General features: G+C 41.8%; 4 protein-coding genes across 4 annotated transcripts; 2 read left to right on the top strand and 2 right to left on the bottom strand.

The window, feature by feature from the left end:
* The first annotated feature begins 239 nt into the window (after positions 1 to 239).
* On the top strand, positions 240 to 4823 carry LOC137073235 (uncharacterized). Its single transcript, XM_067441567.1, has 2 exons — positions 240 to 415; positions 3182 to 4823. Exons 1-2 carry the CDS (start codon positions 240 to 242, stop codon positions 4821 to 4823), a joined length of 1818 nt encoding a protein of 605 aa, XP_067297668.1.
* Positions 4824 to 5303: 480 nt separating this feature from the next.
* LOC137073170 (protein NDRG2-like) lies at positions 5304 to 8935 on the bottom strand. The gene is made up of 7 exons (XM_067441433.1): positions 8771 to 8935; positions 7021 to 7124; positions 5843 to 5881; positions 5714 to 5765; positions 5586 to 5633; positions 5454 to 5489; positions 5304 to 5363 (listed from the first exon to the last, which is right to left on the bottom strand). The coding sequence occupies exons 1-7, from the start codon at positions 8933 to 8935 to the stop codon at positions 5304 to 5306; spliced, it is 504 nt and encodes a 167-aa protein (XP_067297534.1).
* A 36862-nt stretch (positions 8936 to 45797) lies between these two features.
* LOC137073103 (apolipoprotein L3-like) lies at positions 45798 to 66347 on the top strand. Its single transcript, XM_067441310.1, has 4 exons — positions 45798 to 45812; positions 56196 to 56364; positions 57533 to 57584; positions 64049 to 66347. Exons 1-4 carry the CDS (start codon positions 45798 to 45800, stop codon positions 65139 to 65141), a joined length of 1329 nt encoding a protein of 442 aa, XP_067297411.1. The 3' UTR covers positions 65142 to 66347.
* Positions 66348 to 67329: 982 nt separating this feature from the next.
* On the bottom strand, positions 67330 to 70885 carry LOC137088179 (uncharacterized). Its single transcript, XM_067452103.1, has 2 exons — positions 70504 to 70885; positions 67330 to 69269 (listed from the first exon to the last, which is right to left on the bottom strand). The coding sequence occupies exons 1-2, from the start codon at positions 70565 to 70567 to the stop codon at positions 67369 to 67371; spliced, it is 1965 nt and encodes a 654-aa protein (XP_067308204.1). The 5' UTR covers positions 70568 to 70885; the 3' UTR covers positions 67330 to 67368.
* Between the last annotated feature and the right edge of the window lie 1204 nt (positions 70886 to 72089).

The raw sequence follows: 72089 nt of genomic DNA, 5'->3' as shown, positions 1-72089 counted from the left end.
CGCCATAGTGTGTAAACTGGCGGCCGCCTGACCTGCTGCCGAGTACGCCCTACCCACTAAGACAGACGTTGTTTTTACTGGCTTAGTGGGCAGCTGCGGGGCTTTAAGGGATGATGCAGACTCGGGGGAGAGATAGCTCGCGAGCGTCTCTTCCACCCGAGGCATCGCCGCATAGCCATTTTCCTTTAAACCCACAATATTTGAATATTCGGATGTTATAGGGTTATAAACTCTAAAAGATGCTGGTTTATTCCACGACCTCCACACCTCGGTGTGGAGGTCGGGAAAAAACAGTAAGCCCCGCTTTTGAGGCTGCACTCTCGATGGCAGAAAGCACTCATCTAGTTTGCTTTTTGTTTGACGGGCTTCCTGCTCATCGGCTGGCCAATCTAGATTTAATCTGGCAACAGCGCAAGTAACAACCTCAATAAGCTCCTCCTTGTGTGTGTGTGCTTTATAACTGAGGTGGCAAAAAATCCTCAATCTCTTCACCCAGGCTCACGACATCCAGCTCCTGAGAGCTAGTGTCGCTGCACCTGCGCTTCAGCATCTGAAGAACTGAAGCGTCAGATCTAGCGGTTAGTTCAGTGCACAGCAAAGTGGGGGTGACATTGAAACATCAAGAGTGCAAAATATACACAACCAACCCTCCCCCCACACCAATTATATATATATATATATATATATATATATATATATATATATATATATATATATATAGGGCTGTCAAAGTTAACGCAAATTTATTTTAACGGCACAAAATGTATTAACGCGCGTTAACGCAGCGCACATTTTCTGTCTGATCAGTGGCATTGCCCGTAGTTGGAAAAAGTCAGAGCAGTCATAGACGCAGAGGAAGCAGCAGCAAACATTAATAGGGAAAGAAAAGGGTTGACATTAACATTAATATTCTAAACCAAAAGTGCAGGTATTGCCTACATAAGCTACCATATTTTCTGTTTAACTTTTATTAGACTCCAGAAAGAAAAGTGCGTTTTTTCACTGAGCACATTCTCTGCAGTCTGAGCGCGATGCACTGAAGCTAACTTTCACATGTCTGAGGTAACTCATTAACACCATCACCGCTTACAGTACACGTGTTTTATTGAACTAAATACTAGGGCCGGGACTTTAACGCGTTAATTAAGATTAATTAATTAATTAAACTACTGTCGTAAGCTCTGTCATCCTACAACAGGGGATGCCATCGCGTGTGCATTTGTTGACATGACAACCCTGATAGCTCTGAACTAGTGATGCGCGGGTCGTCTCATAACCCGTGGACCCAGTATGTCTATTTAATGGTCGCGGGTGCGGGGCGGGTTGTAGAAATATATACAGTGGTGCGGTGCGGGCCAAATAACTTCATAAAAGCGTCCCGCGGGTTGGTGCAGCACTAACAGTTCCCCTGAACACTGCAGGAGGAGTTCACATGCAGGTGTTCTTCTGGCGGCGCGTGTGAAATGTCTTCATCCCAGGTACAGTCAGTGGCATGTTTCAGCATGTCATATGAATATAATTTCATGGGTTTTATTTTTTTCAAACGCCAAATAATCGCGATGCTCACGTTTACAAGCCAGCGTAATTATAGTAGTCTATTGGTTACCGTTTTACAGAATCTATATGATACTTCAGTTCAATGTTTGAGTGGTAGCTCACCGTAACAAGCAGGAAAGCATCGGTCGGGCACGCCTCCTTAAGCTCATGCCGACGAGCAAACGCTGGTCACATGTTGATCCTCGTCCTGCCTTTAATCACAGCACTTTTTCGTTTCCTCTTATTGCTTTCCTCCAACAAAACCTTTTCTTTCTTATTTGTCTGTGCTGCTTCGGGCATGACTATTTTATCCGACGAACAAAGTTGGGCGCGCATGTCCCAATTTTAAGGAAGTGTGGGTGTTGGTGGAAGTGACGTATATGCTGTAAAGCAGTCGAATTTTGTCGTTCTTTTTTTTCTCGGGTTACTACCCGAAACCCGAAGTTTAAAAGTACGATTAAAAACGGTACAGACCCCATCAGGCTATGGCGGACGTGTCATTCAACCTATTGTAAGTCGATTTATCACAAGAGTCTTGAAAATATATTATGAAGGTTGAAAAGTTACCTAGTGCTGATTTAATTTGAGTGAACTCAGTGAGTTAATTTTATCTTAAACATGTTCTTCTCCAACTTCAATATTGTCTAACAATTGTTATTTTACCATTAAATTTGTAAAGTTAATTCGATCTAGAGTTTGCACGTTTGTTTTAACACTGGGTTGGTACTTCCATATACATCACGCACGTGACCTTTCCAACGTCACAGTGGCATACGTCATGCTATAGTAGAACAAAAGTCACGCATTTGAGGATTAAAAAAAATATATTTTTTTTTAAATAAGGGCACTTGCTTCCTTGTTTGTTTTATAAAATGGCCGATGGTTTGGCTAGATACGACCATATTCCTTGTCTTGGATCGTGCAGAGCCTCTGAAGCCCTTCCTCTGAAACTGCATTGAATTGGACCTTTAACCATTGGTTCCCATTGAAGTCCATTATTTGGAAATCCTGGAATGTTTTCCTCAGAAAACTTAATTTCATTTCCACTGAAAAAAGAAAGTCAAGATCATACTGGATGAGTAAATTATAAGGAAATCTAATCCTTCAAAGGGATAGTTCACTTTAAAATAAAAATTCTGTCATCCTTTACTCACCCTCAAGTTGTTTCAAACCTGTATTAATTTCTTTCTTCAGCTGAACACAAGGGAAGATTTTCTGAAGAATGTCAGTAATCAAACAGTTAACTGGAGCCATTGACTTCCATAGTATTTTTTTTTTCCTACTATGGAAGTCAAAGGCTCCAGTTAACTGATTGGTTACTGACATTCTTCAGAAAAAATCTTCCCTTGTGTTTAGCTGAAGAAAGAAATTCATACAGGTTTGAAACAACTTGAGGGTGAGTAAAGGATGACAGAATTTTCATTTTAAAGTGAAATATCCCTTTTAGTGTGAATTTCAGGGTGTATTTGGTAATGGGATCTCAGAGATCTCTGTGTGCAACAAATGTTTATAAGCTTAAAATATATATTTTGGTGCCAGCAAATATGCAACAACATGTAAGAGTGCATACAGTTACAGCCACTGTACACTAATAAATAGCTGACTGAAATCCTAACCTTTATACTAAATCAATTTTCTTTTGTAGAGCCCATCATGATGCCACACTATTAGAACCAGGTCCTCCAGCGATTTACCAGCTGAACACTGAGCGAAAATATATTGATGGGAATGATAGAAAGGTCAGACGGTGGACATATGGACGAAGAGACAGAAACAAGCAGAACAAAGTCATACTGATGGTGGGAGAAACCGGCTCTGGGAAAACCACCCTCATCAACACCATGATCAACCACTTACTGGGAGTGAAGTTTGAGGATCGAGAGTGGTATCAAATCACAGAAGAAGATGAAGATATAGATGAAACGCAAACCCAGACATCTGAGATCACGGTTTATGAGGCATTTGTTGAAAAAAAAAAAACATCTCTGACCATCATTGATACTCCAGGATACGGAGACACTGAAGGATTCGAGAAAGACAGAGAGATTTCTGAGTACCTGAGCAGGTTATTTTCAGATAAGGATGGGGTTCATTATATTGATGCAGTGTGTTTTGTGATGAAGGCGTCTCAGAATCGTCTCTCTGGAAAAGAGCTTTACATATTTCACTCAGTTCTGTCTCTGTTTGGGAGAGATATAGAGAACAACATTGTGTTTCTACTCACACATTCAGATGGATTACCTCCAAAAGATGCACTCAGAGTCATTAATAAAGCAGAAATACCCTGCAGAAGAGATGAAAACAACGAACCTGTTCACTTCTTATTCAACAACCAGCAGAAAGAGAAAAGACACAAACGGTATGAGCGAGTTTTAAAATCAGCCTGGGAAATGGGAAAGGAAAGCATGAATGAGTTCTTGACACTACTGGAAGAAAAGAACAGAAAAAGTGTTAAGATGACATTAGATGTCCTGAAGGAGCGAAGACGACTCGAGGCCTGTGTCTCTAATCTGAAGGACCGAATCAACGAGAAGGAGAAAAAAACTGAAGAACTGAATCAGATTCAGAAAGCTGTCGAAGAGAACAGAGACAAGATTGAGAGATGTGAAAACTTTCAGTTTACAGTGAAGAGAAGTTACAAAGAAAAAGTCCCCATTGAAAATGAATGGCTGTGGAACAGAAACGCCACCTGCTGCTCCGTCTGTGAGGAAAACTGTCATGAGTGTGACTGCTCAACAGCAAAAGATCCCTCATTGTGTTCAGTCATGAAAAACGACCACTGCACTGTCTGTTCAGGGAAGTGTCATTACAGCAAACACGTCAGAGAGAACAAGAAATATGTGACCAAGACAAAGGATGTCACTATGACATATGATCAGGTCAAACGGGAGTATGAACGCACTGATGAAAAGCCCCAAACCAGCTTCGACAAAACAAAATATGAGGATACGAAGGAACAACATGAAAGAAACATGAAAAAGACTAAGAATAAAACAGGAATAGAAGGAAAACTGAAGAGCGACCTGGAGAAGATTAAAGAAGAAACGTCTCTCCTTCTGCAGGAAGCTTATATTGCCGTCATGATTCTGTCTAAGATCGCATTAAAAGCCGACAGCGCTTTCACTCTTCAACATCTGGAGTTCCTGATTCCCAGACTGAAGGAGGAGAGAAAAGATGCATGGGTGACGAACCTGAAGGATCTGAGGAAAGCTGGAGAAGAGAAGAAAAACAAGGGGCCTTTAGAACAGCTGATGGGTTTTTTCAGTCGTTTAACTGGTAAAAAATAATGCAATAAATATAAAAAATACAAGATGAAGAAGCAGAACAGATGCTGTTTCATTACAGAAAATAAAATGATTGAAACTGAAAAATTCCTACCAAAAATTAAGAATAAATACAATACATTGTATTAAAATTACTTATGATTATTACACTTATGTTTAGTCTTTATTTTAATTGTTTAGATATGATCACTTAAAGGATTATTTCAGCGATTAGCATATGTCTTTGTATCAGTAGAAACCCTGGAGTATATTCGAATGATTGTATGAATTTTATGAAAATAAACGAGGTCGTGGTGGGAAAGTGAAAGTGATTCAGTAATCCAGTAGTGGCTTTGGGAGTGGCCTCACAGGGCAGCGAAGCATTCTGGGAATTGTAGTCTTATCATTTAATGTCACTTTTTGATGTCTTTCAGAAGAGGTAGTTTAAGTGTTAATTGAAATAAAAGCCTCAATTTCACCATTATCGGTGATATTTCCCAAAAATCACTTACTGTATCCCATGCCTTGAATGAAGTACTTGAACGCTTCTGTCAGTTTGCTGGGCTGTAGAGACACACACATTTCATTCACACACAGTTTTCACCAGTAGAAATGAATTGTGTTAATAAATCATTTTTAATTGATGTGACATACCTGAGTGAGCTGTGGCATCCCGCCAGCGTCAGCCATCTGGAGAAAGAACAAGTCGTGAACAACACGTATGATACACTTTTTATCATTGATAAAAGAACAAAATCATGCATAAAACACTGGAGACGTCCAAACCTTGAGGAATGAGGTGGTGGTTGGATCTAGTTTGCTGTTGCACTCCACCTAGTGGACAGAAACAGACGTGCAGTGAGATGAATCGGGGGAATTGAGGAGGAATGGTGTGTATTTGAATAAAGACTTACAGCAGCTTCCTCATACGGAGCTTGATCACCGACCACCAGCATCACAGGACACCTGAAACACACAGACACGTCAAAAGAGGAGCAAACACAGAGAGTGATGCATTCTGGGTTTGCTTTCATCATTCTTACTTGAAAGTGTTGTTCCTTTCGATGCTCAGATCTCTGCGACTGTGAGACAAAGAGAAAAACATGATTATAAAGGGGCATTTTTAGCATCACATAAGTAACTTTAATGCAAAATTAAACATGCAAGAACACAGCACTGATTTAGATACTCCAGCTGTTATTAATCGTCTGCTTTAATGGCTCAGATCAATCAAACTTTTTTTTTTTATATCATTCGGGGTGTGTTCATATATAAACTTCTGTGGCCTTCAGATGAGCTCAAGATCAGCGGAGAGAGCTTCATGGAATGGATTTCCATGGTCGAGCAGCTCATAAAAGCCTTGTTCTCTGAGTGACCAATCACGCTTCAGTCTGACAATCCCATGGACGAGTCTGGTTTTGGCGTTTGCCAGGAGAACGGGACTTGCTTGACTGCATTGTGCCGAGTGTATAGTTTGGTGAAAGGAGATTATAGTGTGGAGTTGTTTTTCAGGGGTTGGGCTTGGCCCCTTAGTTCCAATGAAAATAAAGCTTCAGCAGACTAAGACATGTTGGACAATTTCATGCTCCCAAATTTATGGGATCAGTTTGTGGATGGCCCCTTCCTGTCCCAGCATGACTGCGCTCCAGTGCACAAAGCGTCGGTCCATAAAGACATGGATGAGGAGTTTGGTGTGGAGGAACTGGACTGGCCTGCAAAGAGTCCTGAGCTCAACCCGATAGAACAGCTTTGGGATGAATTAGAGCGGAGACTGAGAGCCAGGCCTTCTCGTCCAACATCAGTGCCTGACCTCACAAATGAGCTTCTAGAAGAATGGGCAAAAATCCCCATAAACACACTCCTAAACCTTGAGGAAAGCCTTCCCAGAAGAGCTGAACCTGTTAGAGCTGCAAAGGGTGAGCCGACTCCAGATTAAACCCTACGGATTAACAATGGGATGGCATTAAAGTTCATTTGCATGTTAAGGCAGGTGTCCCCAAACCTTTGGCAATATAATGTACCTGTCTACTTTATATTTCATTGTATTTTTTATTAATAGCAACATACATCAACACTGCTTCCCTGTTCTGATGCAGTGGAGAGATGTGTAACTGATTTTTGGTTGATTATATTTGTGTTTTAAAGTGAACATTAAGATACGTCTGGTCCTTTGTGATTGAATAATTCAATTCATCTGCACAGTTAGAGCAGGAGATTTTACCCCAGGTAGCTCTTCCAGAAGAGTTCGATGTTGATGGCGTTCGGCGCTTTAGCGAGTCTCTCTCTGTGAGATTGAACCAGGTCTGTGTTTGCAGACAGCTCTTCCTGAAAACACACACACACACACACACACACACACACACACACACACACACACACACACACACACACACACACACACACACACACACACACACACACACTTTTATAATGGACGGCATTAGATAAAGAGGGCTCATCACTATATAAAATAAACATGATGGCAATTTACCATAATGTGAATATTTCTTTATAGCAGGCAAATATATCTGCGGTGTCTGCTAAACATTTGCGCAGTCATGTGGAATTTTTTTAAATAAAGTATTTATATGTATGTAATAACTGTTTCAGACTCATGGCATCATGCAGTGTGGCAGATAATATCATGCGTCTTGACATGGCTATGGCTGCCAAACAAAACTAACCTTTCGGAACAGAATATTAGTGCCACGAACAAAGAAAGTATGTATTTTTGTAACATTTAAAACGTCTTATTTAGTCTTGATAAAGCCATTAATTCATAAGCACGTTGCAAACCAATAACTCCGGTCCAGGTCTGTGCCGTGTTTCGTTAGAAATGCCCCATGATGAAATGTAACTTTTGATTAGTGTTGGTACACATCAATAATTCATCAGCCTACAATTTCATCAGCCTATAATTTGGCGCTTGTCAAACTCGCTCAAATCCTTACGCTTGCCCATTTCTCCTGCTTCTAACACATCAACTCTGAGGACAAAATGTTCACTTGCTGCCGAATATATCCCACCCACTAACAGGAGCCGTGATGAAGAGATCATCAGTGTTATTTACCGGTCATAATTAGGGGTGCACCGATCCGACTTTTTCAGTCCCGATACCGACACCGATGCCTGGGCTTTATGTATCTGTCGATACCCGATACCGATCCGATACTATTGTTAAATTAATAATAAACTGTACACCTTCCTTGAAGAGACTAAAGGCACCAGACTTTACTAAATAAAGATAATAAGACAAAATAACAGATGTATGCAAAGTGTTGAATTCTTATTTATTTAAAAAACAATTGTGCATTCAAATCTAAAATATAATTTAGGGCTCGACATTAAGCATGCTCTTGTCTCTCCTTCGGATAAGTAAAATGGTCATTCACTTGTCCAGGTAAAAAATGTGCTTTGAAAAAAGTTAGATTTCTGTGTGTGTGTGTGTGTTGTAAATATAACTTATTCTGAAGCAATATTCTCAGTGTTCAATCAGCTTTGACATATTTTAAATCGGCATATTTGTGATATTTTACCTTTATAAAGGGCATTTTCCCCTAATCTTATTAAATATAAGTGTGGCAAAGGGGGCGTGGTTCTGCGAGGTCTGCAGCGGGAGAGAGAGCTCAGAGCGGAGCGGCAGGTAAGTAGGTCAAGCACAGATGACGAACACCTGTTTCTGATTGCAGTAATTGGCGTGAAGAGAGCGCATTTAACCCACGGCCGGGAGAGAGCTGGGAGAGAGAGTTGGACTGGGACTTCGCATGCACAGCAGAGAAACTGAGAGACTGACACAGAGTGTCTGATTGAGAAGGAGAGATCCATATCGGGGAGAAACTGAGTTATCACACACACACGTGTGTTTGTTTTTGTTTTGAAAAGACTGAATAAAGATAGCGAGTCCCAGTCAAAGCCGACCCCTGTCTTCTTCCTTCCATACACAACGAACTTTACTACACTGGTGCCGAAACCCGGGAAGGAAGAAGAGAGCCGCCGCCATGCAAACTCCGCCGAGGACGCCACTTGTGGACATTGCCCAATCGCTCGCGGGTCTTCACCAAGAACACCACCAGGACCTGCTGGCCGTGAGGGAGGAACAACAGAAAAGGTTCGAAGCTCTCCTCACGGCCCAGCATGAAGACTTTAAACAAGTATTTATGTATTTACATAAAAGTCTTTACAAATAGGTAGAAACATTTGTGATATAGTAAGAACTCAACTCAACAAAATATGTAACAATGGCCTAGTGATTTTTGGATATTTTACTGCAAAAATGTTTACATATTACACCTTTAATTCACATTTTTGAGAGAACTGAAATCTTTCTCTTTCATGAGTTGCATGTGATTGGTGTTCATTTGATGATAATACAACACAAAGCAATATTGAAGAATATTTATTAACATGGTCAAACTGAAGACCAAACAACAATCAAATCTGAACATAACATAAAATAAACTATTAATATGAAGTTATCCACTGCTTGAGTCGAGGTTCAGGTCTCCATCTCTGCTAATTTCTCCACTGAACAAGAGACAGAATCCAGGTAAGAACACCTGCACAGAACACACACACACACACACACACACACACACACACACACACACACACACACACACACACACACACACAATGAGATTAAGATGATTATATGATTGTTCAGGGAAACAAGAATTTGCCTCAAGTATTTATTTTTGCATGTACAGTGTTGTTCAAAATAATAGCAGTACAATGTGACTAACCAGAATAATCAAGGTTTTTAGTATATTTTTTATTGTTACGTGGCAAACAAGTTACCAGTAGGTTCAGTAGATTCTCAGAAAACAAACAAGACCCAGCATTCATGATATGCACGCTCTTAAGGCTGTGCAATTGGGCAATTAGTTGAAAGGGGTGTGTTCAAAAAAAATAGCAGTGTGGCATTCAATCACTGAGGTCATCAATTTTGTGAAGAAACAGGTGTGAATCAGGTGGCCCCTATTTAAGGATGAAGCCAACACTTGTTGAACATGCATTTGAAAGCTGAGGAAAATGGGTCGTTCAAGACATTGTTCAGAAGAACAGCGTACTTTGATTAAAAAGTTGATTAGAGAGGGGAAAACCTACAAAGAGGTGCAAAAAATGATAGGCTGTTCAGCTAAAATGATCTCCAATGCCTTAAAATGGAGAGCAAAACCAGAGAGACGTGGAAGAAAACGGAAGACAACCATCAAAATGGATAGAAGAATAACCAGAATGGCAAAGGCTCAGCCAATGATCACCTCCAGGATGATCAAAGACAGTCTGGAGTTACCTGTAAGTACTGTGACAGTTAGAAGACGTCTGTGTGAAGCTAATCTATTTTCAAGAATCCCCCGCAAAGTCCCTCTGTTAAAAAAAAGGCATGTGCAGAAGAGGTTACAATTTGCCAAAGAACACATCAACTGGCCTAAAGAGAAATGGAGGAACATTTTGTGGACTGATGAGAGTAAAATTGTTCTTTTTGGGTCCAAGGGCCACAGGCAGTTTGTGAGACGACCCCCAAACTCTGAATTCAAGCCACAGTACACAGTGAAGACAGTGAAGCATGGAGGTGCAAGCATCATGATATGGGCATGTTTCTCCTACTATGGTGTTGGGCCTATTTATCGCATACCAGGGATCATGGATCAGTTTGCATGTGTTAAAATACTTGAAGAGGTCATGTTGCCCTATGCTGAAGAGGACATGCCCTTGAAACGGTTGTTTCAACAAGACAATGACCCAAAAACACACTAGTAAACGGGCAAAGTCTTGGTTCCAAACCAACAAAATGAATGTTATGGAGTGGCCAGCCCAATCTCCAGACCTTAATCCAATTGAGAACTTGTGGGGTGATATCAAAAATGCTGTTTCTGAAGCAAAACCAAGAAATGTGAATGAATTGTGGAATGTTGTTAAAGAATCATGGAGTGGAATAACAGCTGAGAGGTGCCACAAGTTGGTTGACTCCATGCCACACAGATGTCAAGCAGTTTTAAAAAACTGTGGTCATACAACTAAATATTAGTTTAGTGATTCACAGGATTGCTAAATCCCAGAAAAAAAAAATGTTTGTACAAAATAGTTTTGAGTTTGTACAGTCAAAGGTAGACACTGCTATTTTTTTGAACACACCCCTTTCAACTAATTGCCCAATTGCACAGCCTTTAGAGCGTGCATATCATGAATGCTGGGTCTTGTTTGTTTTCTGAGAATCTACTGAACCTACTGGTAACTTGTTTGCCACGTAGCAATAAAAAATATACTAAAAACCTTGATTATTCTGGTTAGTCACATTGTACTGCTATTATTTTGAACAATACTGTATTTTATAAACACAACTTTAGTCCCCACCATTAATATATCTGGAATAACCAGGATATCTCTTATAAAAAATAAATCTATATTTTTTTCCTGTTTGGTTTAAAAATAATATTATTTTAGTTTCACAGCTTCTCTTATTCTGATTTCTCAACAAAATACTGTATTCCTGTTGCCCAAAGTGACTTTGCCATAGTTATCAGGGCCGTACCCACCATTGAGGTCCCTGAGGTCCGGACCTCTGTAATTCTCCGAGGTGTACATAATAGAAGTTGCAAACTAATAGCCTATTAAGGCAGCGTGTACAAACAGGTATTCTCGCCTCGCCCGACGTATGTTTTCAATTGTTTCCAATGGATGCGCCGCACTTTTCAATAGCGCCAACAGCTGGCAGGTTTTGTCCATTTTTACGCATTGAGCGTCCACAGTTCAACTTTGGGTGAACATCAACGTCCAATCACAGTGGAGGAGAGGCGGGACAAATGTAACAACCACCAACCGGCGTTTCGAACAACGACTGATGTTTGACATCACAACACCGCGAGAGCGCTTAATAATCAGGGATGCAAACTAATAACAATTCCCATTGATTTCTATCTTTGACGTGATCTTACTCATTCAACATTAAATATATCAAGGTTATATGATCAAATAATGTTCTTTACATAATGTAAATCACACAAATTTACTTTTTTAAATTTACATCTTTGGCTCAATTTAACAACAAAACTGATTTTCTAATTTGAAGTCTAATTTTTTTTGCAACATTTAACCAGATTCTCATTTAAAAAAATCTGTTGTCTTCTTAAAATAATGTATACTGCACACTGACATGGTTTTAAAGCTATAGTTAGCTGATTCTTTGATTTTCTTGTTTCTTGTTTGATTTTCATGTAAAGGAGGGAAATGGTTTTTTTTTTCAAACCCTCCAAAATTCATATTTGGACCTCGGTATTTAGAAAATCCTGGGTACGGCCCTGATAGTTATGGATGTCATTCAGTGGAGCGATTGCACTTTTAAAAAACTCTGTTGAGTCTTTTCCTTCTGTCGTTTCTCGGAGTAATCCATGTGAAACACCGGCAGGGAAGATTTGCTTCGCATGCCGTCGTTTTCTTAGGAACAGAAAGATTCGACATCTCTTTCAGAATGAGATAAATACTGTCCCTTCTATCATACAAGGATATTTTGTTTTGTTTCAATCACGTTGATAAGAATCTAAAGGACAAAAAAATTCTAATAAATCAATTTTTTCCATGTACTAGCTTTTGTATATTTTTTTATTTTATATATACCTAAGTGCAATTTTTTTCTGTAATGCCCCTATTTAATATAATTTGTACAAATTTGAAATACTAGAAACAATATCTACCTCCAGCAATGTTAAAGCCTTAAAATTCCTATAATTCTTTCCTATAATGTACATGTACTGTGTGACATTTTGCCTGATTTCTAATACGTGCCTCTTGAGACACTTCTATTTTATATAATGTAATTTATATTACCCCTGGCCCTTTATCCATTTTGGTTTGGATTTATCTTTTTTTTTTTTTTTTGTTATCTGTATGATTTATGATGTTGTCAGTGTTGTTTACATTTGTGATTATATTTGTGATAAAACCACTACATTATTAAAAAATATATATTTTGTAGACAAAGGTGAACAGGCTTATTTCTAAGTATTGTTTTATCTAAAAAAAAATTATAATTATTCACTCCATAACTTAATTTGTATCAACTCCGCCAGACACACTAAAGCTTGCTAATTTAAATTGAATCCATCCAAAAACAGTGTAAAGTCTTCAGTTATATAATATTGGTGTTCAGTAAAGTAGTTAAGTCATAAAATACATTCTCTTCTCTTCCGCACTCAGTAGCTTACCCTCAATATAACAAAGCAGTGTAAAATAAGCTCTTTCCGCAGGTAAACATTAAAGGTCCCATTCTTCGCATGTTTTCGAAGCTTTGATTATGTTTACAGTGTGCAATATAACATGAGTTCATGTTTCGCGTGTAAAAAAACACAGTATTTTTCACACAATTTCCTTATCTGTACAGCGCTGTTTCCTCTGTCCTAAAAACGGCCTGATGATTTCCTTGTTCTATGAAGTCCCTCCTTCAGAAACACGTAACGAGTTCTGATTGGGCCAGCGCTTCCCGCGCTGTGATTGGACAGCAGCTTAGCACACTTTGCCCGGAAAGGTCCCGCCTCTTACCATAACGCGCTCAATGTTATTGCAAAAATATCTATATTGCCTTATCAATTTGAGCCGGAATCAGACCCGGAGAATATCGAAGAGGATCGATTACAACCTGCTCAGGAAAGACTTTTGCTGGATGTTTCAGAATGGTCAGCTGTCTATTCAGTAGTTTAAACTGATCATTACAAACACCAACAATCGATGGTGTCTGAATGAATTACTACACTTGTATATGCTAAGTTTTTCAGATTAGTTTCAATTACCATCTAATGTTAGTTAGCAAAGCTAAACAGCGTTGCACTTTGTGTCATGAGTTACATAAACTGTTAAACGGACCGACTTAAATAATAAAATACACTTACTGGATGTGGTCCATAAACAACGCCTTCTCCAGACAAAGAGGAACTGCGTCATCTTTTAAGAATAATCTTTCTGCGAATCCGGCATTAAACTGATTGAGATTGAGGAAGCAGTCCTCAGCAAAATGTGCTGCACATAGTTTTAAATTGTGATTATAATTTTCCGGAACCGAGTTAACCATAAACTGTAGCCACGATCTCTACGTACAGCGTCCGTGGGAAGGCCAAACAAAGGTGATTTGACTCCGGGATGAAAATAACAGCGTTTCAATGGCATGGCGACAAACACACTCTACAAAAACAACGCTTTCTATTCTCGACCTGCGAGAGCAAAAGGACAACGCCCCTGAATTTGCGTGTTCTTGTGGGCGGAGGGTTTGTCAACAAACGGTTTTAGTTGCGTCATTACAGCAGGAAGTGCAGCGGTGTAGTCCAAACCAGCCGTTCGCTGTAGGCTTTGAAAGGGAACTTCTATTAAAAAAAATATCTCGCTTGGCATTGAACTTTGAGCTTTATAACACTAACTAGAGTTTGAAAGATGGAATCGCAAAGGACATTTAACTTCATAACAATAATTATGACTTGACTGGGCAAAAGCTGTAGCCACACATCCATTATAAAGAGAAAGAGCAGAACTGAACTTTAACAACTAATAAAAATAAGTTGAGTAACTTGAAATTAGTAATATATTCATCAAAAGAACAAAGAACAAAGAACTGAAGTCATTCTTAATGTAACAAGAATGACTAGACTAGTTTAATGTCTCGGGGAATAATTAACTCAAAAGGGATTTAATATTCAATATTCATGAATTTATGAATATAATTTGCCAGTTGTTCATTACGTATTAAAATTTTCCGATAGGGAAAAATGTTTAATTAAATACAAGTAACCCTTTACGGAATTGCTTGAAATTATCCTACTAAGTTTGTCCACCAAATTAGTTATAGACTTTTCAAATCAATTCTCAATAAAGGGATTACTGCTTTACGAGCGCATAAGAAACATTAACTTTACTGATCAGGACAAAATCAATATTTCAAATGGTCATACAAGTTACTTTACCAAAATAGTAGCATAAGCAGTTAGGTAACGTTAGATCGTAAGTTTCATTGACTTCGTGTATGTGGAAGAATAACAGATTCAACTCATTAAATGTCTTTTGGAGGTTTAATAAACAAAGACTAAAAATAACACTACGATTCACACAGAAAGTACACACTAAATATGCATCAAGAGAGTAGAAATATAGATAGTAACGAAAGAATACATAAACGAGAATAATGAATAGACTAAAATTAGAGAGATAAAGAGAGATAGGGATGAGAAACAGAATTAGGGATGAGAAACAGAATTAGGGATGAGAAGCAGCTTTCCTTTAGTTCATCAAACACAGAGGCCTCAAGAAGTTAACTTGTCCCAACGGGAAAATAACACAACCCTCTTAACAGCAGTTTGAATTTGGAAATAAGAATACTTGCTTTAGTTTTGGTTTCTCGCGTGTGTGCGTGTGTTCCGAGTTCAAATGTCCTGCGTGTCCGGCGGTTCTTTCCGAGGTCGAGAGGGAAGCAGCTGGTTGCTCTAGAGATGCTCTGTGTTCTCCCTGAAGAAATGCCCTCGGGGCTAGGAATTTGATGCGATGCAAAAGCGAAGCGAGGAGGGAAGAGGAGGAAGAGGAGGAAGAGGGGAAGAGAGAGCGTTGGGGCCTGCTGGCCCAATAGTCGTGTGTGGGCCTGTTTGGAGGGCCTGCATTGGTGGCCTGGCTCAAGGGCCAGCCACGATGACGTGTTGGTTCAGCCAGAGAGAGAAGAGAGAGAGAGGGCATCCGAGCACCTCCCTTTTTAAGGTCTGGGAGTAGTCCCACCCTCCTGGGTTAGACTTGACCAATGAGATTGTTGGGATTTCCAAGCGGGAAATTCCTCTGGAGATTTTATGGCTCTTTGTTTCAAGCTTGAATCAGTGGGTCTCTGCCCATTCATACTCTAATTAATGCAACAAACACACACTGCATTCTCTGAATAAGTGATATACATGGAAGTGTAAGTCGTGAAGTGAGCATTAATTTGATAGGAGACATGACATATATGAGGTTATCTGAACTAGTAATTTGTTAAGACAAAGATAAAAAAGATGCAAAATACCATACAGAAGAAACATTTTACAAGACAGTTATGTGTTTACATATAATGTCCTGGGGTGCATGTTCATTTATAGATGGTTGTCTATAATTTGAGGCAAAAGCGTGTGTTTTACAAGCTTTGTGTCTTTAACTCTGGACTTTTCATGTGGCCAAATTCTTTTGGGGCGTAAAACGTCTTATCAGATGGTTTCCAGGGTAACGGAGAATCTTTCTCTGTTGTGTTGGGGGAAGGTCTGTTACTAAGCACAAAGCATTCAAAACAAATTTGTTAAATGTAACTGGCGATTGTGTGTTTGATTCACCTGAGTCGCTACATTAAGAAGGGAAGATGTGTTCTGAGTTTTGCTGACCGGATACGGTGAATGTTTAATCTATCAGCTCCGCTCCACCTTCGTTGCTCTGGTTGGTTGTAGCGCTATCCTATCGCGTGCAGAGGGAGTTTGAAAGACAACCGTTTATCCGCCCCTCGGATTGAGCTGTCAATGGTGAGTTTCCAGACCAAACATCTTGATGTGGGTCTGGTTTGTCAAGGTTGGGTTAATATATTATTTATCACGGAAATGTCAGTGTACCATTATCTCAATAAACAATTGTTAATCATGAACAAATGATGATCAAACCATTAGTAAATAATGAATATAATACTGATGCATCATAAAATTTGTAAGCTTGTCTGTTAAAACCCACAAAATGCATTTATGCTAAAGCGTAAAGAATGATAAATTAAGACATTACTAAACATTTTAGAATGACTTAAAGTCAGGGGATTGCAGTGCGTTAAGTTAAATCCTTTCACTCAATGGGTCAGACTGGTGTTCTGTGAGGTCTAGTGATAATGTGAACTGGTTTACCCTCCAGTGAAGCATCAGGTGCTCGTGTCAGAGAAGACAGCTGTCTATACCCTCACCAGTCAGCATTTACATTAAAGTACACACCTCAAAGTGTTCATCACCTGTTAGAGATGATGTTGTAAATGCATGAATAAATCATTTACGAAATCATTTATCACCCGTTACAAATGATCTGTACACGTATACAAAGCATTTACAACGCTTTCTGCGTCCCCTAATCTAAAGTGTAGACTATTCATCACTTGTAAATGTTTTACACATCATTCGTAGATCTTTCTCACTCGTTACAAATGCGTCCCCTGATCGCATTTAACAAATGTACATGTGAAAATTAATTAAATTCTGCTATCCCTCTAGCCTGACAAGCCAGACCCACATCAAGATGTTTGGTCTGGAAACTCACCATTGACGGCTCAATCTGAGGGGCGGATAAACGGTTGTCTTTCAAACTCCCTCTGCACGCGATAGGATAGCGCTACACCAACCAGAGCAACGAAGGTGAAGCAGAGCTCGCTGATAGATTAAACATTCACCGTATCCGGTCGGCTAAACTCTGAACACATCTTCCCTTTTTAAGAATGACTTCAGTGTCGTTCTTTGTTCTTTTCTCAGAGAAAAGCTTAACTCCAAGTCTTCCAGAGTCACGGTCAAAGCTGATTCGAAAGACCGCCGTTCGCCAGTTTCTGTGTTTACTAGAAGCACGCAAACGCAACTCGGCCGTCGTCATTACGTCCGCTTTGATTGTAAAATGCCATTGGCTCTCGTGTGTCATGTGACCGATTGCGTCATGCTAAACAGTCGGGCGTATCATTTGAATCTGAAATATGAGAAATATGCATTCATAAAGGGATCATCATTTCAATGATTAAAAAATTTGTAAAATCTTTACACATAAAGATATCATATGACTTCAGAAAACTTGGTATGCAACATGAGCTAATACTTTTATACTGTTTTTGCTCAGTTTTTGCAATAAATACCTGTGACTGTACATTTATTTGCTTGTTACATGTTTTATATGGTTTAGATGGGGGTAGGTTAAGGGTAGGAGTGGGGTTAGTTACTCCAAAATATAAAAGTAGCCTATAAATATTTATAAAATCATGTCTACTTTTACAAATGCAAAGAATTAAATGACTTGATCTGACGCATTGGGATATGCATCAATACATTATATACTCATTATTATTTTGTTCATGATTAACAAAAATGAAAAAATGATTAGTTTATCATTATCTAATAACTTATAATAGCTGAATCTACAAAACATACAAAACAAGTAACAATTTATTAACATTTATGAAATGCATAGTCATGTTTTGTAACTCATTAGTTCATCATTAACTAATCAATGGTAAATGACTTACAACTGAACGTTATTATAAAGTGTTAGAGTTATTAAGAATAGATACAGTAAGACAGAAATACTGCATCCTGTTCAGCACTCATTTTCGTCATCTGATAACGTGTTTGAAAATCATAAATTGACCCAAAGTGCCGTCTGCTGTTCTGGTAGAGGAAGCTGCTCAACTGCATTTGTGAGAAAATGAAGCTGAGAGATCGTAACAGACATGTGTGCATTTGTGTGGACTAGATTAGGTATTTGTTCAAAGGTTACATGCTATAGGATGATTTGCATTTATTTGTGAAATATTTATGCTCACTCATTTATTTGCAAAACACAATACATATACAACCCCAAATCAGAAAAAGTTGGCACAGTTTGGAAAACGCAAATAAAAAAAAGAAATTAGTGATTTCTAAATTTACTTTGACTTGTATTTCATTGCAGACAATATATTTACAAAATATTTCATGTTTTGTCTGGTCAACTTCATGTCATTTGTAAATTGCATCCTTTCCTGTCATTCAGACCTGCAACACATTTCAAAAAAAGTTGGGACAGGAGCAATTTAGGGCCAGTAATGAGGTAAAAGGGTTAAATAATGATGTGATTTGAAACAGGTGATGTCAACAGTGGATTGGAATTATGATTTGGTACAAAAGCAGCATCCAAGAAAGATCTAATCCTTTAGGAGCAAAGATGGGCAGAGGATCGCCAGTTTGCCAACAAATACGTGAGAAAATTATTGAAATGTTTAAAAACAATGTTCCTCAAAGAAAGGTAGGAAGAGATTTGGATATTTCACATTCAACAGTGCATAACATAATTACAAGATTCAAGGAATCTGGAGGAATTTCAGTGCGTAAAGGACAAGGCCGCAAGCCTAAGCTGAACAACCGTGATCTCCGATCCCTCAGGCGGCACTGCATCAAGAATCGTCATTCATCTAGAAGCGATATCACCACATGGGCTCAGGACTACTTTGGCAAACCTTTGTCAAGTATCACAATACGTAGTTACATCCACAAATGCCAGTTAAAACTGTACTGTGCCAAAAGGAAGCCTTATGTTAACAGTGTCCAGAAGCGCCGTCGACTTCTCTGGGCTCGGAGGCATCAGGGATGGACCATCACACAGTGGAAATGTGTACTGTGTTCAGATGAATCAGTATTTCAGGTATTTTTTGGGAGGAATGGACGCCGTGTGCTCCGGACCAAAGACGAAAAGGATCATCCGGACTGTTACCAGCAACAAGTCCAAAAGCCAGGGTCTGTCATGGTATGAGGTTGTGTCAGTGCCCTTGGCAAAGGTAACTTGCACTTCTGTGAAGGCACCATTAATGCTGAAAAGTACATAGAGATTTTGGAGCATAATATGCTGCCTTCAAGAAGATATCTTTTCCAGGGACGTCCATGCATATTTCAACAAGACAATGCAAAACCACATTCTGCACACATTACATAGTCCTGGCTGTGGAGGAGGAGGGTACGGGTACTTGACTGGCCTGGCTGCACAATAGAGAATGTGTGGCGCATTTTGAAGCGCAAAATGCGACAACGAAGACCCCGTACTGTTGCCTACCTTAAGACTTGTTTGCAGGAAGAATGGGACAAAATTACACCTGAAACACTTCATCACTTGCTGTCTTCAGTCCCTAAACGTCTTTTAAGTGTTGTGAAAAGGAATGGCAACATTACAAAGTGGTAAATGCTTTACTGTCCCAACTTTTTTTGAAATGTGTTGCAGGTCTGAATGACAGGAAAGGATGCATATTTACAAATGACATGAAGTTTACCAGACAAAACATGAAATATTTTGTGTTCATATTGTCTGCAATGAAATACAAGTCAAAGTAATTTTAGAAATCACTTATTTTATTTTATTTGCACATTCCATACTGTCCCAACTTTTTCTGATTTGGGGTTGTATGTGTTACTCCTCTGCGTTTTCACTCAAACTGTTCTTTGTATTTGCACATCACTTTCTGTTTGTTTGCGATTCGAGTTTTCCTTTGCAAAGCAGATTGTGTTTGTTTGCAAAATGCTGGATTTGTTCGTTTAATTATGGCACAAAAATCACTCCTTAGATTTGAGCACAGACGATCTCATTGATCATCGCTGGATTACGGGTTTCTTATATTCATTACACCCACATAATTCATATTTTCATATTACTATTGTGTTTTTGTGATTACATTTAAGGTCAATATTGAAGGACTCTTTGGACCTGGGCTTTGGGTTAGGGTTTTAGGATTTTGGGGGAATTATTATTTTGTATTATTATTATTTTCCGGGCTGTTGTATTTGTCATTTCATTGTGTTGTCCTATATTTTGAACTGGTGGTTGGTAATTCTACTCGGATGTGGATCCTCCTTTATTTGTTTTGTTTCATTTTGTCTTTAATTCTGTCTTTAATTCAGGGCAAGTTGTTACAGCTCAGTTGTAGGTACAGATAAAATAAAATTTGACAGAAAAACAATTGGCCTGTGATTTATTTATAATTTCAGTTTTAAAGACATGTTATACATTCTCTATTCATAATTTCATTACATTCATTATTATTGGCACAAAAGGAATTCCACAGATCTGAATCCATGAATAAGAAGATTCTGTTTCCACATAATTTAAGCATTAATATTTACCAACAATTTATTTCAAACCCATAACTGTGTGTAGATTTATCTTTCACATTAATGAAGCAACTTCTGTGATTTATCTTTGAAAGATGTGGCATCATCTTACAAACATCACCTAATATAATGATGAACAGACATTATTACTCATCATACAAAGCACAACAATGGTGACACTCGACAGATACTAATAATAAAAGATCAATTTTGAACATTACAACACAAACTGCTAAAAGTGACGCAAAAATGAGTTCATCAGCACAGATAAAACCAACAAGAATCAAGAAACTCCACAGTATCATCTATTAAAGCCACACTGCATGCTGGGTAACGTCATAGTTCATATGCACAGTAGAAATACAGTATGATATTCAATATCGTTAGACACAAGAGAAGTCATGGGATTATTAATCTGGAATATACTGTAATCTCACTCTAGTATTTTAAATGTGTACAGATGAAAAGTAATATGTGGTAAGCTTTTTAAAACAAAGCACTTTTTCTGCTCGTCTGTTTGCCAGTTTTGAACTCCATTACTGCTATCCTTAAAGAGAAAAAACAACAATCAGATCTTCAATGAATAATCAATAGATTGAAAAATGTATGTGTGTGAATATGTAAATATGATACCTGTTATCTTATGAAGACACTTTGGTAAATACTTGATTATCCCCGGTTTCTTGCTGAAATGAAATACACACAGCAAGTTAATTCAATATTATCTAATGCATAATCTGAACTGCTCATGTTCTGAGTTCACATTATTTAGATTTACTTCTCTCCCTCATGATGTCCGGATGGTTCCTTGAGGACGTCTTCATTATTGTCTTGTTATCCGGATGGTTCTTTGATGAAGTCTTCATTATTGTCACGGTACATCGCTAAAATCTTCTCGAACAGTTCATCCGCTTGAGTCTGATCATTGCTGTCCTTGTTATTCAGTGCATGAAATCTTTCTCCATGCATTTCTACAACATTCTTGAGCGCTGGACTCTCCTGAATGAATTGGTCCATAGGTTTGCCTTCTAGATCATCCTTTCTGGAGAAAACGATCATTGTGTGTTTTACAGAATCCTCCAGACGTGCATGTATACCACTGATCATGTTGGAGGTTTCTTCATTAACTCGCCCCACTTTGATTATGATCATAATGACATGTGGCCCTGGAGAGGCATCTAACAAAGACTGAGAGAGTACACTTCCCACTTCATTTACACTTTCAAAGCCTAAAGAATCAATCAACATGAAACTCATCCCAGACCTGCTGGTCATGTGAACTTGTGGAGGGTTTCTTTTGATTTTGGAATCTTGTCCTAAAAGGGTCTGGATAGTTGAGGTCTTTCCTACTCCAGCCATTCCCAGGACTATGACTCTGACTGCTTCATTTGTATCGTCCATTGGTTCTGGAGTGTCTCTCTTGTGCCTCTTCATATCAACATCTGAAGGTCTCGTCTCATCACATGTGTTTAGATCTTGATCTTCATCTTGATATTGATGACTCTTCTGGCGGCACTTCTTTGAATTGTCATCCATTGGTTCTGGAGTCTCTCTCTTGTGCCTCTTCATATCAACATCTGAAGGTCCCGTCTCATCACATGTGTTTAGATCTTGATCTTGATATTGATGACTCTTCTGGCGGCACTTCTTTGAATTGTCATTCATTCTCTGAGTTTCTTTCAGATCCTTCAACATGTTGTGTAAATCTGACACAGATGACTTGTTCCTGTTGTTCCAGGTGTACACTCGATTTCCACAGCACTGAAGAACTTTATGCAATTCTCCTTTTTCTTCCTCAAGAAACTGATCAAAGGTTTTTGACTCTAGATTATCAGAGTATGAAAACAGAATGGTAGTTTGATTAATAAAGTCTTCTCCTAGTTCTCGTCTCAGTTTTGAAATAATTTCTATCTCTTCTCTCTCTCTATCTCTATGTGTAAAGGAACCGATCGGGAAGACCATGAGAAAAGCGTATGGCCCATTAAGTGATGCAATGGCTGCCGTTAGTGCTGAAGCAACTTCATTCTCAGTCATTTTATTACAGTACCATCCAGGAGTGTCAACAACTGTAACTTCCATTCCATCAATGATCCTTGTTTCAGACTGATATGATAATGTTACTGAGTGAGTGGAAACACGCGATTTAAACACTTTTTCACCAAGTATAGTATTTCCTGAAGCACTTTTACCAGACCCAGATGTACCGAGCAGGACAATCTGCAATTTATCTTTGGCTTCCATAATCAAGGTCGTCCGTCACGTATTCCAGAAAGCAAATATAGTTCCTCTGTAAACAGAGCAAAAGAGATTTTGTTATTGTGTAACCAGGGATGGGCCGTGTGTCTGATACATGCATTTAAAATGTATATTTAAAATCCAAAACACTTTGTATAATAAAGAAAAATAGAAAAGAAAAAGAAACGGACCCACTTTATATTAGGTGGCCTTAACGACTATGTACTAACATTGTAATGAATCATTTGATACAATGCACTTATTGTGTACACACGTTTTAACATTGTACTTACATTTTTAAAAAATACCTGCATTTAATTACGTCTGTAATTAATTTCTGTAGTTACATACAATACAGTTGGCACTTCCCTTACACCTAACCCTACCCTTAAACTTACCGTTATCACCACACCTGTCCCTAACTTTACCCTTAAACTGACCCACACCACCACACCTGTCCCTAACTCTACTCTTAAACTGACCCACACCACCACACCTGCCCCTAACTCTACCCTTAAACTGACCCACACCACCACACCTGTCCCTAACTCTACCCTTAAACTGACCCACACCACCACACCTGTCCCTAACTCTACCCTTAAACTGACCCACACCACCACACCTGTCCCTAACTCTACCCTTAAACTGACCCACACCACCACACCTGTCCCTAACTCTACCCTTAAACTGACCCACACCACCACACCTGTCCCTAACTTTATCCTTAAACTGACCCTCACCACCACACCTGACCCTAACTCTACCCTTAAACTGACCCACACCACCACACCTGTCCCTAACTCTACCCTTAAACTGACCCACACCACCACACCTGACCCTAACTCTACCCTTAAACTGACCCACACCACCAGACCTGACCCTAACTTTACCCTTAAACTGACCCACACCACCACACCTGACCCTAACTCTACCCTTAAACTGACCCACACCACCACACCTGTCCCTGACTTTACCCTTAAACTGACCCACACCACCACACCTGTCCCTGACTTTACCCTTAAACTGACCCACACCACCACACCTGTCCCTAACTCTACCCTTAAACTGACCCACACCACCACACCTGTCCCTAACTCTCCCCTTAAACTGACCCACACCACCACACCTGTCCCTAACTTTACCCTTAAACTGACCCACACCACCACACCTGACCTTAACTTTACCCTTAAACTGACCTACACCACCACAACTGTCCCTAACTTTAACCTTAAACTGACCCACACCACCACACCTGACCCTAACTTTACCCTTAAACTGACCCACACCTGTCCCTAACTTTACCCTTAAACCGACCCACACTACCACACCTGTCCCTAACTTTACCCTTAAACTGACCCACACCACCACACCTGACCCTAACTCTACCCTTAAACTGACCCAGACCACCACACCTGTCCCTAACTCTACCCTTAAACTGACCCACACCACCACACCTGTCCCTAACTCTACCCTTAAACTGACCCACACCACCACACCTGTCCCTAACTCTACCCTTAAACTGACCCACACCACCACACCTGTCCCTAATTCTACCCTTAAACTGACCCACACCACCACACCTGACCTTAACTTTACCCTTAAACTGACCTACACCACCACACCTGACCCTAACTTTAACCTTAAACTGACCCACACCACCACACCTGACCCTAACTTTACCCTTAAACTGACCCACACCTGTCCCTAACTTTACCCTTAAACCGACCCACACTACCACACCTGTCCCTAACTTTACCCTTAAACTGACCCACACCACCACACCTGACCCTAACTCTACCCTTAAACTGACCCAGACCACCACACCTGTCCCTAACTCTACCCTTAAACTGACCCACACCACCACACCTGTCCCTAACTCTACCCTTAAACTGACCCACACCACCACACCTGTCCCTAACTCTACCCTTAAACTGACCCACACCACCACACCTGTCCCTAATTCTACCCTTAAACTGACCCACACCACCACACCTGACCCTAACTCTACCCTTAAACTGACCCACACCACCACACCTGACCCTAACTTTACCCTTAAACTGACCCACACCACCACACCTGACCTTAACTTTACCCTTAAACTGACCTACACCACCACACCTGACCCTAACTTTACCCTTAAACTGACCCACACCACCACACCTGACCCTAACTTTACCCTTAAACTGACCCACACCTGTCCCTAACTTTACCCTTAAACCGACCCACACTACCACACCTGTCCCTAACTTTACCCTTAAACTGACCCACACCACCACACCTGACCCTAACTCTACCCTTAAACTGACCCAGACCACCACACCTGTCCCTAACTCTACCCTTAAACTGACCCACACCACCACACCTGTCCCTAACTCTACCCTTAAACTGACCCACACCACCACACCTGTCCCTAACTCTACCCTTAAACTGACCCACACCACCACACCTGTCCCTAACTCTCCCCTTAAACTGACCCACACCACCACACCTGTCCCTAACTCTACCCTTAAACTGACCCACACCACCACACCTGACCCTAACTCTACCCTTAAACTGACCCACACCACCACACCTGACCCTAACTCTACCCTTAAACTGATCCACACCACCACACCTGACCCTAACTCTACCCTTAAACTGACCCACACCACCACACCTGACCCTAACTTTACCCTTAAACTGACCCACACCACCACACCTGACCCTAACTCTACCCTTAAACTGACCCACACCACCACACCTGTCCCTGACTTTACCCTTAAACTGACCCACACCACCACACCTGTCCCTAACTCTACCCTTAAACTGACCCACACCACCACACCTGTCCCTAACTCTCCCCTTAAACTGACCCACACCACCACACCTGTCCCTAACTTTACCCTTAAACTGACCCACACCACCACACCTGACCCTAACTTTACCCTTAAACTGACCTACACCACCACACCTGACCCTAACTTTACCCTTAAACTGACCCACACCACCACACCTGACCCTAACTTTACCCTTAAACTGACCCACACCTGTCCCTAACTTTACCCTTAAACCGACCCACACTACCACACCTGTCCCTAACTTTACCCTTAAACTGACCCACACCACCACACCTGACCCTAACTCTACCCTTAAACTGACCCAGACCACCACACCTGTCCCTAACTCTACCCTTAAACTGACCCACACCACCACACCTGTCCCTAACTCTACCCTTAAACTGACCCACACCACCACACCTGTCCCTAATTCTACCCTTAAACTGACCCACACCACCACACCTGTCCCTAACTCTACCCTTAAACTGACCCACACCACCACACCGGTCCCTAACTCTACCCTTAAACTGACCCACACCACCACACCTGACCCTAACTCTACCCTTAAACTGACCCACACCACCACACCTGACCCTAACTTTACCCTTAAACTGACCCACACCACCACACCTGACCTTAACTTTACCCTTAAACTGACCTACACCACCACACCTGACCCTAACTTTACCCTTAAACTGACCCACACCACCACACCTGACCCTAACTTTACCCTTAAACTGACCCACACCTGTCCCTAACTTTACCCTTAAACCGACCCACACTACCACACCTGTCCCTAACTTTACCCTTAAACTGACCCACACCACCACACCTGACCCTAACTCTACCCTTAAACTGACCCAGACCACCACACCTGTCCCTAACTCTACCCTTAAACTGACCCACACCACCACACCTGTCCCTAACTCTACCCTTAAACTGACCCACACCACCACACCTGTCCCTAACTCTACCCTTAAACTGACCCACACCACCACACCTGTCCCTAACTCTACCCTTAAACTGACCCACACCACCACACCTGACCCTAACTCTACCCTTAAACTGACCCACACCACCACACCTGACCCTAACTTTACCCTTAAACTGACCCACACCACCACACCTGTCTCTAACTTCACCCTTAAACTGATCCACACCACCACACCTGACCCTAACTTTACCCTTAAACTGACCCACACCACCACACCTGTCCCTAACTCTACCCTTAAACTGACCCACACCACCACACCTGACCCTAACTCTACCCTTAAACTGACCCACACCACCACACCTGTCTCTAACTTTACCCTTAAACTGACCCAGACCACCACACCTGTCCCTAACTCTAACCTTAAACTGACCCACACCACCACACCTGACCCTAACTCTACCCTTAAACTGACCCACACCACCACACCTGACCCTAACTCTACCCTTAAACTGACCCACACCACCACACCTGTCTCTAACTTTACCCTTAAACTGACCCACACCTGTCCCTAAAAAGTTGAGTTGCTACTATTCTTTCCATTATTTTAGAAATAAATGGAAGGTTAGATATGGGCCTAGAATTATTTAAATCATTAGAATCAGCACCACATGTTTTGAGTACTGGAGTGATTGAGGCCATTTTTAATGATGAAGGAACAGTAGCAGAAGTTAATGAAGAACATACTATAGCTGTAATAATCGGAGAGGTTGAATGGACACAAGACTTACTAAAACAGCAGGTAAAGGATCCAGTGAGTAAGTAGAAGACTTAGACTTTATGATCAGCTAAGTAATAGAGTAAACTGAAGGCAATTCAAAATCAGATAAAATGCTTGTAGACCAGCAAACAGGGTGCGAACTACAGGGGAGCTCGGCTCCCCTAAATAAGACATGGGCTCTCCTGAAAACGTGATTTGTGAAATTTTGCGGGGTCTCAAAAAATATTGACACTGTGTTATTTTGAGGTGCAATTTCAGTTTTGTGTAATGTAATCATCGTGGATTATTATATGTAAAATTGCTAAAAAAATATATAATTAATTCATGCATGACGGCGATTTAAATCTAATTCACTTCAATAAAGATAACTATGCATGCTGTTCTTGTCATGACCATCAAGGTGGGGTGGCACTGCGGGATGGGGTGGCACTGCGGTGCAAATTCCACTCATGTTAGTTTTTTCTTTCTTTTTCTTCTAACTGTTCAGTACATGTCAATGCAAAGATTCGTAGAAAAACAAACAAACGAATATCCACTTATTGATCTTGGATTTCTGGACGAACAGCGAAGGAAGCTGATCCCAAGCCTCTGTGGTCGATTCTGTGTTAAGGCATGTTATTCCCAATTGTGTGTTGTGGCTGGGTTGATATAGGTATGTGTGACTATCGATGTCTTAAACCTAGTTGAACGGAGGAATTATGGTATTCTTCTGTAGCCTGACGAGTAACTTTAACCGTTGTTCATGTGAACTCAAAGACATCCGGATGCTTTGTTTATAGACTATTTGTGGGTGGCTTTTTGACCTATCAATTCGTGTTTTTTTCCCTTTATTAAAATCAAAGATGTTCTTCAATGATTGTATATTAAGAGCAGGGACATGTTTGTGTGCATTTTCTTTTGTGATTTCACCGGAAAGAATAGAGCCTCTCTCCGCAATGGCATTAAGCGATATATTGACACGCTCGTCTGTGTGTGAAGGAATATACAAGTCCTCTTTTGAGGCACGCAGAACCTTTTACTGTATATGCGCGCACCCCCCCCCCCCCCCCCCCCAAAGAAAGAAAAAAAAGTGGGCTCCCCCAAAGGCCACGGTATAGTTTGAACACTGCCAGCAGACATGATCAGCTTTATTTTGACCATCACTAGACATTAAGTCTGAACTGAGTAACTCTTGATGTATACTGTCAATCTTAGATTTAAGAAAATGAGACTAGGATATACAGTGTTGGGTAGAAAGTGGAGTAGTATCGTACGGTTTTAACAGTTTGTTAACAGTGCTGAATAAAGTCCTCGAGTTCCTTTGCCCATTGACAATGATATTTGCATAAAAAGATGATTTAGCTTATTTCAGTTCAGCCTTATATAAAACCAGATGCTCAGAATACATCTGCTTGTGTATTTCAAGACCAGTTCTTTCGCACGGTCTCTCCAATCGACGATCTAAGGCCTTTTGGTGGCGGAGTTCCCGAGTGTACCAAGGAGAAAATTTTATAAAAAAAAGATACAGCACGAGTTCTCACAGGAGCCAACACATTAAATATTTGAGAAAAACTGTTGTTATAATAATGAACCAAATATGATGTAGAGGAATTAGAACAGCATTGGTTTACAGATTAATCAATCATTTCATCCAAAGCATTAAGTTCTACGGTTTTTATATTATGAAATGAGACCGAGTGTTGTGGTTTAACTTTTGCCAAGGGGATAGAAATATAAAAAAATATAGGCTTGTGATCTGAAATAGGCAATTCAGTAGAAGTAAAATTAAAAGGCATGACACGAGAACAACATACAAGATCTAAGATATGCCCCTTTTTGTGTGTTGGAAAGTTAACAAATTGTAAAAGGTACAGCACTATCCAGAACTGATTTAAATTCATTATATTGAGTGCTGGTAGTGTTGTCAAAGTGTGTGTTAAAATCTCCCATCAACATGATTCGGAGACAAGGTACACGGATGTGTTAAAATAATAGAAAATTCAGAAAAAAAAATATATTCAAGGCAGATGTCTTTGGTGGTCTATATACCACTACAACAATAGTGGGGGTTGAGCCTTTAAGTTGTACAGCCAAGATTTCAAAAGAGGTTGGCTCAGATATGGAAATTGGGCAGACTTTATAACTGTCACAATAAATAAGTGCAAGGCCCCCGCCTTTTCCAGAGCAGCGAGGTTTGCAAGTATAAGCATATCCAGAAGGTATTGTTTGGTTTAAATAAAAATAGTCATTAGGCTTGTGCCATGTCTCAGAAACAGACAAAAAGTCAATATTTCTGTCCTCAATAAGTTCATGGATGAGAGATGTCTTATTGTTGAGTGAGCGAACGTTAAAGAGAGTAAAACGAAGTACAGAAGGCTTGCAGTCAACTGACCTGGGCAGCGGAGTAAGAGCTTCATGATCAATGGACGTCCCAGCACTTTTATGCAGCCTAGGGTGTGTAATGTTAGACCAAAGCGACCAAATTTGTCCACCACATTCGGATTTAGCAGAACTGAATCGGAAATTCCGACGAGACCCACGATGAATGTATTTCGGTCGACGTGTAAGATTCAGATGATTAAACGCCAACGGCGGCGGAGGTTTGATTGCAGCATTTGCAGATCTAAGTTTTTGCAGGTCTGCCGCCGAATAAACCAGTCTAGGAGCGGCACTGATAACAGCAGAAGAAAAGGTGATCCATAGCAGCAGCTTGAGTAACCACATCACGGAAACGCAGTATTGTAGTAATTAGACAGGCACCCAAACAATGATGGAAGCCAAGTTGTAGATGCAAATCGTCCGCTACAAGGTCCGTATCAAACAGCAGTCACAAGATTCAGTGGGCGGGGCTACTGAATTAGACTATAGCTTAGTCTAATTAGACGAGTCGGTGGACGGGGCTACTGAATTAGATGATTTGGTGAGCGGGGCTACTGAATTAGATGAGTCGGTGGGCGGGGCTACTGAATTAGATGAGTCGGTGGGCGGGGCTACTGAATTAGATGATTTGGTGAGCGGGGCTACTGAATTAGATGAGTCGGTGGGCGGGGCTACTGAATTAGATGATTTGGTGAGCGGGGCTACTGAATTAGATGATTTGGTGAGCGGGGCTACTGAATTAGATGAGTCGGTGGACGGGGCTACTGAATTAGATGAGTCGGTGGACGGGGCTACTGAATTAGATGAGTCGGTGGACGGGGCTACTGAATTAGATGAGTCGGTGGACGGGGCTACTGAATTAGATGAGTCGGTGGACGGGGCTACTGAATTAGATGAGTCGGTGGACGGGGCTACTGAATTAGATGAGTCGGTGGACGGGGCTGCTGAATTAGATGATTTGGTGAGCGGGGCTACTGAATTAGATGAGTCGGTGGGCGGGGCTACAGAATTAGATGAGTCGGTGGACGGGGCTACTGAATTAGATGAGTCGGTGGGCGAGGCTACTGAATTAGATGATTTGGTGAGCGGGGCTACTGGATTAGACGAGTCGGTGGGCGGAGCTACTGAATTAGATGAGTCGGTGGGCGGGGCTACTGAATTAGATGAGTCGGTGGGCGGGACTACTGAATTAGATGAGTCGGTGAGCGGGGCTACTGAATTAGATGAGTCACTGGGCGGGGCTACAGAATTAGATGAGTCGGTGGGCGTGGCTACTGAATTAGATGATTTGGTGAGCGGGGCTACTGAATTAAATGAGTCGGTGGGCGGAGCTACTGAATTAGATGAGTCGGTGGGTTGGGCTACTGAATTAGATGAGTCGAAATCAGTAGCCCCGCCCACTGAATCTTGTGACTGCTGTTTGATACGGACCTTGTAGCAGACGATTTGCATCTACAACCCAAAGCAGGACCGAACCTTTATCGTTGGGAACGCGCCGTCAAAAACACACTTCTTTGGTAAGTTAACTGTTGATTTCGTGAAGTCCTGACAGCAGAGGCCGTGGAGATCCACTTTTGCGACCGAAGCGTATGTTGTGAAGCTTCCTGTCATTTCTGCGTTCAAATCGGTTCAAATGCAGCGCTGCCTTCCCGGAATGCTGTGCTGAAGCGTTGAAGTCGCTCGACGTCACCCACAGGAATAAAGTGGAGCGCGGCGCGTCAGAAGTGTTCACGGACGAGGGGATCTGCAGCTGAGAGAGTGTTTATGGGCGGCGTGCATCTAGTCACACGCGCGCGCACCCTACCGGGAAAAGAGCCCGTACGGCCCATACAAGGACCTTCCGCTCTATCGACGTCAAGCCGAGCCATACTCAAAAAAAAAACTCGCAGAAACTTGTGAGAAACCGGAAGGAGTATTTTTAACACAGAAATACTCCGTCAAACGTCCAACATTAGTTTTTGAAACTTTGTCTATGTTTAGGTTGGGAATCCAAGTCTTTAACAGTGGAAAAAGCTCAGTATGCATGAAACAGCATTTCACCCCCCCTTTAAACACCTCATGCACGCGCTGGTAACAGCTGATAGGATATGAAACGATTACTAAATTATGAAAGCATTTCTTGGTGTACTACTTTTTCTTTTAATAAATGAAAATACAAAATTTCAAAAGACATGGAATTCCTCTTAAGATCCATCAATGGAAATAACAAAAAAGAAGAAGAGGAAAAAGAAAATAAAAAAAGAGAAAGGGACAAAACGTGCCTCTTTCTGTCAGGATATTATCATTTGAAATTAAACGTTTTTTTTTTTAAATAAATAATAATAAGAAGTGTCATAAATCCCCATATGGCCCTACCTGCTAAGATCCATACCTTTAATGCTTCCTTAGCAGTATAGTATTGAGACGCACACTTTTTGCACCCTAGCTTACTATTATATTTATTATCTGTGCATATGAAATCTGGTCTGTTAGCCTCATACACAGCTCCCACAATATCAGCATACATTTCACACAAGGTTGTACCATGGGAGCATTCATTACAGCTTACATCTGTGCACATAATTGCATCTCTAGGTAGCCTGACAAGCCAGACCCACATCAAGATGTTTGGTCTGGAAACTCACCATTGACAGCTCAATCTGAGGGGCGGATAAACGGCTGTCTTTCAAACTCCCTCTGCACGCGATAGGATAGCGCTACACCAACCAGAGCAACGAAGGTGAAGCAGAGCTCGCTGATAGATTAAACATTTGCCGTATCCGGTAGGCTAAACTCCGAACACATCTTCCCTTTTTAAGAATGACTTCAGTGCCGTTCTTTGTTCTTTTCTCAGAGAAAAGCTTAACTCCAAGTCTTCCAGAGTCGCAGTCAAAGCTGATTCGAAAGACCGCCGCCGTTCGCCAGTTTCTGTGTTTACTAGAAGCACGCAAACGCAACTCGGCCGTCCTCATTATGGCCCCGCCCACCGACTCTATACACGATGTGATTGGCCTGTCCAGATTGTGAGGAATACAGCTCAGAAGGGTATTGAGAGTTCCTAGACGACACTTGCGGGCAAATTAAATTTGCTGCCGCTAGGGTGCGTCTAGATTTCTAGGTTAATCTCTAGGTGATTGAGCCATTATATCTAAGTGTAATTTTTGTTTTTGACACTAGAGGGCGTACCAGTATTTTGAGTGTGTTTAAGTAAGGTGATGATGAGTTACAGGTGCGCATAGGGAAGGTCAAACAAACTTTTTGACCGTGCTGAGTTGAGGTACTGTGAAATATTGTGCAAGACTGTGCTTATGACCAAATTTTCTTTTGAATGAAATATATGTGATTGTTAGTTGTAAAAAAATAGTAAGTTTAAAGTATCGATTTAATTGTTTGCAATGCCAAATGGACAATAAATGGATTGGCATATCCAAATGTACTCGGAGTGTATAGTCAGTAACTCTTAACTCAAAGCAAAGGCACGCGTCAGAAACATACTGCAAAAAGCCCATGTGTGTCTCTACATTAGGTAATACCACTTTATTCAAAAGATAATCAGTTTTCCCTTATATCTCATAATATCTTCTGTCATAAGTTTGGACCAATCTAATTTTACAGATCTATTGCTCTTCAACTCGTATTTCATCTCAGGCAGACCTTCCATATCAGCAGTCATTGCAAAGGGCACATGATCAGATGTAGATGCCTCATAAATATTTCCATTGATTGTAGGGTAGAATGAGCATCAGCAGTACTAATACAGTGGTCCAGCCATCAGGTTGTATGCCAGGCTTTACTTATGTAAGTATAACTATTCAAAGATACAACAGTTGACTGGATTATATAAAATGGTTGTGAACACTAAATTGCAACATATGCTAAGCAAACACTGACGATTTATCTGCATTCATATCCCTGACCATAAATACACTTGTAAATTGATTATCTAAAACAAGCAAGTCTATCTAAATATTCATCTTCATTTTGTTGGCATTCATATGGAATATAAACATTAAGAATAATTAACTCGCTGTTATTATATTTTACCCGTACAACAAAACACCGATCAACTTCTACTTTGATGATGTTTATCATCGAGTCCAACTTTTTATGCCATGGAATCACAACTTCTCCCGCTGTCTGACCTCTCACTATACTCATAGTAAGATCGGTTGTGAATGTGCCAGCCCTGTGAAAGTTGTCACCCCATGCCTTTCAAAGATCATATACGGCCTCATATTAACATTCACTGCTCGTTAAAAATCACACAAATGGTTTATGCACTACAATTATTAATGTAACATTAGAGCACGCACATGCGTCAACATTTCGTTTTTAAAACATGAAACCCATACAGTCATTGCAAACTCATGTTTTTTAAGGAAATGTCTACAGTAAGAGATTGTAAAGGTCTTCACTGCTAAAAATGGCGTTTTGTTTAAAAATTACTGTAGGCATAAAATCATGAGCATTCACTGAGACACTCAAATACTCATGCTGTGAGATGATATTACCACTTTATCAAAAATGCCCACTTTGAGTTTTATTTAGTTATTACAAACAACGACTAAGTTATTTATTTCAATGTGCGTCACACTGTGTGTAGTTTCGGTTTCGTTTCAGTGTTTGCGCGTTCGCGGCTTCACTTATAACAGATTATCCGCACAAATTAATAAAACAAACTGATTAATGTGTCATCAGAAACACAATCCCAGCATTACACTCGACAAACCTGATGCTGTCGGTCAGTGGCGGCTGGTGATATAATTTTTTGGGGGGGCGCGGGTTTTTTTGGGGGGGGGGGGGGGATTTACGTATATTTAAGAATAATTGCGTATATTTAAGTATAATTATGTTAATTTAAGTATAATTTACTTATAAATTATACATAATAATAATAATAATATATAAGTATAATTACTTATAAATTATTTTACTTATTTATAAATCAAATAAGTAAAATAAATACAAAGCAGTACCAAGAAGCATGTTGACTAAATTCAAGCATTAAAGAGAAAACAGTGTCTGCACTTTTTATCTTTTTACATACTTATTTCCCATATATAATTGAACAAGGAAAGGAAAAAACAAAAGTAGCAACAACAGACTGGCATGTTGACTACTTGAACATAAATTTTGCTCTCCTTTCTTTCTGGCCAGTAAATTTCTCAATTACTCTCTGATTAAAGTCAGTCATCTCAGTGACAAGTCTCTTTTCCATGGAGAGCAATGCAAGTGCATTCAGCCTCTCCTGGGTCATGGTGTTTCTGAGAAAAGTTTTTATTCTTTTCAAGGTCGAAAAACACCTCTCACTCACTTTGACATAAGAGACAGTGAAAGCAAAAAAAGGGCAATGCTACCGTCACATCCAGTCAGCCACCTCCTTTTCTCATAACAAGCGCGGGTGAAGCTCCGAGTGTAGCTTCGTCCTCTGTCACTGGACTGCTGCTGAATTTGTAAATCGGGCTGGTCCGGTCCGAGATCCTTAATTCTTATTTTTTCTTCCAGCGAACGCCTTGTGAAAGGATTTTTTTGTAAATCAATCACAGAATTTAGTTTGACTGCTGCCATCTCTACGAATGTTTAGGCGGGCGGGGTCGGAGTGACGTTGTCACCAACGCTCTCTCGCAGTAGTGGCCAAGAGCGTAATATTGAATGTTAAGGAGTTAGATAAAATACTTTATGATTTTATATGGAGAAAAAAGCCACATTATTTAAAAAAAGAGGTAATATGTAACACCAAAGAGCAAGGGGGACTTGAGGTCTTAGATTATAGTACACTTAATGATATTTTCAAAATTAAATGGTTAATAGATTTTTTAAAGAATAGAAAAAGTATTTGGAATGTATTTCCTAATTATATTTTTAATACTCTTGGTGGCATAGAGTTTTTGTTGAAATGTAATTTTTCTGTTGATAAAATTCCTGTTAAATTGGCCAATTTTCATAGACAAGCCCTGCTAGCATGGAGGTTGATATATAAGCACAATTTTTCACCACACAATTATTTCATATGGAATAACAAAGACATACTATTTAAAAACAAATCACTATTCTATCATTCTTGGTACAATGAAGGGATTATATTAGTTAGGCAATTGGTTAATGACAATGGACATTTGTTATCATATGCTGAATTTCTACAAAAATTTAAATTACCAGTTAAACCAAGAGAGTTTGCTGTTGTTCTTGACGCAATTCCAAAGAGTGTGACGTTACTCTTAAAGAACTCTAATTCAGTGGAAATCAATATGGACAATCTTTGTAGCAACATTTTTATTGATAATATTAATGTTTTAAAACAAAAATGTTGCAATAAGGATATAAGAAATGCTCTTTGTTCTGTGTCTTTTCCTGCAGCAAGATTCTTTTGGTCTTCTTTATTTGGTGATATCTCTTGGACCAAAGCATGGAAATTGCCAAATAAGTTTTGTGTTAATAACAAAATCAAGGAAGTGTCTTACAAAATTCTTCATAGAATTTACCCCGCAAAACATGTTTTGGAAAGATTTAAGTTAAAAATGTCCTATACCTGTGAATTTTGTGCACTGGAAAAAGAAACTATTTTGCATTTGTTCTTTCACTGCATTTACTCAAAACTGTTTTGGAAAGATTTAGAAACTTTTATTAATAGAAAATTTAAGGGTATGATAGAAATATGTGTATTCGATGTCCTTTTTTATACTCAGAAGGATAATTTACAATGCAAAGAACAACATATTATACAATTATTGATTTTATTAGGTAAATATCATATACATAAAAAGAAGTGGGCTCAATGTAAACCAAACTTTTCACATTTTGTAAATGACTTTAAATTATATGTAAACCTCTTGGAACAAGCAAAAAACAAAAAAGCGATGAAAACATGTAATGCTTTAAAAGCACTGGACTTTATGTAATTTGCATTTTTTTTTTGTTTTTTTTTTTTGTTTTGTTTTTAATCTGTATTTTTTTATTTAATTTTTTATGTTTTCATTTCCTGGCAACTAATGTTAATTTAATACTATGAGTATGTAATACCTCTTGTTCTAATGGCATTGAATAAAAAAAAAAAAAAAAAAAAAAAAACAAACATTGAATGACATTTGACGAGAACCAATCAGATTGGATCAAAAAACATGTATGCAATTCTGATTCGCCAGGGACGCAGCGACCTGCGCCCGGAGGAGAATCTTTAAGAAACCAATTAGAGACCAGCTTCAGGTCACATGCTGCCCGGCGATTTATGGACTGAGATAGACATCCATTTGTCCGGCGTCCCTCGCCCATGAAACCGCATGAAACATTAAAAAACATATAAAATAGTTTTTTTTATTAAATGCTGGGGCTCTTAATTACCCACTCATACATCATATGAGTAAACTATTTTATTTTTATTTCATTTTTATATAATTTTTGTATACATGTATATTTCTGGAATTGTGATGGGGGCGGCGCCCCAGCGCCCTCTATTGACAAGGCGCCACTGCTGTCGGTCCTGATGAAGCTCTTGAGTGTGTTTCTGATGAAGATCCGCGTGTGTGTCGAACTGAGAAAAGTTTCTCCTTACTCTTCTCTCTTCTCTTCCGCACTCAGCAGCTCGCCCTCAATATAACAAAGCAGCGTAAAATAAGCTTTTTTATATTGACACTTACTTTATAACAGTAATTATGACTTGACTGGGCTAAAGCTGTTTCCACACATCCATCATAAAGAGAAAGAGCAGAACTGAACTTTTGAAACTAAAAATAAGTTGAGTAACTTGAGATTATTAATATATTCATATGAATATATTACTTGTTTATGTTTTAAAAGGAAGAGAAAATGCCAGAAAGAGCTGAAGATGCTTTAGTTATATTAATATTTAATGTTGATGACATCATCATCATCACCATCATCATCATCAGTGATATCATTATTCATCAGTTTCAACACTAGATGTCCTCAATGTACAGTGCTGAATAAATATCCCTTTACAAGACAGAATAACAGCTCAAAACTGACAGAAACATATTCATACTCATATCCTGTAAAGGTCAGAAGCTTTTATAACAGTCATACATTTGACAAACTCTTTTTGATCTCCACAATAAACACATGACCACAATATTAAACATTCATGTTTTCTGATAGTGTCATTTTCCTGATAGTTGTGCGGGTTATTAATATTGTGCATTTGGCAAACTAAAATTATTTCCCATTGTTAATTCTCCTAAAATATATCCAAATAAACAGGGCTATTTTAAAGACAAATAAAGACAGTAATATAATTAATTTTGTAAAGTGTAGTAAGTAGTTATGCATAACCTGATAATTCTTGTGATCATCAATGCGGAGCTAAAGCAGTGTTTGTAATCTCAGCATCGCTCACAGTCTGTTGCTGTGTCTGCTACAAACTAGGCTAGGTCTTCTAGATATAAATCCACGTGAGATTACAAACACTGCTTTTGATTCACATTGATGATCAAAGAATTAACATTTTATGCATAACTACTTACTACACTTTATTACAAAATTCATTATATTATTGTCTTTATTGGTCTATAAAATATACTTGTGTAACAAGTGTATGTTCTTACACTAGATTATTGAAATAAGAAGTACTTAACTATTAATTTTGGATTAACTTTTATTTTGAAATTTGTTTGTAAGAAATCAAAGTCTGATCTATATTCATGTGATCATAAGCATAATATGCTTATCATTTACGAGTATTTTCATTTTTTAAATATTTGTATATCTGTATTTTGGGTTTTTGTTTTACTGATTTATTTGTTTAATTGTAAAAAGTTAAGATGACACTAAACGTAGTGACCTCATATGCAAAAAGGAGGGGGGGCAGGGGGGCAGGGGGCTGTGTAATTTCCTTGTGCTTTGCTTTCTCTTTCACTGGATGTCTTGAAGAGAGGTACGTTTTTACTAGCTCCTCGCAAAAGTGATTCAATTGTGTTAAGTAATTGTTGTTTAGGGACTATCTGTGTAGAATGTGTTGATTAAATAACTTCTTTAGGCATAGGTTGTTCATTTGAAGTGAGAACACTTTAAGAGTACCTACATTTAATCGATTTATGAAGCTTAGTAATGGCCGCTGTTGCATGTGCGATATGATGATCGCAATTTGGTTTCTGCGTGATTTTTTTTTTTGGGGGGGGGGGGGGGGTTGTGAAAAATCTGCGGCATGGTTTGAAATGTGTTAAAAATATCTAAAAATATTGGAACTGAAAGCATTACAAATAAAATATGAAATATTCACTTAACTTTTATTTAAGGTTTACAATACAATATATATATATATATATATATATATATATATATATATATATATATATATATATATATATATATATATATATATATATATATATATATATATATATATATATATGTATATTAACCAGGAAATAAAATCACATTGAGATAGATATCTCATTTACCAGCCCTGGTCAAGGTAGCAGCACACAAAAAACAACATGAAACCAACAAAATAAAAATAAATACATAAAACAAAAAACCACCACACACACATTTCCAGCACTAATACATGATTAAGAACAAGAACAAGTGCAAAAAGCTTGAAATGTTCGATTTAGATATAGCTTAAACTCATTAATTGAAATAAATTCACTAAGTTTCAGTGATCTTTGAATCTCATTCCAAGCAGTTGATGCACTATTAATAAAAGCAGTTTTCCAAACTCTGTCTTCATGAAGGGGACATTTAAAAGAATGTACTTGAACACAGATTATGCCCTTTACTATTGACAGTTATTAGAGTATTCATATATAGAGGAGCTGTCCAACTATGGCCTTATACACAAATATAAGCCAGTGTTTGTACCTTCTTAAATGAAGTGAAGGCCAACCCACCATTTCATACAGTTCACAATGATGAGTATAATGATTTGCCCGAGTTATAAATCTTAAAGCAGAGTGATTTACGGAATCCAATGATTGTAAAAGAGCCTTAGTGGTATTTCTATATAAAACATCTCCATAATCTAAGACAGGTAAGATAGTAGCTTCCACCAGCTTACTCTTGGCTGACTAGGGCTGTCACTTTTTAGAAAAATCGAATTCGAACGGATATCAAATATCAAACAATCTATTCTAATATATTCGAATATCTACGAGCGAATATATAAATACGAATACGAGCCGTTTCTGCCCAGGCGAAAGGTGAACCAAGCGGCTGAACCGGGGGTCCACAAGTGCAGCTTTATTGAGAAGCATCCATTCGGTTTTGCTTTCGCTGTAGCGTGGTTTGAAATTGTCGACCATCCTCGCTAAGAATAGAAATAATAAAAATTATTAATCAATGATTGTATATGAAACTAATTGTTTTGTTTTTAGCTTGTGTTATTAACTGACATATTTCGATAGGTTTTATTAATAGGCTTGGGAAATTAGGCCGTTAATGTTAAGTTAGCTTGTGCTAAAATAAATAGACACGCCTACCTTTCATTTCTTTGATAGATGCTTTCTGTGTTGCGTCAGGTGTGGTCAGCTGAGAGAGCATAACATGTTGTAAAGGGAGGACGGCGGATACTGTATCACTGGAGAGGGCCTGAGTTGCAATTTTGAATGGTTTCAGTATGTCTTAGTTGTTCAACCACAGACCACTCCAAAGTGCTGAGTCTTCAAGTGGGACATTTTCTTTTCGAAAATGACCGCGGCCATGGCTACCTGTTGTTCGGAGGCACGGCAGATCATGTCATACGTCGTGTTCCATCTCGTGATGCAGTCATTTATCATTCTCTCCTTTTTTAATCCGAGAAGCTCCTGTTTTGCCTCTAACAGCCAGCAATCAGCGGGAGACTTTCCAAAATGAGCAAGCTGTATGTTTAAGCCGAGAAAGAGCAGTATCAATAGCCCTCACCTCTAGTCCCTTGCACACAGCTAGGTTTAACGTGTGTGCTAAGCAAGGTACATGTATGAGGCTTAAACCACGTACGGCTTTCACATAATTCTGCGCATTGTCTGTGGTAACCGCTATTACTGCTTCACGGGATCTATTTCGACCTCACTCAGACCGTCACCACGGTCTTACCTTGAATGACGCCATTCTTCCGCCTATCCTCGAGACCTAATAACAACAATGTCAGGTGACTGACCCTAGGGGTTGGCTATATAACATCCAGGTGAACCAACCACTTCCTCTTGCCTTTCTCGCCTCATCTGAGACCGAAGCGGTAGAGCGCGGTTTTTTGTGCTTCATTACAGGAGACATTCTATTCCAATCCGTCACATTCGTGCAGGTGCTTCAAGTCCCTGAGGATTGTAGGATTCTCCACATTTGTGTATTTCGCCGTCGGAACGCACTTCGGTGAGTTTTTTTCTTTAGTTTCATTAGTTTGTTACAGGTGTGGGTCAGCTGTTCGCAGCAGACAGTAGTTTTTTCCATTTTTGCTGCGTGTTCACACGTAGAGTAATGGATATATAATATGATTAGGAGTTCTGTGCGCAGACTTATTTATTCATTTATTTTGTTTAAAGATGATTATGAAGAGTGATTCGTCACAATCTATAGGCTAATTGTATTGTTGTGAATAATTATTTTCAAACAAATACTAAATAGTTTATTTTGAGCCATTTGCTTTTGTTAAAAAAATAAATAATAAAAAATAAATAAATAAAAAAATTAAAATTATATTTTTTCTGGGGATCTGTTCGCAGACTCTCTTCAGAGAATGATGACTAAATAGTGATTCGTCACTATTTATATGTTAATAACACTGATTTTGTGGATAATCGATAATCTCGATAATCATTAAAATATTGTGATTGGGTTAGGGTCAATCCTTTATTTTTCTCTTATCACAGACTGTTATATGAGTGACTTGGACTCTGACTTGTTGTCATGAATCAGTCAAATTGTCGGTTTTGTCAAACGGACATACATCCAAGGGATGGACACAGGGAATGCCCATCCTGTTTGGGTATGCAGCATTTATTAGACGATATCGAAAATCCCTGTGCAGCTGCAATAGGACTTTCCTTGCAAGAAAGAGTGCAGAGAGCTAGGCATTCAGGTGGTGGTAACAAAGTTAATCCTAGTAATCCATCGGGGAATGAACAATCTCACAAACGTAAGAGGCCTGATGAATGTACCAGATCCTCACGTTCTGAAGAGCCCAAGGACGATACACAGTCACAAATTTTGGCTGCATTACGTGAATTAGCTGGAAGACTTGATACACATAGTTCTCCAGTAGGTATACAACCATCTGCTCTGCCTGTGGCATCCTCACCTGGAGATGTGTTAACATCATTTCAGGAAAGGACAGATGATTCTATGGATATTGTATCACTGCATGCAAATAATTCACTTTGTGATAGTGAGGGGAATGTTGAAGAAAATGAGGAAGATGAGTCCAGGTCTGAAGTTTCAGAAGGAGGGTTGCATTCTGATATTTTTTCGCGCATTTTAAGTGCGGCAAGAATCCTGGGCCTTGATACTCAGGAAGAAGCTACAGCTCCAGTTCCCACACAAGGTGTATGGACGAGCATTTCCTGTGTGCAGCCTCCTGCATCTATTCCGGTGGCTGAAGATTATTCTCAGATGTTGAAGAAAGCTTGGAATAACCCCAAAGCTACACCTCAGTTTAATGCAGGCTGTAGGAGGTTTGTAAAGTTAGACTACCCCCCTGAGAGTGGTATGGGGAACATGCCTTCAGTGGAGCGAGAGATTGCAAGCTTGACTACGTTGGGACCTGATAAGGTCACGGACAACCCTCGCTGTCCTGGTAAAGAGTGTTCGAAGACCGATAGAATAATGTGCCAAGCATATAATGCAGCCACTCGGGCAGCTCGAGGGGGAAATGCTTTGGCAAGAGTTTTGGCTGCTTAAAGGAAGATTATCAATACAGAGGACCGTGATGCTATAAATCTGATTGATACAGCACTCATTACACACTCACAGCTTACCAGGGATATTGGAGCATCTATGTCTTCGGCTATGTTAGCCCGAAGACAGATATGGTTGGCTCAAACATCGTTGCCTGAGACTATTAGGAAGGAACTGACTAATATGCCAGTTGTTCCTGGCCGGGTATTCCATGCTGATTCCCAGTCTGTGCTGGATACTGCCGATCAGGCAAGACGCAGGAGAGAATCAGTTCAGCAAACATTTGGCGGACCTTCCAGATATGGCCATAGAGCTGCTCAATCCTTTCAGCCCTCACACTTTCCTCGTTCGGAACCTTGGGGGTATGACAGAGGACGGACTAGGGGATACCAATTCCGTGGTAGAGGTTCTAGACAAGCCCACCAAGCTCCCCAAACTGACCAGTCGCACACTCCAGTCAGGGGGGGATATTTTAGGGGGCGTACTTCCAGGGGTTTCAAATCCCGTGGCGGTAATTCATAATGGTCTGGGAGTCGCCGAAGCATGCTCCCAACTATGCCTGGACAGTTGGGAGAAGGTAACATCAGATCCTTGGGTCCTAGATACCATCAAGAAAGGGTACCGGATACAGTTTCGGCGACGCCCTCCTACTTTTTCAGGAGTTCAAAAGACCATAGTCAAAAACCCAGCCCAGGCACAAATTTTGACCAAAGAGATCACTGTTTTATTACAGAAAAAAGCAATTGTACAGATAAAAACCAGCAAACAGCACACTGGGTTTTATTCGAAGTATTTCCTAGTACCAAAAAAAGACGGTGGGCTTCGGCCCATTCTAGACTTAAGGCAACTGAACAAGTTTCTAAAAAAACTACCTTTCAAAATGCTAACTACAGCTCAAATTCTGGAATCCATAGAGCCGGGGGAATGGTTCACTTCCATAGACTTGAAGGATGCATATTTCCACATACCGATATGCCAGGATCACCATCCATTTCTTCGCTTTGCCTTCCAAGACAGGGTCTATCAGTTCAGGGTCCTCCCATTTGGCCTGTCTCTGTCCCCAAGGGTCTTCACCAGGGTGGTTGCAGCAGCTCTTCGTCCCCTTCAGTGTGCAGGGTTAAAAATTTTGTTATACCTGGACGACTGGCTAATTTGTGCTCCATCTCGCAGTCAAGCAATAAGGGACACAGAAATAGTACTACGACATGTCCAGTCCTTAGGTCTCAAGATGAACTGGGAAAAAAGCAATCTAAATCCCAGACAACACACTGTGTTTGTGGGAATTTTACTCAATTCCCAAGTGATGACTGCATCCCTATCACCCCAGAGGGTGGTACAGCTGATCAAAATAGTTCGCTCATTCCGAGTGGACAAGAGAATGAAGCTGATTCAATCCCAGCAGTTGTTAGGTATGATTGCGGCAGCAGCGGCTGTGATCCCACTCGGCCTTCTCAGAGCCCGTCCTCTACAACGCTGGCTGAACAGCTTCAAATTACACCCCAAATTACACAGACAAGTCAAGATAAGGGTTACACGAAGGTGTGTGCAAATGTTACACCCTTGGAACAACAGGGCATTGCTATCACAAGGGGTTCCCTTGGGCAACATCCCAACAAGGCGTTCTGTGATAACTACGGATGCTTCTCTGACGGGGTGGGGAGCAGTCTGGGAAGGCAGGTCCATCAGGGGTCTCTGGGAACCTCCCTGGACCTTAGAACACATCAATGTACTGGAACTCAGAGCAGTGTATCTTTCTCTGAAGGCATTTTTTCCACGGTTGCAAAACAAACATGTGCTGGTGAGGACGGACAACATGTCTGCAGTGTACCACATCAATCACCAAGGCGGCACCAGATCAATACGCTGTCTCCAGGTGACAAAAGAGTTACTGTTTTGGGCGTTTCAGAAACTCTCATCACTCAGAGCGGTATACATACCGGGGGTTGCGAACATAGCAGCAGACCTGCTATCTCAAACTGGACCTCTTCCGGGGGAGTGGCGTCTCCATCCGGAAGTCGTGAGATTCATATGGGATCGGTTTGGTGTGGCGAAGATCGACCTGTTTGCGACCACAGAGACAACACAGTTTCTTCAGTCCTTGTTGGACTCTGAGAAATCTGTTAATACCATAAAAGTCTACATTGCGGCTATCTCCCACTTTCATGTCTTAGTAGACGGGGTAAGTGTTGGCAAACACCCTTTAGTGGTTCAATTCCTTAAGGGTGCACACCGTTTACACCCAAGACGAGTTATGAGGTCTCCTGCTTGGGACCTTTCTATTGTTCTACGATCACTGTCGGAAGTACCTTTTGAACCGTTGGAACAGGCAGATCTCAAATTCTTGACAGCCTTTCTCCTGGCGATATGTTCGGCCAAGAGAGTTGGTGAATTACACTCTTTATCAGTCAGTGAAGACTGCTTAAGATGGAAGGCAGAACAAACAGGGGTTTTTCTCTGGCCAAACCCGGCATTCCTGCCCAAGGTCCTTAGGCCTAGTACAATAAATCAGGTTATTGAGCTTGATGCTTTTCGTCCAGATCCCCTTTGTACAGGTGAGGGTTTGGATAACTCTTATCTATGTCCGATTAGAGCATTACACACATACATTGAGCGCACACGTTCATTGTGTCAGTCACACACGCAACTATTCATATGTTTTGACAAGAAGTGTGTAGGCAAACCTGTGTCTAAACAGCGATTGTCTCATTGGATAGTGGATACAATTTCACAGGCATATTCCAATCAAAATCTACCCATCCCTGGTGATCTTGTTGCTCATTCTACTAGGAGTATGGCTACTTCCTGGGCGGCACTTAAGGGGGTAGCACTTTCGGACATTTGTGCTGCAGCTTCTTGGAGTTCTCCATGCACGTTTACTAGATTTTATAGGATTAATGTAACAAATCCGAATTCTTTTGGATCCACTGTTCTATCTGTGGTCAGGTGTACAGGAAAAGGGAAAGATGTTAGTCCCTCGTGACCCTGGTGGTATAAGTCATCCAAGGTAAGACCGTGGTGACGGTCTGAGTGAGGTCGAAATAGATCGTAAGTTATGTCCATAACTATGGATCTATGAGACCGAACGATGACCGTCACCATCCTCTGTCACTCGGGACGAGCTGGGCGTTCCAGGCAAGAGGAAGTGGTTGGTTCACCTGGATGTTATATAGCCAACCCCTAGGGTCAGTCACCTGACATTGTTGTTATTAGGTCTCGAGGATAGGCGGAAGAATGGCGTCTTTCAAGGTAAGACCGTGGTGACGGTCATCGTTCGGTCTCATAGATCCATAGTTATGGACATAACTTACGATATACCCCAGTCGTCCAGGGTGTTGCTGATGCTCTCTGTGACATGGGCAGCTGTGTGACTTCCCTTTAGCTCTTTTGTACACAGAACAAAGTTTTCTAGGTCCCATGTGTCTGAAATGAAGTGAGCTGTGATTGTCACGTAAGCATGTGTTGCCAGTGATGTCCACCCGTCTAGTTAGAGCGGGTTTCTTGTCCTGCAATAAGGTCATAATGTTTTCTCGCATGGTGTCATAAAACTTTACTGTGCGGGCTGACATAGTGGTGCGACATGGAATTGTGTATCGTGGCTCCAGTTCCTTTATCAGGTCCTGAAACCTGATAAAAAAACCTGAAATCTCCTGAAATTACACATATAGGTCTCATATCCCTGCAAATAAACCTTGCCATCTTATCAGTGATGGCATTTACCCGTGCATCTGACAAGGTGCCGACCGGTTGTGCAGGAAAGTATGCAGTCATGCAATGTTGGACGCCCGATGCTCTGGCCGTCTGCTGTGTCTCTAACTCTGTTGCCTCATTTGGATGGTAACTTGACAGGTGAGAGCGAAGATTGGAAGTCGAGGATGTGTAAGTAAATCGTTTTTTACAGATTCTGCAAACTACCTTATCTTTAACGGTTACTTTACCATCAACGGTGTAGAACCCAAAATGTTTCCAGACACTACTTTTAAGATGGATTGGGGTCGTAATTGTCCGCTCAGGCTGGCCGTTCTTATCTTTCATTTTCAAAACAGACTGGCTATTATTCGCTTGATTTGGTCATGACATACGCTAAAATACAATTAAGCCCCTTTCACACTGCACGTCGGACCCGCAATATTCCCGGAACATTGCCGGGTCGCCTTCTGTGTGAAAGCAACCACGTCCCAGGATTGATTACCGAATTCGACCCGGGTCGGGGACCTAGTAATATTGCGGTATTCGACCCGGGACGAGCGCTGTGTGAACAAAAACCAAAACTAATGCCGCAACGTGTACGTAGTTATCGTGCGACTCCTAGAGCTTGTGTTTTCAATAACACAACCCTGCAGTGCCAGAAGAGCTCGTCGGTGTTTTAAACGCAGAGAGTGTTCGTATACAAAAGAAACTAAAATTAAACAAGCAGAAATGAGCGCAAACTGGACACAAGTCGAGACCACGGAGCTCCTTACTATCCGCGCTTTAGCGGAGATCGCTCGCCGTTATACGTCACATCAGGATGTCACGTGTCAACTCGATCCGGGACCGTTACGGGTTGTGTGTGAAAGCGCACATATTACGGTATTTCGCTGGCAGTGTGAATGGACCAAATCTAGCGACCCGGGAACAAATGCCGGGTCGCATTATCCGTGTATTTGCAGGAATTGCAGTGGGAAAGGGGCTTTAGAGCACCCTCTATTGGATGAGATGGCAAACAATAAAATAAAAACCGGATAGTTTATTTATAGTTCGATTACGGATATTTCACGTCATGTTCCAATGCATATTCGAATATCGAATAAAAAGTGACAGCCCTATGGCTGACTGTGAAAAACATGCACTATTCCGAAAGTAAAACCCCAGCTGTAGCCTTAACTTAGATAACAAATGTTTAATATGTAACTTGTATGATAAGTCCTCTTCCAACACAAAGCCTAGGTATCCCTGTAAAGTGTGAAGAGATGGTAAAGAAGATTCACACTTACGTTTCCAAGGAAAAAAACATATTTAGTTTTCTTATCATTCAGAACTAGCCTTAGAGAGATGAGGTTACGCTGAAGTATTACAAATGCTTCCTGCAGCTTTAAGATGCAGCTTTCAATGGAGGATGCAAAACGTCTCGGTTACGTATGTAACCCTCGTTCCCTGAAGGAGGGAACGGAGACGTACGTCAGAACTGAACCGACGAATGGGATCTTACTTTAGAGACCAATCCTACTTCGAGCATCTAACAACGAGCCAATGAAATTTGGCATGCGATCACGCATTCCACGCTCCGCCCCGCAGCGCGGGTATAAATAGGAAGTGGAATGGTAGATCAGCGCTTTTCCTACTGAGGAGCCGAAAGGTGACCGGACTCCCAGCGGAAGCACAGCATCTGGCGACGGGACGTACGTCTCTGTTCCCTCCTTCAGGGAACGAGGGTTACATACGTAACCGAGACGTTCCCTTTCAGTCGGTCACGTTCGACGTACGTCAGAACTGAACCGACGAATGGGATCCCTATGGAAAACGCCAGGATGCTGGCCCTTCCAGCGTCCTGCTTGAGCGCACTGCACCGTCTAGTATGGTACGGAAGTCAGGGCTCCAAGCAGGGAGTACAGTCACTGCTGTTTCTGCAAGACCCACTCAGAATGACTATTGGATAACGCTGGGAAAGCGTGCCTACCTCGTGCTTGAGAGAGAGGGTACGCTGCGGGGCCACGTCCTTCAGGGAAGGAGAGGTGGCAGAATACACATAAGGACTAACCTGGCAGGGTAGTGCAACATATGGCAGTCTCTGGGGTGGTTCCAGCCTGACTGAAGGGGGGAAAGAACACGCCCAGAGACGACAGAGCGGGCTCTGTCGAGGGAAAGACACGGGGCTAGCCCGAAGGGTAGCTGATACCGTGGAAGAATACACATATGGGGTTGCCGTGAGGGAACCGCTACATATGGAACCCAGCCTACAGCCACGTTTCACAAGCATACGGGTGCAGGCCTGGCGTCAGACGGTCCGCAACGTCTGGCACCGGAGGGGTGACGGAGGAGCTCGACAGGGTTAGCCGGTTTCCCGGGGAACACAACTGGAGACAATAGACGCCCAGAGGGCGGGAGTGGCGTTTCGCAAGCCGACACTTAGAACGGGCACTAAGCGCTCCTGGCCACTGGGGGCGAGGATGCGGGAAGATACCGGCTCTACACGTAAGCTATAGAATCTAGCAAACGTGTTAGGTGTCGCCCAGCCCGCAGCTCTACATATGTCTGTCAGCGAGGCGCCTTGCGCCAGCGCCCAGGAAGAAGCAACACTCCGAGTGGAGTGAGCTCTTACACCGAACGGGCAAGGCACGTCTTGGGACTGGTAGGCCAAGACTATAGCATCCACTATCCAGTGGGCTAACCTCTGCTTGGAGACAGCCTTTCCCTTCTGCTGGCCTCCGTAACAGACGAAGAGTTGCTCTGAGGTCCGAAGGCTTTGGGTCCGGTCAACATAAGCGCGAAGAGCGTGGACCGGACACAGCAAAGCCAGGGCTGGGTCTGCCTCCTCCGAAGGCAGCGCTTGCAGGTTCACCACCTGATCCCGGAAGGGAGTGGTAGGAACCTTGGGCACATATCCGGGCCGGGGTCTCAGGACGACGTGAGAGTTACCTGGCCCGAACTCTAGGCACGATTCGTTGACCGAAAGTGCATGCAGGTCCCCTACCCTCTTGATCGAGGCCAATGCCGTCAGGAGCACTGTCTTCATTGACAAGATTTTCAACTCACAAGACGCCAAGGGCTCGAAGGGAGGGCTCTGAAGTGCTCGGAGCACTAGAGCTAAGTCCCAAGAGGGTATCGAGGATGGACGAGGAGGATTTAGTCTCCTCGCACCTCTGAGGAACCTGACGATTAGGTCGTGCTTCCCCACGGACTTACCTTCTACTACATCATGGTACGCTGCTATTGCTGCAGCATATACCTTGAGGGTGGAGGGAGACAGCCTTCTCTCCAACCCATCTTGCAGGAAGGAAAGCACGACACTGATCGAACACCTTCGGGGGTCTTCCCGGCGGGAAGCGCACCACTCAACGAACAGGTTCCACTTCAGAGCATAGAGGCGCCTCGTAGAGGGGGCTCTAGCTGAAGCGATGGTATCTACGACAGCTTGTGGTAGTCCATCTAGAACCTCCGCGTCCCGTCCAGGGACCAGACATGAAGATTCCAGAGGTCTGGACGCGGGTGCCATAGCGTGCCCCGTCCCTGAGAAAGAAGGTCCTTCCTCAGGGGAATCGGCCAAGGAGGGGCTGTCGCGAGGAGTGTGAGTTCTGGGAACCAGGTCCGGTTGGGCCAATACGGCGCAACTAACAAGACCTGCTCCTCGTCCTCCCTGACCTTGCACAGAGTCTGTGCAAGAAGGCTCACTGGGGGGAACGCATACTTGCGTAGGTCCCGGGGCCAGCTGTGCGCCAGTGCATCTGTGCCGAGGGTACCCCCGGTCAGGGAATAGTACCACTGGCAATGGGTCGAGTCCGGAGAGGCAAACAGGTCGACCTGTGCGGCTCCGAACTGGTCCCATATCAGCTGGACCGCCTGGGGGTGGAGTCGCCACTCTCCCGGAGGTGTCGGCTGACGAGAGAGCTCGTCGGCTGTCTGGTTCAGCACACCAGGGACATGAATGGCCCGAAGCGACCTCAGCTGCTTCTGACTCCACAGGAGGAGGTGGCGGGCGAGTTGGAGCAGACGACGGGAGCGTAGACCACCCTGACGGTTGATGTACGCAACGGCCGTGGTGCTGTCCGTACGGACCAGTACATGCTTGCCACGCAGCGGCCCCTTGAGGCGGCGGAGTGCCAGATGTACTGCCAGTAACTCGAGGCAATTGATATGCCAATGCAATTGCGGCCCCGTCCACAGACCAGCAACTGCATGCCCGTTGTACGTGGCCCCCCAGCCCGTGGTGGAGGCATCCGTGAATAGCACAGCATGCCTGGACACTTGTTCTAGGGGCACCCCGGCCCGGAGAAACGAAGTGCTGGACCACGGGCTGAAGGTTTGGCGGCAGTAAGGAGACACTGGGACCCGGTACTGACCGCTCTGCCACGCCCACCTCGGGACTCGGCCATTGAGCCAGCGTTGAAGCGGTCTCATATGAAGCAATCCGAGCGGCGTGACCGCGGCTGCAGATGCCAATGCCCCAGGAGCCTCTGAAAGAATTTCAGTGGGACCGCTGTCCTGCTCTTGAACATATTCAAGCAGTTCAACACCGACTGGACTCGCTCCTCGGTGAGGCGCGCCGTCCGGTTGACCGAGTCCAGCTCCATACCGAGATAAGAGATCCTCTGTGTGGGACAGAGTTTGCTCTTCTCTCGGTTGACCCGAAGGCCCAACTGGCTGAGGTGACTGAGCACCAGGTCCCTGTGTTCGCACAACTGGTCCTTCGACTGGGCTAGGATCAGCCAATCGTCGAGGTAGTTGAGAATCCGAACGCCGCGTTCTCAGAACGGAGCAATGGCTGCCTCCGCGACCTTCGTAAAGACGCGGGGCGACAGGGACAGCCCGAAGGGCAGGACCTTGTACTGATATGCTTTCCCCTCGAACGCCAAACATAGGAACGGTCTGTGTTGAGGGAGAAAGACACACGGAAGTACGCATCCTTCAGGTCGATCGCTGCAAACCAATCCTGGGGACGGATGCATTGGAAAATGCGTTTCTGCGTCAACATCCTGAACGGGAGCTTGTGCAGGGCCCGATTCAGAACTCGCAGGTCCAGGATTGGTCGTAACCCACCCCCTTCTTGGGCACAATGAAGTAGGGGCTGTAGAACCCCGTCTTCATATCGGCTGGAGGAACCGGCTCGATCGCGTCCTTCGCCAGTAGGACCTCGATCTCTGACCTCAAGACCTGAGCATCGCTGCTTCGCCCGGAGGCGAAGAGGATGCCCCTGTACTTGGGCGGCCGGCGCGCGAACTGAATCGCGTAGCCGAGTCTGATGGTACGGATGAGCCAGCAAGACGGCCCGGGGAGACCTAGCCAGGACCCCAGAGACCGTGCAAGCGGGACCAACCGCACCACAGACGTGCCCGGGGTGGGGCAGCGAAGCGGAGTACTCTGGCCCGACTCGGGAGGCCCGGAGGCGGCCCGAAGTGTTGCCTGAGCACTCCTGGTTTGGACAGAGAGTGGGTGAGAAGGCCCGGGGGCGTCCTCTGAGCCCACTCTGCTGCCCACTGCCCGGAGGCAGGAAAGTGAAGCACTCAGCCCCGACCCGGGAGGCCCGTGGGCGGCCCGGAGTGTTGACTGAGTGCTCACGAGAGAGGAAGTGTGTGGGTGAGAAGGCCCGGGGGCGTCCTCGAGGCCCACACAACTGCCCCCTGGCGACGGGAGGGTAGGAAAGGAGTGACAAGGCCCGTGGGCGTCGCACACTGCCAACCTGACCCCCTTGGGGCCCAGAGAGAGAGGAAACTGCTCTTAAAATGTGGGTACCACTGGACTCCGGAGACCCAGTGGCAGAACCGAAACCAGTCAGGGCCCCCCGGTCCTCCTCCGGGGGGGTGGGGGAGGGATGCGAACATCGTCTCCCCCGAGCAGCTCCTGTTCTCCCTAGCCGGCCCGTCTCAGGGCCGCGTCCCCTTGCGCTTGCCTGCCGGTTAGCGGGCCCTGGACGGGTTGGGCGTCCCTCGCGTCCGGCACCCTGCTCCTCCAGTGGAGGCTGCTGCTCGGCTCTAGCAGGGTGGAGGCGGACGCAGGAGGGGATGCCCTCGGCGACGAGCCGGCAGAGGCGCTGCGACCGACGACCGAGCAGCTGGTCGTCGGCACCCTGGTGCAACGCCTCCGTCTGCTCTTGGGCCACCAAGAACTGCTGGGCAAAGTTCTCGATGGTGCCGCCGAGGAGGCCAGCCCGACAGACAGGCTTTTCTTGCGCATATCTGCCAGGTTAGCCCCCTATTCCTGGACCACTAGTGTGGACATCGCCTGACCCAGGGAGCGTGCAGTGATTTTCGTCGCCCATAGGGCGAGGTCCAACACCGCACGCAGTTCCTGCACAACCCCTGGGCTGGGACTACCCTCGTGCGTGCAGGGCAGAGGGCAGTGAGAGAGGGAAAACAATGATACTTTTTTTTTTTTTTTTTTTTTTTGTCTCATTTTTGGCCCTTTTGACCCTCCATATTTCCCTCTCTCCGATGCAGCAATTGACATCTGTCCTCTGCCAGAGCCAAAAATGAAACGCTAGCCCTTTTTCTCTTTAGGATCAGCGATTCCACCTTCAACTACCAGCAGGCATGCGAGACAGTGAACGTGGCCGTCAGAACGGCACACAGCGCACTGAGCGCTCAAGCCTCTATGAAGAAGGCAAGGCGAACAATGCCCTGACGTGGTCGTGTTCTCATGAGAGAATCCGTACCACCCACGAACAGAGTCTCAGCATGCTTTTGATGCGATAGAGGAGTGGGGGCCCGAGGGGATTTACCCGGCGGGGAATCCCCACTGTAATCCTCAGGCCACCAGCGCTTATCAGCCAAAGTAGCCCTTTTCCAGTAACACTAGAAATGAACTAGATCGGGGGATAGGCGAAGGGACTCGACCCCATCTGAGGTTTCATAGTCTCGACCGCGCATCTAGAGCGCCGACTGACGCGCGCCGGTTGTCGTGACAACCACCGCTGTCAGCCGGCCGCTCGACGGCACACGGCGCGCTGAACACTCGAGCCCTTTATGAGAAGGGGGAGACGAACAACGCGCCGACGTGACCATGTTCTTTTACCAGAACATGAATCACCCACGATCGCAATCTCACATGCGCTCGTGGCCGTCAAGAGGACAGGAAACAGTTGCATACCAGGAATACACGGTTTGAATGACATCTTGAAAAAGACGCAGGGTCAAACCGTGTTGCTCTTTTGTGAATGGAAAGCTGCTCTTTTAGTGTGCTGAAGCACTCAGGGAGATGACCGCGGCTCCACACAGTTCGTTCTGCAAGCCTGTGTGAGCTCTCAGTGATGTGTATTTGTGTGTGTGTAACGCCCAGCGAACCAACAGTTTGTATAGGAAACGCTCAGCGAACCAACAGTTTGTATGGGAAACGCTCAGCGAACCAACAAGCTCCTTTAGATCGCTTGATCACTGATCAGACGGTCTCTCACTAACGCGCCGTATCACCCGCACTGGCAGACTCTCTCACTCAACACTCTTTGACTCGTAGTCAGACACTCTTCGTAGGAAACAGTAAGCACTGCTCGGCTCCGAAGTAGAAAGCGCTGATCTACCATTCCACTTCCTATTTATACCCGCGCTGCGGGGCGGAGCGTGGAATGCGTGATCGCATGCCAAATTTCATTGGCTCGTTGTTAGATGCTCGAAGTAGGATTGGTCTCTAAAGTAAGATCCCATTCGTCGGTTCAGTTCTGACGTACGTCGAACGTGACCGACTGAAAGGGAACAGTAAATTATGGTGTCATCAGCATATAAATGAATACTTGCATCTGTCAAATTATCCCCAAGATTATTTATATATAATGTAAATAACAGGGGACCCAGAATGGACCCCTGTGGCACACCAGATTCAATACTGAGCTTATCGGAACGAAACCCCTTAATTTGCACTCTTTGACACCTGTTCTGTAAGTAGCTCCAATCCAGCCCAAAGCGGCTTCAGAAAGAGGAATACTTAATAGACGCGATAAAAGGATACCATGATTGACAGTGTCGAAAGCTTATTAAAAACATTTATCATGTCTTTTCTATTAGTAATCAGTAGGGGTGTAACAATGATTCGATTCGACTGAAATGAAACTGTCACTGATTACAATTTTTGGCTAAAAAGTTAGTGAATCGATTCGGATCATATCGTTCTTAATGAACCAATATTGTCCTTAAATCGTATCGACAACCTCAAATCATAATACGAATCGTATCGTTGTTAAAATGAATCGTTACACCCCTAGTAATACAACGTGGAAGGAGAAAGTGATTTGATGGTTTTCCAAAAATTCATAGGATTATTTATATTTTGTGCGGTTTCATTTAGATAATATTCAGATTTGATCTATGTATTAAAGCCGTACATTTGTTTCGCAATGTTCTAAATGCTACCCAATCTTTTATCCGATTTCCTCGCTATGCCAAATTTCTTTCATGAAGACGATCAGATAGTTCATTTGAGAACCATGGGTTATCACTGCCTTTTACTCTGAATGTCCTAACAGGTGCATGCTTATTCACAATCTGCAAGAATAAAGTATGAAAATACTGCTATGCAATGGTCACATCAGGTATTAAAAACAATCTATCCCAATCAGATGAAAACAACTCCTGCAGAAACCCGTGTGTATCAAACAGTTTAAAGCTCCTCTTTGTAATAAATCTAGTTTTACTTTGGGAATTTTACAATCCCTTATAACGGCAATAGAACAATGATCACTGACATCATCAGAAAAAACCCCTGTATAAGTGTATTTATGGGGTTTACTTGTTAACATATCATCTCTTAAAGTGGACTTACTTGGGTTCTTATGATTTGGTCGTGTTGGTGATTCAATAAGTTGAGTAAAATTTACAGAATCACAATAAGCTTTAAATAAGCTTTAAACTGTTCTGAGTTTGATGTTAACCAATTCCAATTCAAATCACCCAATAATACAAGATCTTTAGAAAGTAAGTCGGTTAAAGCAGCTGACAGTGAGGTGAGAGCATCACTGTTTGCTGCTGGTGGTCTATAACAACCAACTATACGTAAATAACAATCCTTTCCATATTCCAGATTAATAGCCCAAAACTCAAACTGTTTTACGATCAGTTCTAAACACATTATACCCCTCTAATGCAATATCGTGGCTGGAGATTGATTTTTTTAAGCCACGTCTCAGAAATAACCAAAACATCTGCTTTGGTCGTCCTGGCCCATATTTGTAATTGGTCTAATTTTGGCAACAGGCTACGGACATTTAAGTGTACAATGCCAAGGCATCATCGTGTGGGCTCTTTTATTATTACCCATATAAAAATAAACAATTGAACAAGGCAGAAGAAAACTACTACACTTGTTTATTTGGATACATTTTAGGAGAACTAAAAAGGGGAAAAATAATTATAGATTTTGTTTGCCAAATGCACAATATTAATAACCCGCACAACTATCAGGAGAATGACACTCTCAGAAAACATGAATGTTTAATATTGTGGTCATGTGTTTATTGTGGAGATCAAAAAGAGTTTGTCAAATGTATGACTGTTATAAAAGCTTCTGACCTTTACAGGATATGAGTATGAATATGTTTCTGTCAGTTTTGAGCTGTTATTCTGTCTTGTAAAGGGATATTTATTCAGCACTGTACATTGAGCACATCTAGTGTTGAAACTGATGAATAATGATATCACTGATGATGATGATGATGTCATCAACATTAAATATTAATATAACTAAAGCATCTTCAGCTCTTTCTGGCATTTTCTCTTCCTTGTAAAACATTTTCAGAAATATATGTAATATATTCACTCTTGTGTTGCTGTATATCATGTTTCTCTAATCTTAAGTTACTCAATCATGTAAAACTGTTTTAAAGTTCAGTTCTGCTCTTTCTCTTTATGATGGATGTGTGGAAACGGCTTTTGCCGAGTCAAGTCATGATTACTGTTATAAAGTCAGTGTTTACACGCTTAAGCTTATTTTACTCTGCTTTGTTATATTGAGGGCGAGCTGCTGAGCGCGGAAGAGAAGAGAGAAGAGCAAGAAGAAACTTTTCTCAGTTCCCTGGTCATCCCAAACACACTCAAGAGCTTCATCCAAAACACACTCAAGATCTTCATCAGAAACACACTCAAGAGCTTCGTCAGGACCGACAGCATCAGGTTTGTCGAGTGTAATGCTGGGATTGTGTTTCTGATGACACATTAATGTTCAGTTTGCTTTATTACAATCTGACTCACACTGTGGAGATATCCTAAAAAAACAAGAGTTTGCAATAACTGGATGGATTTCGTGTTTTAAAAACAAAATGTTGCTTAAATTATTTTTAAACGCGCTCTTCATGTTAAATATTAATAATTATAGTGTAAACTATTTGTGCAAAACTCAAACGTGACGTGTGGCATGCCTGATCAAGAGTCGCGGTCATTTGTGGAGAGAAACATCACAAAACATCTGATTTTCAGGAAATTCGATCAGACACCAATTATAAGATGTGCAACAAATCAGCAGCTCTGCAGTTTATTAGATGTTTCTGAAGTGGAAGTGTTTCTGTTTAGTGCTTGCTGTCATTCAGCAGAAACTTGAAAATGTGAAATAGTGACGCTATGATGTTTAATAAATAATAAAACAAAGATTAAAATGATTGTTCTGAGATGCTGTGAGAGGCCGTACACCGATCAGGCATAACATTATGATCTAATATTGTGTTGGTCATCCATTTGCTGCCAAAACAGTCCTGACCCGTCGAGGCATGGACTCCACTAGACCCCTGAAGGTGTGCTGTGGTAAATGGCACCAAGATGTTAGCAGCAGATCATTTAAGTCCTGTAAGTTGCGAGGTTTGGTCCTCCAGTAGCTCGTCTGTTTGATCGGACCACACGGGCCAGCCTTCGCTCCCCACGTGCATCAATGAGCCTTGGCCGCCCATGACCCTGTGGCCGGTTCTCCACTGTTCCTTCCTTGGAGCACTTTTGATAGATACTGACCACTGCAGACCGGGAACAGCCCACAAGAGCTACAGTTTTGAAGATGCTCTGACCCAGTCGTCTAGCCGTCACAATTTGGCCCTTGTCAAACTCGCTCAAATCCTTACGCTTGCCCATTTATCCTGCTTCTAACACATCAACTTTGAGGACAAAATGTTCACTTGCTGCCTAATATATCCCACCTACTAACAGGAGCCGTGATGAAGAGACCATCAGTGTTATTCATGTCACCTGTCAGTGGTCATAATGTTATGCCTGATCTGTGTTTGTTCTCACATAAACACTACAAAAACACAGAGAGTCTGAAAAAAACACGTATTCTGAGTAAATGTTATGATGTGTTCTGTTTAACAGATAACTGGACCGCTGTGAAGATCTCTGCGGCAGAGATGGGGCTGAATCGAAGGTGAGATCACTTTCTACCAGAGAGTAATTAAAAGAGATTTAAAATTAGAAATGTTTAAAAATTAATCTAAATAGATCGTCTTATTCATTGAGAAATTATGTTCTATCTAAACAAATATTAGGTAAACGTGTGAATATATATATTTATCCAAAAGTGGACTAAATATTACTAGCCTTGTGTACTGAAGCAGTGTGATCAAAAATAAATGGGAGCAAACACGATTGAAACACAAAGACAGGAGAGGCCTGAAATTTTCATCATAGGTACACTTCAACTATGAGAGACAGAATGAGATTTTTTTTTTTTCAGAAAATCACTATCTATTTTTTAAATAATTTGTTTGCAAATTATACTATTTGGTCACCTTCAAAAAAGCAAGATTTCTGTCTCTCACAGACCTGTAACTTCTTCTTTAAGAGGCTCCTCAAGTCCTCCATTCGTTATCTGTATTAATGGCACCTGTTTGAACTCGTTAGCAGTATAAAAGACACTTGTCCACAACCTCAAACAGTCAGACTCCAAACTCCACTATGGCCAAGACCAAATAGCTGTGAAAGGACACCAGAAACAGAACTGTAGAGCTGTAACAGGCTGGGAAGACTAAATCTACATTAGGTAAACAGCTTGGTGTGAAGATATCAACTGTGGGAGCAATTATTAGAAAATGGAAGACATACAAGACCACTGATAATCTCCCTTGATCTGGGGGCTCCACGCAAGATCTCACCCCGTGGGGTCAAAATGATCACAAGAACGGTGAGCAAAAATCCCTGAACCACACAGTGGGACCTAGAGAATGACCTGCAGAGAGCTGGGACCAAACTAACAAAAGCTACCTTCTGTAACACACTACGCCATCGGGGACTCAAATCCTGCAGTGCCAGATCAAGGGGGTAATCTAGCACTCGGAAAGCGTTCCACCCCTAGGGGCTGCCATTGCTAACCAAGCCATCACCTGCTGTTAGCATCCCATTGACTCCCATTCATTTTTGAGTCACTTTGACAGTGAATAACTTTACATCAGAGGCGTTTAAAGACTCCATTTGTCCACAGTTTATTTCTAAATAAACACGACAATGCATAAAAGGCTCCATTACCTTGTATCTTACACTATCGCCCCGCAGAAGCTGTTTTTGTAAAAATAGGCTAACTATTGCGTCATAACCAACGTGACTCTGTCGCACAGTTGAGCAATTACCGTATAGACCTGTGGAGACGCTCGCAGGCAATCTTTTACTGTCAATAAGACAGTCGGGGGGACGTGGAGACATAAAGTCAAGGGAGAAGAATGGAGAGAAGCCCATAGTAAGCCAAAAGCAACGGGAGAAAATATTTAAACAACGGGATTCAGATTTCACTTTCCAGGGGTGGTAAGTACTCAAGTAAAAATACTTGGATACATTACTTAAGTATTTTTTTGGGGGATCTGTACTTTACTTGAGTATATTTTATTTGCATCTACTTTTACTCTTACTTCACTACAATATTAAAGGCAAAGTTTACTTTTTACTCCAATACATTTCCCCATGCCCGCTCCAAGTATTAAGTATTTATTACACTTGATTTCCAAACCGGTGTGGTCGGTCATGGATGATCCAGTCGGGTATAGACTTGGAAAAGCTGACAAGTCAGGTTTGCCACACTAATGTTAGCTCAGTGTTTCCCCAACTTTTTTATTTTGCGGCACACAATTTACTATGAAAACATCAGTAACATTTTACAATACAGGTGCACTATTATAATTCATGCCTAACTAATGCACAGATAATCATGAGTTAATGTATTACTAATGAATAACTAATCCATTTATTAATGATTACTGCATCAGCAACTAATGAACATTCTCTATGATTAATAGATTAAGTAATATATGAATTGCTATTAATTAAATATGACATCATTAATTCCCTAATAACATATTACATTAACTAATAATGTAAATTCATGTATTCAAAGCCATGCATTCCGACTCTCAGTTGTCTGTTTAATTAATCATTAATCATAACAATTGGCAAAATTATAGTATGACTTTACTTGTTGAGGCACATGACTATTAACTAATTGTTACGTTATATGTCATTGTGGTTATGGCTTTTGAATTAATTTTGAATTAGTTAATAGTATCTTGCTCCTCATCTGTTTTATGGAGCTAATGTTATGGAACACGTCTATTTTAAGTTTAACCCCTATACTGCGTTAAGGTGCTTCATTGTCTCCTATTAATTGCAAATCTAACAAATTCTTAATTGCAGTATCTAATCTTATCATTTGTTCAATTAAAGCATTGCATATCAGTCCGAAAAGATTTTATCTGCTTAATTATTGATATTTACAGTTAATTTGAATATCTACTTTTTACTTTCGGTACTTGAGTACGTTTTAAATCTGATACTTTTGTACTTTTACTCAAGTGATGTTTGAATGGAGGACTTTCTACTTTTACTGGAGTATTTTTTTATTTAGGTATATATACTTTCACTCGAGTATAACTTTTGAGTACTTTTACCACCTCTGTCACTTTCCACAACTACTAGAAGACCTACAGCTATCAGACAGGAGGCTCACGTCTAGGGTTGGGCATCGTTTTGATTTGAACGATTCTGATTCCGATTCCGATTCTTACTTTCGATTCCGGTTCTTTTCGATTCTCGATTCCGATTCTTTGAGGGGTGGAGTCAAAACATGTCACATCGATATTCAATGCTATTTTCAATAAAACGGGGGGAAAACGCTGCATATACTGTCAATTAGATATTTTTTATATAATTTTTTTTTGTCTGTCTTTTGAAAGTCTAGGCAATCAAAAATTTCTTCTGAAGAGATCCCTTTATATGATAAAGCTTTTAAGCTTTTTCTCATATATAAACATTGATCAATGACTATTAAAATTATCTCACAAATATTTGTTAACTCAATGTATTTTTTACAACGGGGTAATTGTGTTGCAATAGTTTACACACAGCACAAGTAAGCTTGATTTTGAATGTTAAATTGAATAAACAAAGATACATATTACACAAAATAGCACAAATAAATACAATAGAATAAAATATATAAATGAAATAGACTGCTTTATTTTTTCAGGTAGGTCTAACATTCAGGTAAGAAACTGAATAAAAAAACGCAAAGTGGCTAAATAAATTTAAAATTACATTGGATAATGTTTTTTGCAAAAAATTAAATAGTTTCATATAAAACCATTAAAGTTACACAAGTTGATCAGTCAAGAGCAGTGTGATTGTTTGTCTTTTTGGAGTTTGACTTTGAATAACAAATGACTGCGGTCCCTTTAAGAACTGGCGCACTCATGGATTCTGAACACTGTTCCTGTTACTCATTCTTCATTTCTACCTGAATTGTTTAAGACTGTGTTTACATACTCTTCAAAATGTGCACTGAGAATTTGTTTGAGTGTATTTGACCAATAATAAGCAGGAAAAAGAAGCACATATTTGCACTTGTATGTCAGAGGGGGCTTTATTACGGTGTGTGTGTGTGCGCGCTTCAGATGTGAGCCTGAAATCTGCGGGGATTCGTAGAATTATGTGCAATCCCGCGCGAAATTCAGACCGATCACACACACTAACACTAACACGCTGTCGTAAGGAAAAGTCCAGCAGAACGCGCGTCCGTCGTGTTCAGAGGTTAACCGGCTGAATGAGAATATATGCGGCTGCGCGTCAACTCGCTGTCGGTCAGAGAGGAGAGGAGAGGAGAGGAGAGCAGCTGGGATCGATTGTGTAGGCTGAGCAGGCTATCGTATCTTTACAGATATTTCAGTATCGATATTTTTGACAACACTAGTTGCACTGTGCCGACCCAGGCTTTTAAAAGTGAAATAAATCCACACTTCAGAGCCGCTTACCGGGCTTCCATGACTAAAAGAACAAGCGGGCGCGCCGGCGCGCGGAAGCACCGGAAATCAGGTGGCCATGGAAACCAAAACTTGCGCGCTTGGAACCGAAGATCGGAACCGAAAATAAATTTTCTAAACGATTCCAATGGAATCGTTATTTTTTTAAACGGTTCCAAGTTAGAACCGGTTCTCGATGCCCAACCCTACTCACGTCACATCTACGTTCTCAAGCTCAGTCTGAGCCTGCGCAGTTCGCTCAGCCATCAGGAAGTGAGTGCTCCTTTACTGACATCACTTAACGCCGTAGAAGTCAATGGGATAGCTCTGTCCATGTGCCAGATGTGTGCACCTGCTTAACCAGTACATGTCCGGGCCCATCTGAAGTTTGCTAGAGAGCATGTGGATGGTCCAGAAGAGAATTGGGAGAATGTCAGATGAAACCAAAATATAACTTTTTGGTAAAAAAACTCAACTTGTCGTGTTTGGAGGTGAAAGAATGCTGAGTTGCACCATACCTACTGTGAAGTTTGTGGTTGGAAACATCATGCTTTGGGGCTGTTTTTCTGCAAAGGGACCAGGACCTCTAATCTGTGTAAAGGAAAGAATGAATGGGGCCATATATTGTGAGATTTCTAGTAAAAACCTCCTTCCATCAGCAAGGGCATTGAAGATGAAACGTGGCTGGGTCTTTCAGCATGACAATAATCCCAAACACACCGCCCGGGAGAGGCTTCATAAGAAGCATTTCAAGGTCCTGCAGTGGCCTAGCCAGTCTCCAGATCTCAACCCCATATAACATCTTTGGAGGGAGTTGAAATTCCGTGTTGCCCAGCAAAGCCCCAAAACATCACTGCTCTAGAGGAGATCTGCATGGAAGAAAAGATTTAAATCTGATTCAAGTTATGTGTTTTTCTCACTTATCACACAAGCCGACAGAAAGCAAGTTAATGCGTTTACATGCAGCGCAAAACCGCACTGGTCTCCATCAAGAGGGTAGGGGACCTGCAGGCATTTTCGGTTGACAAAGCGTGCCTGGAATTCGGGCCGGGTGACTCTCACGTGATCCTGAGACCCCGGCCTGGATATGTGCCCAAGGTTCCCACCACTCCGTTCAGAGACCAGGTGGTGAACCTGCAAGCACTGCCCTTGGAGGAGGCAGACCCAGCCTTGGCACTGCTCTGTCCAGTACGTGCTCTTCGCGCTTACGTAGACAGGACGTGGTGTTTCAGGACGTCAGACCAGCTCTTTGTCTGTTATTGTGGGAAGCTGATAGGGAAGGCTCTCTCAAAGCAAAGGTTGTCTCACTGGATAGTGGACACCATTGTTTTGGCATACCAGCAACTCGGAGTGTGGCCTCCTCTTGGGCTTTAGCGCATGGCGCTCCGCTGACAGACATCTGCAGAGCTACCGGCTGGGCGACACCGAACACATTTGCCAGATTTTACAATCTCCGAGTGGAGCCTGTATCCGACTATGTACTCGCCTCTACAAGTGGCCGGTAATGGATTGGCTCAGGTGTCTTCTCCTTGCTCGCCATTCCACTCCACGGACTGATACGTGCAATATTCTTCTCAGGGGAGCTTCTCCGGAAGCCCTGAGCTCCTCCAGCACTGCCGACGCCAATAAGTCTGCCCTACTCAGCCCAGACATTCGTGTCCGGGCAGGTGCCACATGTGCATGGTTCCCCCTCCGGGCGACCCCCATATGTGTATTTCCACCGTAAGCCTCCCTGGCTGGTACCCCAGCGATCTTCCTTATGTAGCCTTAGTGGGTCATAGGTGTATTCTAAGTCCTCCCTACGGGTAGGCACTTGGCGCATATCTCCTACTGGAATATATGCCTCCCAGTGTACCTTGGTATCTCCTGTGTTAAGTGGAGGCCTTCGACCATACTAGTCTTACGTCAGGGCACTCGCGCTTGCACAGGGCACTGGAAGACAGCTGAGTGGCGTCTTTGTATTGGGACCTCCATTCGTCAGTCACTTACGTTACTCGGAGTGACTCAATGAAAGGGAACGTCTCGGTTACGTATGTAACCCTCATTCCCTGAGGAGGGAATGGAGACGTAACGTCCCTCTGCCACATCCGCTGTACCGCTGGAACGGGAGTTCAACTTGGCTCCTCAACTGGTAAAACATAATGCGATCATGCAAGCTACTTCCTTATATACCCATGTAAATAAGTATTTGGTCTTAATCACTCACCCCGAATGTAATGTACAGTTTTTTTTAGTTATAGTATGATAAGTATTACTTTTAGTTATTAAAATGTACTTTAACTTAACACATTCTCTCTGTGGTGATGCCGGTGTTATGGATCAAATGGGGATCATGTTAACTGGGGACATCCACGTACATACAAATAATTTGACCTGGCTTTCCAGCAGATGTTAGACAACAACAGAAGAATATAATAATAAACCCATGCCTTCCCACAAACTACATCCATGCTTAAACTGTGTGAAATATGTGAGAACAGACTCCACTTCATTGAAAATCACATTAAAAAAATCTGTCACAACATCTGCTGGGAATCTAGGTAAAATTATTTTGAAATGGCAATCTATAAAGTGTGCTAAACTAAATTTTACTCTACTCTTTAATTTCCAGGACACCTAAAATCTTTGATGACTTGAGAACAAAGATGAACAGATTGAACTTAGATTTTGACAGAAATCATCAGAAACTCACTCGTCAAATAAAGGTGCTGAAGGGCATCACTGATGAATTTGAATCCATGCACAAGAACACGACAGTGGGCAGTTTGGTCGGATCATCAATCGGAGCAGCAGGAGGAATCACATCTATAGCTGGTCTGGCTCTGGCCCCGTTCACATTTGGCGCTTCTTTAGCTCTCACTGTTGGTGGAGCTGTTGTTGGAGCAGCCGGAGGACTAACAGGTATAGTATCTAACAGCATTAACACGGACCAGCAGACAAACCTGCGTGAGACTATTGAGAAGATCACCAGTGATTTCCTGAACACAATCAAAGTAATGACTGAGAGTCTGAATACAATTAATAACAGCACAGAAGACATACGTCAGATGGTGCAGCAGGAGATAATTTATATACCAGCAAGGATGACAGAAAAGGCTGATGGTGTTTCTGCCTTTACTGGACTTCCTAAAGCTGAAACTCATCAAAAGAGTTTTTTTGAAAAAAATGTTGTTAACAAAGGCCTCAAGGTTTGTTCAGGCACTGTCAAAACAATTAGTTCATCTACAAAGATTGTCAAAAATGCTCATTTGTCTGCAAAGGCTGTCAAAGCTGCTCGATTGTCTTCAAATGCTGCCCAAACTGCCCGTGTGTCTGCGCAGGCTGCAAAAGCTACCCGTGCATTGAGGATCAGTGCTGTAACCTCAGCTGTGTTTGTTGTTCTTGATGTTGTTTCTATAGTTCAAGATTCAATAGAGATCTCTGAAATCAATCAATCAGCAGACCCTGAAAAAGCCAAAAAAATCACATCAGAAACTGTGAAATTTATTCATCAGATGAGAGAAACAGTGGCTCAATTTCAGAAGATTCTAGATGAAATTAAAGAGGAAAGAGACATTGCTATCAAAGAGTTTGAGAACGAGATAAAATGTGGCACTTCTTTCCTGGGCAGGCAAAACCGTAATGTTTTATTTGTAAAGATCATTGTCTTCATCATCGTTGTTCTTGTTTTGCTTGTTCTCTGTTTCTTTCTCTTCACACATTAACCAATCATTCTGGGATTTGGATTTAGTTTAACTACATGCGATGTGCAGGTGTCCATATTAGTTGTTGTTTTTTGTTATATTACCATAGTGTAATGTAATGTGGTAACCTCCACTATAGAGAGAACTGTCATGAGTTTGACTGTACTTCTGGCTTTAATATAATTATTACAAGATGACATCAAGGGGTAAACAATATATTTTGGTTAAAAAAAAAAAAAACGGCCAAAGGATGATGTCAGACACTATTCGCTGTTACCCGTGCTCTCGCCCGTCTCATTCTGTCTCTTCTCCAACCTGTGTTCAGACTCTTCTGCAGCTCTTTCGGTACTCTTGCCTCGCCAAACTGAATTATCCCGTAGTTTTGACATGACAACATGTGACTTTCTATTCTTTCTATCTGTTGAAACCTGTAAAAAGTGTGTACGCAGCATAGCACAGGAAGTCATGATTATGTAAAATAACGCGATCACCAACATTAATATATAAATAATATAGATCATCCTGTTATTATTCTGTATCCTGTATAAGTTTAATAATCATCAGCTTAATTATTCTACCATTGAGCAAGAAGCCTTTTCTCTGTTATTGTTCCTACATCACTGTGAGGTCTACCTTGAATGTACATGGACCACAATCCTCTTGTGTTTTTATCTCGAATGTAAAACCAAAATCAGTGTTTTGATGTGAAGGACTCTAAATCAAACACATAAAGGGTATTGATAATGTTTTGGCTGATGCTCTTTCGAGAGTGTCTGGTTTATGTTGTTTCTGTATCGCCAATATTTAGGGCTGCGTGATAAATCATATTTTAATCGCGATAACAATATCTGCTTCTCTCTATTGATTTCAAATAATCATCACGATATTGACCTGCTCTTTATTTATTCTTAAAACTTGTTTTCTTTGGGGCATTTGCCTCTTGCATTTGGTAACAGGCCTCCACTAGCAGTCATGCTTGTGGTTGGCAGATGTAAAGAGCTTTAATCCCCCAAATACAGATTTTTCCTGAAAAGTATTTACTTTCTTCCCGGTGTTTTACTTAATCTGTGCAATCTGGCAACCCTCTGCACATGCTCCCTCTAAATGCGAAAGGAGCGCTGATGATCTGAAAACAAATGTGCGCTGGAGTTTGGCATCTCCACAGCGAAATCATACTTCAGTGAAAGTGTCATACAGCCAGTCTTTGTTTCTTCACAAGACACCTGTGCTATTCTGCCCTACAAAGCAAAAAGGCAGTAACTACGCAGAGTGCAGAACTGAGAAAAATGACTTTAAAGTTATCCTGTCATCCAGCCTAAGTAGTTGTAGGTAGATTATTGGACATGTGGCTTTTTTGTTACTTTATATTAGTTTTATTTTTGTACATATCAATCCTCATTTTTAATTTGGTATTTTACCCCTATTTTGCAGTTACTGTATTCTTGCTTTGTATTACTTACCAAAAACGTGGCACCATGCCAAGGAAAAAGGCAGTAACTACAGATTCTCCAAGAACTATTTTGCCACAACTTGGGCTCTGGGTGTGTTAGATATATTACTGTATTTTACTGTATTTGAAATAATTGGAACCATTTGTTTTTCTGAACATGGATATACCAAACCCAAATTAATTTGACCATTTTAGGTCAATATTTTCCACCCGGAAGCTGTTCTGGTGCTGAAACGGCTGCTTAAAGTCTCACATTGCTAAGCTGTATCAAGGCCCAAATGGGGACAATTTATTTTGAATAGGACCACATTATTATGTGTGAGTATTAGATTAATGTGTCTCTGGGGGTGTTTCTCAATCTGTAATGTAGTATCTGCTATACCTACAAATCACATTCATGTTAAAGCATTGCAAAACAACTTTTCTTTGGAGCAATATAGGCAAGTTAAACTCCAATTCAACAGAGCAAAACAAAATCATGTTGCCTAAGTGTTTCTAACGCTTTTTGTACTCTTATGATGATAACTAAGATAAACAAGTTGATGATTTTATATGGTGCAGTATCTGTTTCAGTAGGTTTATAAACATAAAGTACTGAATGAAATGAATACATGGGACAGATATTTCAAATTAGTAAACATACATTTAATAATAGATTGTGTGTGTGTATATATATATATAAATAAATAAATAAATAAATAAATAAATAAATAAATGAATGAATGAATGAATAAATAAATAAATAATGATGATAATAATAATACAAATAATTGATGAACACCACATTTCATATGGTTATTACTCCTCATCCTCCAAAACATTGCTCACAGGCAGGGAATACCAGAACACCCTCCTGTTTGGTGGCATGAGGTGACAAAGATTACAGAGGATGTCTCTCTTCTTGACCTCCTCAACCCCTCTATTCTGTGGTCGCAAAAGAGTGGGCACCTTCAGCGAGAATTTCTTCATGAGGAAGTCCAATTCCATAAATTCATTCTCCGTATGGGACAGCTTGTAAAAGAGGCTCTTGGAGCCACGCCGCACCTGTATCTCCGCCATCTCCCCAAGCTTTGGTGCTTGCGCTTTCTTGACCTTGACGGTGGAGTGGCCATCCCTCCAATCTAGCACATTGGCATTCTCCAATTTGATAACATCCACCTTCCTGGAGTTGGAGCTTGCCACAACACTCACAAAGTCCTCAAAGTCGTAGACCACACCACCTGGACGGCTCCTCATTTGCTGCTCGACACCATGGTGGAAACTGTCTGCGCTCATGAACGTGTGTCCCCTCTCAAAAAACTTTAGTGTGATGTCCTCCTGTGAAATGGTGTCACTGTTCACAAGAGTGACAAGTGAGGATAGAAGGCACCAGTTCTTATTCTGTGCACTGCAGTTGTCCACCCAGAATATGGTGTGGCGTACATCCCGCTCCTTCTCCAATGCAGTTGTATATGCTGATGTAATTTCCGCGGCACTTCGCCCAGCCATTCCCTCGTGCCACAATACAGAGATGGTGTTTTTTTTGTTTGTTTTTTTCCCCACTGAGGCAAATGTTTCGTGGTATGCCACGATGCGACGAGTAAATACTGCTGACTTGACTCCTGGCATCCGTGGCAGCATTATCACCTTCTGGAGGTCCACACTCCGAACTGATGTCATGTCCGGCCAGTCCCTCTCTGCATCTGCCTGGTAGCTTTGGCGGCTCTCTAGGGCAGACTGCTTATGTTTGTTCCACCTTAGGCACTCTGGGAAATCTGAGCTTTCAGTCTCCCCTGTGTGGCAGTTCACATGTTCTGCATGTTCCAAACAGTCCTCACATTGCTCCTCCCCAAGTTTGGCAAAGCTGATTTTTTTGTCTTTTACCATCTTCCTGTATGCTTCATAGGAGCAGGCGTTTCCTTTATCCAGGTAGTCTGAATGCATCATCTTAATTGTGATGTCACTTGGCAGGTACCGTCGATTTGGGGCATGCTCCCGTCTGTAATGGCTCACACAAGGATGGAAGGACTCAATGTGGTCATCAAGGGTCTTCACGTCTATCTTGTTGACTGCAGCCTGCCTTCCTCTCTGGTCCTTGGATGGAACCAGTGGCCTGGTGTTCGACTTCCCCATCATGGAAATAACGAGACTGTCATTTTTAGGGTGGTAGCCCAATGATGACAGGAAAAACATTTTGCAGACCTGTCTTGGCTCTCCTTTCTGGTTTTGCAGGCGGTAGATAAATGAGCGGCCACGGCGACTTTCTGGGCCGGTTGTTATTCTTTTGGTTGGCATTGGGGTAACTGAGTAAAACATCCATGATCGTCTTTCTGTGTAGGTCATCTCCCAGTACTGACTCCATATCTCCCTCCGTCTTTCCTCTGAAATATGGTCTGTACACCTTCTTCGACATTTGGCACCACATGGCTCTCTCATTGGTGGTCGACGTGATTCAACATCAGGCTGTGGCCCTGGCTGTGGCTCTGGCTGGGGCTCTGGCTGGGGCTCTGGCTGGGGCTCTTGCACTTGTTCTCCTGGGTCTCCAAGTTCCACTTCAGTCTGTGCCATCGTAGGGGTTGGGACATAATCTAGGTCTGTAATGTCATCATATAAGCTGTCCACGCTGGTGGTATCCAGGAAAGTGTCCAGGATGGTCCACTCCATTGTTTCAGCGGGGGGCAGGACTTGCTGCCTCTTTGATGGAATACCTACATGTGTATCTTAAATGAAAAAGAGAGAAAATTAGTGGCATGAATGTAAATCCACATCTGTCTGTGTCTGTCTGTCTGTCTGTGTAGGCTACTGCAACAAATTATTATTATTATTATTATTAGTATTATTAGTATTTATTATTAATTATTATTATATGGACCTACAGGACAACATCTTCACTCTGATCAACATATGTAGGCTATATATCGATGTCTGTATATCATAATATTTAATTGTACAGGGAATAATTTTAATAAAGTTTAATTAATTAATAAATGCCTAAATAATGACTAACACAATAATAAATTAATAATTTTTAACCCTTAATGAAAATGAAGAAAGAAAAGCCAACATACAAAAAACGCAGCCTGGCTTTATAAGTTACATTAGGTTGTAAGTTGTATTATCCTACAATAATAGGATAAAACAGAAGCTTGCAGTAATGCAGAGGGAAACATTTTCATAGGTTAATATAATTAAGGGGAATCCAAATTAAATATATAATTTTATATTTAGAAGAACAAACCGTGCAATAAATAAATGCTTAGGAACAGGAACCAATGTGTTGAGCCTGAGCGCTAAGGGGGGTCGTAAATAACTGCCGACTCGCTCTGCAGAAGTTTGTTTTTGTTGAAAGCATGATGCTTACAGTAAAGAGAAAGGTGTCAGTTTTGCTCACAACTCACTAATTTCTTTAAACAGCGGACATAGTCTTCAAACAGCGGACGCGAAGAGAGTGCGTTTTAAGTTGAACAGACACCTGTTGCCGTTTCTCTGTCTGTTCGTTAGTAAGATAATTCGAAAAGTACTGTACGGATTTGGATGACATTTTCGGACAACATGGGTATTAGGACAAGGAACAGATGACTACATTTTGGTGGTGATCCGGAACACGGGACATTTGGAATTTGTAATGCTACATTGACCGCGGTTATTATGCTCTCCGAGTGCTTTTCTAGTTATTGAATATTTTTCCACCGCTGATTGGATTATAACTTTGTGTCATGAACAACAAAATGATGACATGGCATCGGCGATGATGTGAAGTTACAGAGGATAAAGTTACAGCTAGGAGCAGGGAGGATCAGGGGGAGGTAAGCAAAGCTATTTGAAACATCGCCTGTTAATTAGCATAATGCTTTCTGAATGGACCTCTGAGAGGAAGTCCCGCCCTGGCGGCTGACAGGTGTTTATATTGTGATAGCCTAGCCTCTAAATGTTTAATCTGTCACTGTTACTTACCATTCTCCGGGTATTTTCTTTTCAACGCCAGTTCGACCATCTTCTTTCCCCTGCTTTGTGCCATCTCAAACAAAATTTGTGGGAAGTTAGAAGGGTGAAATCGCAAATGTTAAAACCGTCTCGTGAGGATGCCGCTAAATCAGCTGTGTGTGTTCACCATGGAAACAGTAACTGCGCTGCGTAGCAACACGGTTATTTTTTGTTGGGTAAAACAAAACAAGAATACAGTAATGGATGTTACTGTACTCATGCTTTGTTTCACTAGGCCTTTTTGCAGTTACTGTACAAACGACTACCATTTTTCACCAAAACGACACACATTTGAGATAATATTTTTTGTCACATAACAAAGGATGCCTTGAATGTCATGAAAATGATAATAACTCATTTTTGACCAAAAATGCAGTTACTGCCTTTTTGTTTTGTAGGGCAGTATTTGTGTGACTAAATCTGCCATGATCAAACCTTCAGCGATGAATTTCAACAAATGCGACAGATCTCCGCCTTATAGGTTGCGAAGGTTCATTAAATTCTGCAAACAGTGTGACAATTTATTCGGGAAAATTGTAATGTTACAGTAATGTTACAGTATGGTTTATTGTGTTTACGGAGTTTGGTCTTTTATATCACTGAATTAAGCCACGTTAAGCGTTTTTCACGTTAAGCTTTTTAGAATGTCTCAGGGACATTCATCTTATTTAGGCTTGTCGATAAATCAATTAATCGTACGATAAAAAAAATGAGCTCTATAATTTTTACAGCTGCGATTATATCCATTTGCAGGCTTGTTTGTTTTCCTCGTCTCTCTCGTTGACGGAGCGCGCGCCTTGTTTGGTGAGGTGTTTAAACCAAGCGGCAACCTCCCGCGATCTCTCTTGAAGCCAATACGGAAGTAATGTAAACTGCAATTCCTCAACTGGCCACTAGGGACAGGCTCCAGAAGGGAGCAGAATCTCATTGAGCCCCATGTTAAAATTCTCAACTTTAAAGCAGAAAAAAACATGTTTACAGCCTGGTACAAATTGTGGTTTTGGCTTATAAGGCTAATTTTGATCTTCATGACAACTCTAAGGGGGGTGAATTTTTTTATAACTCATTCGTTTACGTTATATAAAGCCTTAAGGTTCTGCATAATTAAGGGCGTGGTTACAAGTGGACAGCCATTTATATGCCGTCTATAGTTATTGCGTCACCTCAGCTCCGCGCACATCCCGCCTTTTTGCCCATTTTCTGTTATCCGGGAGTGACACGCGATGACTCGCTCACAAGATGGCAACGCCCAGCTCGCCCATACTTTAAGCTTCAGAGCGGCTTATCGGAATCCTATGGGTGACGTCACGGACACTACGTCCATATTTTTTTACAGTCTATGGTTTAAACTCAGTGCAAACCGGGTGCAGTGTGATGAGACGTCATGCTCGGACAGATTCGCCTGAACTCGTGCTTCTTCGCAAAGTTACAAAATTTGACGTGCACAGCGCCAAGTGAAATGGGGCTCGCTCACTCCGCATTGACGTCATTTTTGCTCAGAGATGGTCAAGTCAAGTGAATTGTGCATAATTACAAGATATAACTTTTTGTTTTAA

Source organism: Pseudorasbora parva, chromosome 1 (assembly GCF_024679245.1).
Source record: "Pseudorasbora parva isolate DD20220531a chromosome 1, ASM2467924v1, whole genome shotgun sequence".
Lineage (NCBI taxonomy): Eukaryota > Metazoa > Chordata > Actinopteri > Cypriniformes > Gobionidae > Pseudorasbora > Pseudorasbora parva.
Note: the sequence above shows the minus strand (reverse complement) of the source record. Positions and strands in the feature narration are given on the sequence as shown.

Coding starts and splice junctions, on each gene's coding strand:
- LOC137073170 (XM_067441433.1), bottom strand. CDS start 8,935: ATGCTGGGCCGTGAGGAGAGCTTCGAACCTTTTCTGTTGTTCCTCCCT. Junction 5,766..5,842: donor GAAAGGAACAACACTTTCAA/GTAAGAATGATG, acceptor TGTGTGTTTCAG/GTGTCCTGTGATGCTGGTGG. Junction 5,364..5,453: donor GGATGCCACAGCTCACTCAG/GTATGTCACATC, acceptor GTGTCTCTACAG/CCCAGCAAACTGACAGAAGC.
- LOC137073235 (XM_067441567.1), top strand. CDS start 240: ATGCTGGTTTATTCCACGACCTCCACACCTCGGTGTGGAGGTCGGGAA. Junction 416..3,181: donor TTAATCTGGCAACAGCGCAA/GTAACAACCTCA, acceptor TTTCTTTTGTAG/AGCCCATCATGATGCCACAC.
- LOC137088179 (XM_067452103.1), bottom strand. CDS start 70,567: ATGGCACAAAGCAGGGGAAAGAAGATGGTCGAACTGGCGTTGAAAAGA. Junction 69,270..70,503: donor AAGAAAATACCCGGAGAATG/GTAAGTAACAGT, acceptor TTTTCATTTAAG/ATACACATGTAGGTATTCCA.
- LOC137073103 (XM_067441310.1), top strand. Junction 56,365..57,532: donor CAGCATCAGGTTTGTCGAGT/GTAATGCTGGGA, acceptor TCTGTTTAACAG/ATAACTGGACCGCTGTGAAG. Junction 57,585..64,048: donor GAGATGGGGCTGAATCGAAG/GTGAGATCACTT, acceptor TTTAATTTCCAG/GACACCTAAAATCTTTGATG.